General features: G+C 41.9%; 1 protein-coding gene and 1 long non-coding RNA gene across 5 annotated transcripts; one reads left to right on the top strand and one right to left on the bottom strand.

Annotated features, from left to right (window-relative positions):
* Positions 1-19,428: 19,428 nt before the first annotated feature.
* On the bottom strand, positions 19,429-48,385 carry Slc35b3 (solute carrier family 35 member B3). Of its 4 annotated transcripts, none has more exons than XM_052156675.1 (10): positions 48,238-48,385; positions 43,338-43,625; positions 41,863-41,984; positions 31,532-31,686; positions 30,072-30,179; positions 27,013-27,110; positions 24,948-25,040; positions 24,444-24,555; positions 21,909-21,978; positions 19,429-20,038 (listed from the first exon to the last, which is right to left on the bottom strand). In XM_052156675.1, the coding sequence occupies exons 1-10, from the start codon at positions 48,283-48,285 to the stop codon at positions 19,888-19,890; spliced, it is 1,245 nt and encodes a 414-aa protein (XP_052012635.1). In that variant the 5' UTR covers positions 48,286-48,385; the 3' UTR covers positions 19,429-19,887. The 4 variants fall into 4 exon arrangements, with proteins under 4 accessions (XP_052012635.1, XP_052012636.1, XP_052012637.1 ...); XM_052156676.1 differs by lacking the exon at positions 48,238-48,385 and adding an exon at positions 48,064-48,179; XM_052156677.1 differs by lacking the exon at positions 48,238-48,385 and adding an exon at positions 48,000-48,147.
* Positions 48,386-48,566: 181 nt separating this feature from the next.
* On the top strand, positions 48,567-53,055 carry LOC127664632 (uncharacterized). Its single transcript, XR_007973216.1, has 3 exons — positions 48,567-49,616; positions 51,641-51,718; positions 52,017-53,055. It is a non-coding gene; the product is annotated as an uncharacterized LOC127664632 (long non-coding RNA).
* Positions 53,056-72,089: the final 19,034 nt, after the last annotated feature.

The following is a 72,089-nucleotide window of genomic DNA, read 5'->3' as shown; positions in this document are numbered from 1 at the left end:
AAAGAATTCATCCAGCATCAATCTCTGGCCCCCACAGGCATGCACATACACACACATGTGCACAGTACCTCCTCATATACAAGCATGCACACACACATGCCATTCACACACATACACATGCATAATATGAGAGGTAGGCCATTGAGAACATGTCTGTGAGTAGTATACCTGAAATAAATGTAAGAAGGCAACATCTCCAAACTGCTCTAGATTGTTAAGAACAATTGGACAAAAAGCTTTATTGTAGAATTATCTTCAGACAAACACATTAATAATATCTAGAGGTATAGACCAGCGGGTCTCAACCTTCCTAAAGCTGTGACCCTTTAATACAGTTCCTCATGCCGTGGTGACTCACCTACCATAAAATTGTGTTATTGCTACTTCATAACTGTCATTTTTCTGCTGCTAAGAATTGTAATATAAATATCTGCTTTCTCCTGGTCTTAGGTCACCTCTGTGAAAGAGTTATTTGGCACCCAAGGGAGTCCCACAGGTTGAGAACTTTTGGCTGGTACAGACTTTTTGGTGAGACTCTTGCCACTTGCCTAGTGTGCACAGCGGCTTGGGTTCAACTTCTAGCATTGCAAAACTGAAAAAAAAAAAAAACAACTAAAAAGAAAAGTGCAGAGACAGGGGAATGACAATAGGCCTTCAACGCTCAGTACGATATCAAGGTGCCTTTGCTGCATCTCTCACTTATCTCTGGATTCCTGTTCGCCATCAAACAACACGCTGTGCCATCCTGCTCATTATGTCACTCTGCCACGTCGCCACAATACACTACCAGCAACTACGTCTGAACCAGCAGACATTCATTTTCTCACAGTTCTGGAAGGCGGCGGCCCAAGATCAAGGAGTCAGCATTGGATACTGGCAAGGCCTCTTTCAAAGGTCGCTCTGTTATGCTGTCTCCAGAGGTTTGCTCCTCTGGGTAGAGGTGGAAAGAGCCCTTTGCTGCCCTTTATTCTCCTATATGGATATTGGCATCATTGATTTAGAAGCCCAAATCCTTCCATCACCTCCATATAGGCTCTGTTTCCAGAAACAGACCACACTGGAGGCGGGGCATATAAACTTCAGAGGACATGTATGGCAATGGCACATTCAGTCCTGAACACTCATCAGCATCACCTCTGAGCAGAGGTAATTCTGTGACTTACCAACCGCAGCTTTAGGTAGTAAATCTTTTCTAAGCCACCAAGGGAGTAGTTGTCAACCTTGCTAACACTGTGACCCTTTAATACAGTGGTCCCTCATGTTGTGGTAACATCCAACCATACAATGTATTTCATTGCTACTACATGGTTGTAGTTCTAGTGTTATGAATTGTAGTGTAGCTATCTGATATGTAGGATATATGATTTGTCACCCCCAAGGAGGTGGTGACCCACCAGCTGAGAACCACTGCACTAAGGAGAACCAGATCTAGTCTTAGATCTTCACACAGACACAATTTGTTTCATGGAGTCCTTATACAAAGTTTCAATCTGAAAACCCAGGACCAATGTATACAACTGAGTAATGCTAAGGTGTGCCACTGGACCTATGGAACGAAAGAAGTGTTCTCCTACAGCAGTGGGCACAAAGCCTGGCTGTCAGACTCCCAGAGAGCAGGATAGAGTTTGGAAGCAACAGGGTGAGAGGGGGAGGAAACCCTGTATAGATGTTTCTTCAATGAGAACACTAGAGTTGGCCTAAAGAAGCTCATTCTTGTTTACATTTTCAATACTCAGGGCTTGGAGGTGGGGAACAGTGGATTCATAGGGGACAGCTTAGCGTTAGGGAACAAAGGAGCCAGGTTCTCTTCCAGGTCACTACTGTAAGATTACATTAAGAATTTAGACACTATGCAGTTCTATAGCTCCACATTACCTCTTTGCTAAAGCAAATGACGTGAGGACCATGAGGCACTCTCCCCTAGCCTGCCTGATTCTGGGGACTGTACCACCTCTGTGAGAGAAGGCATATGTTACTTTTATTTTCCTAGAATATTTCATAAATAACCCAGGAAAACCATCTCTCTCAGATGTCAGTGGGTCTATAAATCTAAGCCTCACCCCTAGAATCATTAAATTCTGAAGTACAATCTGGAAGCCACTATAATTTGAGTAGTAAGGAAGAAAACCATCATACAATACCCAGCCAATGGCCTTATTTCCCCAATGCCATCATGCAGTTAGAAGTCCTTTATTTAGAAGTCATTTAGCTTTAATTACCCTAATATGTTTTGCGTAAAGCTCGAGTTCAAACAATGGACTGAATCTAAGTTTATGTGTTTAAGATAGGATGCTTTCTTTACTAGCTCTGAGTTTTATTTAGCAAATGCGACTTTTAGCTTATTAGACAATTCAAAATATGTACACGTATGGAATAAAGACATTGGTGTGCTCACAAACCGTAGAGTAGAAACACGTGGCCATCACTCATGGTTAAGAAAGGCGATTGTATTTACAGACTAAATTCATCAAGTTAAACACCTTACTCCAACTTATTCTTTTTTGTTTGTTTGTTTGTTTGGTTTGGTTTGGTTTTGGTTTTTTCGAGACAGGGTTTCTCTGTGTAGCCCTGGCTGTCCTGGAACTCACTCTGTAGACCAGGCTGGCCTAGAACTCAGAGATCCGCCTGCCTGCCTGCCTCTGCCTCCCAAGCGCTGGGATTAAAGGTGTGTACCACCACCACCCGGCCAAGAATCCTTTATACCCCATAGGTTTCCCATAGTCTCCATCAGTCAATATAAAGGGTGCTCTATTATTTATAAGAAATTTACTTTTCTTATTGCAGTGACCAAACACCTGCCAAGAGAAACTTAAGAAAGGGATGATTTGTTTTTGGCTCACAGTTTGAAGGTACAGTCCATCACAGCAGGTGTGCATCAGGATGTGAGATGGATGCCCACACCCGTCAAGAGTCAGGAAGGAGAGCCGGTTCTCAGCTGGCTTTCTCCTTTGTGGAGTCCAGGCCTATAAGATGGTGTCATCAACCTTCAGGATGGGTCTTCCCCTTTTAGTGAAGCCTTTCTGGAAACACATTACTTCCCAGGATTTGTTTCCGTGGGGCTTCTGAATGGAATCAAGTTAACAATGAAGATTAGCCATCACAAATCCGCCTCCGGTCAACCCGACAGCACTCAGACTTACCACGTTAAACCGTAAGATTACACTTTTGGCCACCAAAGTTTCATTTTCATCCTGTAATGTACAGACACATTTAATCCATCTCTAAAAGTCCGTGCAGGCTTTAACAGTCCCAAATAAAGTTGAAAAATACAAAGTCTTTAGATAAGTTCCCAATTCCAAGTCTCTGTAAATAAGACAATCAAACAACAACCACCCCAGCAACCGCCCCACTCCCACCCCCAAATCACAAGTTACATCCAATAGCCAGTGGCAAAAAGTAAGTAACCATTCCCATTCCTAAAGGGAGGTATGGCTGGTGTGGTGGTGGTGGTGGGGGGAGGGTGGTAAGAAAAATAAAACTGAAGTCAGACTAAAACCTAGCAAAGGAGACAGCGAGCTCTACAAATCCATATCTGAAATCTAGGGCTCATGATGGATCATCTAGGCTCCATAGCTTTGGGCAGATCCGTCCTTCCAGTTCTCCGCACACACACTCTTCAGCACACACAGCCTCTCTCTCAGGCTGACTCCCCTCCATGCCTGCAGCTTGCCTCTGAGGATGCACATGGTCTCGTCATCTCCAACATTCTGGTGTTTTTATTGTAAGTTGGGCCTCACATGTCCAGCATCATACAATCATACAGCGCTCTCCCAGGACCTACCTCCTTGTATGTCAGGAATACAACCCTGTCATATATTGTCTGGCCTCAGGAACTTTCTAGAACCTTGCTGTAAATTTCCATTCGCACTTTTTTTTTTTTTTACATCTTTCATGCCTAAAAACAAAACAAAACAAAACAAAAACAAAAAACAATCCACATGAATGATACTGCCAAATTCTGTTGTCCTTTTGAGGTATAGCCTTGCCTTTCTGGGCCTCCTTTGTGTGCCTTTGAGGCCAACCCTGGGAAAACTAGTCCCTAGGGGGTAGTTTCTCCAGTGGTGTATCCTTCAGGGGCCTTCTCAACAGTGACTCCCCTCTTTCAAATGAATTTGCATTTTCTCTGGTCGGAGGCTTTGATGGATGGATCTTGCCCTGAGGGCATTTTTTCTATTGTCCCAGCACAGAACACTAGGTTTCCCTTTAATGAGGGATAATCTATTTAACAATTACAGCCGCCATTTCACCTTCTTGTCTGTGGCTTTAAACTTGTTCATGCTGTGCCTCTCCTCTCGGACAGGTCTGAATACCGAGAGCCCCACAATAGCTACACCACAGTCTGGATGAGCTGGGTCAAACTCTCAAGACAGCAGCAGGATCCAGCCAAATTTTTTTTTTTTTTTTGCCAAAATATCACACCAAATGCTGCTAACCCAGTTCCCACCAGTGTGCTCTAAAACTTTATCAGACACAGCCCTCTATTACCTGTTTCTCTTGTTATTCTCTCTCTCTCTCTCTCTCTCTCTCTCTCTCTCTCTCTCCCTCTCTCTCTCTCCCTCCCTCCCTCCCTCTCCCTCCTCCCCATCCATCTCCCTCTTCCCCTCCCTTGCCCTTCCCCCTCCCTATTCCCACCCCTCCGTCTACTCCCTCCCCTCCCCTTCCCCTTCCCTATACCCCTCCTTCTTCCTCCCCTTCCCCTTCCTCCTCCCCTTCCCTCCCCTTCTTCCTCCCCCCTTCTTCCTTCCCCTCCCCTTCTTCCTCCCCCCTTCTTCCTTCCCCTCCCCTTCTTCCTCCCCTCCCTCTCTCTCTCTCTCTCTCTCTCTCTCTCTCTCTCTCTCTCTCTCTCTCTCTCTCTCTCTCCCCATCCATTTGTTTGTTTGTTTGTTTTTCCAATAGTCTCTCTACATGGTACAGACTGTCCCAGAACTTCCTGTGTAAACAAGACTGGCCTCCAACTCCAAGAGATTTGCTTGACTCTGCCTTCCAAATACTGGGATTAAAGGAGTGCCTGGCTCATACTAGTTCTCAATATTAGTTACTTTTATCATCATGTGAGCACATACCTGACAGAAACAACTTGAGGAAAAAAGAGTTTATTTTAGCTCACAGTTGAAGGGGATGCTTAGTTATGGTGGGCAAGGCTCCACAGGAGCGAAAGGCAGCCAGCTGGTCCTATTGAAGGGAGTTGGGACTTTTCAGAATCCATAGTTGAGGCAGCAAGCAGACTAGAGCCCGGGCACGCAGGACAAGCTTGAAGCAAGGTTGTGGTTGAGCCATTTCACAAACAGACCGGCCATAAAAGATAAGGGGCATGCCTGGGAAAACTCCTATGGGTCAGACACTATCTGGGCTGGAGTCTCCTGTCTCCTGCCCTTAGATGCAGTTTACTAACGTCAAAGTGACCTTCCTGCTAACAAAAATAAACTGCCCTCTTACATTGCTGATGGCCTGATCTGCACGTAAGCCAAAAAAACCCACCCTGGGCGCCAGAATCCCCCGCCAATGTTTGAATCAGCAAATCATGTGTAACCGCGCCAAAACCCCCTGACTTTTCCTATATAAACCCCTAACTTTTGAGCCCCAGGGTCGACTCCTCTGTCTCCTGTGTGAGATACGTGTCGATCCAGAGCCCTGATAATAAACTACCTCATGCGTTTGCATCAAGTAGGTCTCTAGCATTTCCTTGGGTGTACGCTATCCCAAAAATGGAGTGGGGGATCTCCCCAAAAGGAGGTCCTACATTATCACTTGTGCGGTCAGTGGGTAGAGCGGTGACCTCTGTATCTCAGATCTTGCTCAGCATTCTCATTTAATGTAAGACGGCGTCATGCACGTCCAGGGTGTGTCTTCTTTCTCTAGTTAAAACTTTCTGGAAACACTCTCATACATACACCCAGAGGGTGAGTCCGAATCTAGTCAAGTCGACAATGAAGATTAGCCTGTTACAGTTGTCCACTCAATGGTTAGCTAAACAGATCCAATCTAAAGAGATTTCTGATCCCCTAGGGACAAGCTTGAAATTCCTTGTCTTGGATTCTTCTGTAGAAATCACAGTGTTCTGGTAATAAATCTGCCTGCCACCTCTCAAAGTCACTTAAGCAAAGCTACTTTAATGTGACTTTGGTGCCACCATTCCTTTCTCTGCACATTTTTTTAAACTCAGCCAACCATTTTAGAATTTAGCCAATATTAAAGGTTTTTTTTTTTTTCCTTCAGCCAGCATCTCTTCATCTGCTCCCTCTCCAAAGCAAGTCTGTATAATTCACTCGAATAATTAGCAGTATGTGCTAATCCGGCCAAATCCAGCCACAGATTGAACTGTAATGAAAGTCTAACCTCAGCAAATGATCTGGCTCAATTTCCGACATGTGTGGTTGGTTAAAAGCAAAGAGCTGGCTCAGAAAACACATTTTCACTGCACATCCATCACTAGAAATCTAATTAAAATGCTGAGTGAGTGCAGGCTAGTCTTGTCTGTGGGGGGAGTGAATCAGTTATTTGTCACATCTGTTGAATAATTTATACTCACAAAAGCCCAACAGTGATTCACAAACCTCACTGAGGACCAGGGAAGCTTTGTAAACACAGATTCCTAGGCCCATCCGGAACTGTGGATAAAGAACCTGTGGGAGACAAGGTCTAGAAATCTGTAAATAATTCTTTATTGAAGATCAGCTTTAGAGACCATTGTTTTAGCACATGTATGATAGGCAGTGGGAAATTTATAATTAAAAATAAAATTCTTATCAATATTGAAAAAATATATTTCTATATACCAACAATGCATATGAAGAAGTTCAAGTCAACATGAAGTGCAACTTACAGTAGCTTTTAAAGCCACAGTAGGGTCTAAATCTAATGACACGTACAGTGCACACATGATGAAAGCAAAAAAAAAAAAAAAAACACAAATGAAATTGAAGAAGGCAGGAATAGTAGAGAAACAAATAAAGGCAAGAAATAGCAAGTTAAATAGTGCTAAGTTCACCACTGTTCTTAACATTTCTACTCAATCAAAATAATAGCAACATTTATTTTTCAGTATAGAAATTGAAGAGGCAATACTACAATACTCATAGAAGCATAAATTCAAATACCCTGAAAATGTCAGGAGAAGCAGAACAAATGTACAGGTTCTACAAGATTATTTTAAAACTTACAAAGCTACATGACAGTACTGACTTACAGATACCCAGGCAGAATGTAGAAAGCCTTATGGGGTGCCATGCCACCTGGCAGGAACTTGACATCTATCAATGTGAAGTTCCTCTCCCAGCCTTTGGGTGGGAACTCCTGTGTTAGCCCACACCTATGGTGGAATGCTCAGACTAAGGTGAAGCCCTTTGTTCTTTAAGGACCTGCAGTTTCCTGAGAAACACTAGCCACCTGTGGAGCAACCGAACTGGTTCTGTGGAAAAGTTTCCAGCCTTTTGGGGCAGGGGGGGGGGGAAGGGTTTTCCCCTGCCTATATATTTGGAGTCTTCCGTTAAACTTTGAGACCTTGAATAGCAGGTGTCATCTTGGTCTCCATCTCTTTTTGCCGCCTTCCCATACATCCCCAGCTTCCCTTCCAGGTAACCCGTTCAATGTAGCTGAGGGCAGTTACAGCAAAATACACATAGTACAGTGGTGGATGCATGGATAATCCATTGAGGACTTTAATGGAGGAAAGCAACTCTCTCCAGAAAATGATGCTGGAACAGTTAGTTGAATGTGTACATGAACATCAGTGAAGTCTGAGTCATGCTTTATGTCGTACAGAATTATTAACTGTGTGAATATATAATAGAATTCATTCTCCTGACCAAAAGTAAGACAAGTATGTCTCAGAACACAACAGGCCCAGTTCCACAGAAGTAGGTAAATTAAAATACAGAAAAACAAAAGGCTCTTGCTCTTGGAAAGACACTAAAAAAATGAAATCAGGGGCCAGAGATATAACTCAGCAGTAGACTCTTGCCTGAAAGTCATAATGTATACACACACACACACACACACACACACATACACACAGCACCACATACAGGGATAAAATATTAGCAAAATAAATACTCATTTGATAAATAAGAAAACTACTCAATGAAAAATTAGGAAAGCAATTAAGAAGTCTCAGCAGTTAAGAGAACTAATTGATCTCACAGAGAACCAAGATTCGATTACCAGCACTTGCATGTTGGCTTACAAGCACCCTTAAATACAGTTCCAGGGGATCGGATGCCCTCTTCCAACCTCTGAAGGCTCCTGGCATGCACATGATGCACACACATATATGCAGGCAGGACATTCATACATATAAAAAATTTAAATAAGTTAAAAAAAAACCTAAAGGTTTGAGCAAACACTAAGAAGTTATGAAGATGAAATATAACCACATGAAAAGTGACTCGCCATCACAGTTATTAAGGATGTGAATATTTAAAACTACAATGAGCTGCCTGCCACACACATCCATCAGAAAGGCACATTTTATGAATCTTACATTGTCAAGTGTTGCAGGGAATACAAAGCTACTGGAACTCTCACACACACACTGTGACTGGAAACGGGATCCTGGAAAGTGGTTTGGAAGATTATTATAAAGTAAAAGTATGTGTGTGTGTGTGTGTGTGTGTGTGTGTGTGTGTGTGTAGACTGGCCCATTCTTAAGCATTGAAGAAAGACATGTTCACATAAAACTTTGCTCAGAGAGATACTTAAAGTAACTTAATGCATAATTTTAAATATTAAAAACACTTCTAATGTTTATCAACATGTGACATGAGATAGTCAACTATGGTACAATAATATAATCGAAAGTTACTGAGCACTGAAAAAAGCCACTCAATTGTATACAATGCAGTGTGTGTAAATTTCAAATTCACTACATTCATCTAAAGGTTATACATACTGTTTGACTCCATTTCTATAATATCTTTGAAACTATAAAACTGTAGACACAAAATAATGTATTGCTTCTTTTACAGGAGCTTACTACATAAAGGGACTGAGTACAAAGGACTCAGAACAATGCATGATCATCCCTTTTTAGTTGGAGGCTAAGCTAGTCTAGAATTTCCCTGGAGACCCTGATATATGGAGAAGTTTAATTGTGATGGGGCTATATATTACTCTGATGTTTGACACATCATAGAATTGTCTGATGATTCATAGAATTACACGCAAAAATGTATTCCACTGCCTAAAAAGCAACTCTCAAGGTCTTAGTTCTCTTCTTTGGATGAAAAGAGGCACCGTGACCAAGCAAGTCAACTCTTACAAAGAAAGAATTTAATTGGGGGGTGGAGCATGGGGGGGGGTGCTTAGTTAAAAGTGTCAGAGGGTTAGTCCATGATCATCATGGCAGGAAGCAGAAAGGAGTGGCAATGGAGCAGAAGCTGAGAACTTTACACCCTGATCCACAAGCAGCAGACAGAGAGAGAGAGAGAGAGAGAGAGAGAGAGAGAGAGAGAGAGAGAGAAGGAGTGAGGTTGGTGAGAGAGAAACTGGGCTAGGCATGGGCTTTTGAAATCTCAAAGTTGACTCCCAACAACCTCATCCAAAAGGTCACATCTCCTCCAACAAAGCCAGACCTCTTCATCCTTCCTAAATAGTTCCAGTATCTAGAGACCAAATATTCTAATCTATGAGCGTATGGAGACCATTCTCACTCAAACCACTACAATAGGTATATCCATATATGAAGACGCTGCCATGAACATCAGGGTGGTTGTCTCAGCTGTGCTACAGTGCAATGCTTCCAAGTCTACTCTTTCCCTGAGCCACAACGAGGGAAGGAAGGATTTGCAGTTCTGGGACCATTGCAGCCTCAGTGGAGAGGGGGCTTGCCCGTGCATGTTTTATAGCGAAGGCTGATTTAGGGTAGAAAATCAAGTGTATGATTCATAATAAGAGATTGCTGCCTTTGAAATCGCTTCCTCCCATAATGCAGGGCCACTTCATTATAATGGTAATTAGAAAGGAAAGAACCAGAAATGGCCATTTGAAGGGAAATTAGTGCTTAGTTTCCAGGACTGTTTTGTTTCAATGGATTGCCACTCTGGCAAGATTTTACACTTAAATTGCAAACCTAAGAATGGTGGGGCTGGTGCTTCTGATCTGTCTTCTAAAGGGACAGTGTTTAACGCAGCCTGCGATGTTGCTGGAGTGCACATCACTGGGTAGTCATATAGACTGTGAAGGAAGGTTTTAAAAGGTAGATTTCTGTGTAGTTATATAACCTGTCACTGCTGTCATTAACCAAAGGACAACTGTTTTAGTGGACACATACAGACAGCTTGGCTAAGAAGAAGAGAAAGTTTGGTTAGGAGAAAAATGTCACATTCTATTAAAATGCCCAATGTAATCTTAAAGGATGCTTTCTCTGATAAAGAAAACAAGACCTAAGATGAAGAAATATCATAGGCTAGTTACTAGTTAGAGTCTTTGGTTTTATTTTTTTTTAAACCATCTTTAAAAAGTTTTCTATTTCCCTTTTTTTTTTTTTTTTAGAAAACTCTACCTTATTGGAAATTAGTATACTCTCTGGAAACTGCACTGTGTTAGTCAGATATTCATTATTGGGACAAAAGAACCAGCTTCAGAGATTTTTTTGGGAGGGGGGTTTATGGTTTCAGGTGATTTGGTACCAACTCCAAGCCAGTACTTCGACCCTTGCTTTGGGCTGTCAGCGCTGTGCCTTATGAGAGATTATGTGGTGGGAGATGCCTGGCTTAAGATTCTGCCATTTCCCCCCACCCCCCATAGTATAACCAAGGCCTAAAAAGCGAGTGAGCTTTTGGAGCAGGGGTAGGGGGTGGGATGGGATGGGGTGGGGCGGGGGTGGGGAGACTTGAGGTCAATCCTTTAACCTTTTCTCCTTGGTCATCCTTTAAATCTCATGTCCCGCCAGAGTGAAACTACAATCAGATCATAGTTCAAAATGTCCTCAGCGTTTCAGCACGACTGAAAGTCCAATCTAAAGTCTCTTCTGAGACTTCTGGCAAACTTAGATACAAAACCATTTACATGGCTAAGACCAGATGGCATGGGGTAAACATTTCCATTCTAAAAGAGAGGAACAGTGAAGTAATGATGAAGAATCAGACCAAAGCAAGACCAAGTAGTCAAGAGAGAACTTGTTTACTCCAAGAGGTGCCTGGACAGCATCTGGATCACAAGCTGCATGAGGTCGCTAGGACTTGGACAGCCTCACCTTTTGTTTGTTCTCTGGAGTCCCCTGGGATACTCTTTTGAACTTGCTCTGCTTGCGACTGTCTTGCAGGTTTTTTTCTTTTTTCCCCCTAGGCAGGTGCTCTATAATCCTTAGTTGGATTTCCATGGCAACACTGGTATCATACATCATCCTCCCAAAAAGCTATCTGCAGGGACTCTGACGCTCCCATATCACATCTGGTTTTAGGAGACTTTTCTTTGAAATCTTGGTGGCAGCCTCCACAGCCCGGGAAGTCTTGAATATGCATGCCTGGAAAACCAGCAGCATGTGGACGGCACTGAGTTCTGCTGCTGGCATGAACTACACGGAGTTGTCTCAAACCACAGCTACAGGAGCAACCTCTGTATGTCTTGGTAACCAAACACCTGGAACGAAATCCCAAGGAAACCGACAGTCCTGTGTGCGTAGGGCATGCTGGGGGATCTAGTCTCATGAGAGAGTCTTTGGAAGAGTTTAATCACATCTTTAACTTGTAATTTGTGGGTCTTGTTGATTCCTGAGATACCTTTAAGGCTTCACTTTTCTTAGTGTTCCAATGCAAAGTGCTTCTTTAAAAAAGTGACGCTGCTAAATTCCTTAAGCATGTGGACCATTCTAGGCAGACCCACTCGGTGCTCTACTGACCTTTATTTTTGTTTTGTTTTGACCAACTATAAAGTTTCCAAATATTTTCCCTCTGCTTCTGCTTGTACCTGCATATACACTATTAGTTGTATTGTATGTGAATGAAATAAATACGTAAATGGAATAAAATGCATTTTGTAGAAGTAGCCATTAATATCCACGCTGAAGGCTGTGCTGTCTTGACGTGTCATCCACCAGAGCCTTCCAGTCCAGCTCCCGGAACGTCCTTGTTTTAAACTGAAGCCTCCTGAGCACAAGCTTCGTGACTGCTTCTCTGGCATTCTTGTCTTCTCCTGGGGCGGGGGCGGGGGAAGGCCAGTTAAGGCCTCTCTCAGCATTCCCAGGCCTCTAGGGCTCGCCTCTCCAAATATTTCAGACTTTCTTCCCAATCTCAAAGGTCCCTGATCCACATTGTCACATGTAGTCACAGCTGATTCCATTCTCAGTATCAATTTTCTGCACAAAAATCTGACCAGCACAAAAAAGTATGTATATGTATATGTATACATATAGGTATATGCTGTATGTGTGTGTATGTATATATGTATACACATATAAACATATATGTGCTGTATGTGTGTGTATGTATATATGTATACACATATAAACATATATGTATATATAACATTTGTTTCTTTCTCTTTCTTTTCTTTCTTCTTTCCTTCCTTTCTTCTTTTCCTCCCTCTCTCCCTCCCTCCCTCCCTCCCTCCCTTCCTTCCTTCCTTCCTTTTTTCTACCATTACTTTTCTCTCTCTTACTCTCAAGACTCATGGGATTTGAACTGAATAGATTCTTTTAGAGATGACCATTTACCTCAGGCCATCTTTTTCATGCATGACCACTTTTAATTTTTAATTTACATATATTCTTTGATTACTCTCAACAACTTACGGTTTCTGGTAGAGATCTTACATTTATCTTTTATATATTTTCCAAATAATTTTATGGTGTTTTACTCTTATCTAAATAAAATTTAAAATTCTCCAACTCCTTGTTGTTGCTCTCTACAATATCATCTTTGTGCATGTTAACCTTGGATTTAGGGTTTGCCAAGTCCACATTTTAAACTTAATATATTATCTGAAGTTTCACACGCATTCTTGTAAACCAGAGAGTGGTGGCACATGCCTTTAATCCCAGCACTTGGGAGGCAGAGGCAGGCAGATCTCTGAGTTCAAGGCCAGCCTGGTCTACAGAGTGAGTTCCAGGATAGCCAGGGCTATACAGAGAATCCCTGTCTCTAAAAACCAAAACACACACACACACACACACACACACACACACACACACACACCACAAACCAACAACAAAAAAAAACTACATGCATTTTTGTTTGTTCACAGTTGTATCATCATTTGTCAATAAAATGTATTTGTTGTGATTTTATTTCCTTTTCTTGCTTTTTATATAATGGAATGAATTGCAATAAAATGTTAAATACTTCCCCCATCACAGAAATGCCCTTCTTTCCTAAAATCAAAGAGAATGCTTCTAGCAATTTAGAAAAAGCACCCTACTCAAGTAGGTTTTTTTCTGTAGATACTTTATTAGCTATTGCTAGTTTGCTAATATGTATCATGAGTTGATATTAAATTCTGTTCAGTAGTTTTAACATATCATTGAGGGTTTTTTCCTATTAATGTGGTAAACAACGATGATTTTCAAATGATGCAACAGCTTAAATTCTTGAAGGATGGGGTAGAACCCTGTTAGCATTCACATGGGTGTATTTTGCACACTCTTAGCCCTCCTGCTGTGTTCATGTGGGCACTGAGCACTGGTCACGGAATCCCTTGTCCCTGGGGAGGTTTCCCTCTTACCATCATCCTGGCCTAAAGGGAGAGGTGGAACAGGTCTTCTGCTAGCAGTATTTGAGAATGTGTTGCCAAGACCGATGGCTGTTTTTTAAAGGTTCAGTGAAGTTCCTCTGAGGGACAGCTCTTAATTACAAGTACTTTATCCTTAAAAGTAGATCAAGAGCTATTCACATTTTCTGTTGTGCTGTTTCTTCTAGGTAAAGTGTATTATAGTAGGAATTGGTTGGTCTCATCTACATTTTAAAATGGACTTAAAAGTGACATTTTATTTTAGCTCTCTGCAGAATATTTAAGAGCATCCTTTTCACTTAAGATATTGGCTGTTTTATCTAATTGTTGATCAGCTAAGAGATTTTTAAAACACAATCTTTTCAAATAAGCATTTTTTCTATTTGTATTATATGTTTTAATTTGTGATTTAACGTGTCCATACTTTTTACTTACCCATTGTTAGGCTTGACTTACTGCAGATTTTCTTTAAAACGGCACTTATTGTAACCATTACATATGTAAAGAGCTCTTCTACTTGCCATTTTGCTTTTTACAATCACTTTGGAAAGAAGACATGTTAATTCTATATTTCCTGATGAGAATGAAGCACATTAGTATTTCCCCAGGGTCAGGAAGCTACAATTCCAATCCGGTCTTCGAGTACAGGCTGTCTACGCTTCTAAAAAGTCTTCAGTACAGTTAAGAGAAGGCAAATTTGCCTTGGCTTGGAACATTGACTATCGTCATGGAAGAAAACGTGTGGCCATCAGAACTGCTTGTTTAGCAGTTCCTAAGGCTTGGCTTTAATGTTCCTAGTCCTTTTTCTATGTCACCGTTCACTCCCTAAGGGCCTTCCAAGTTCTCTACCCTGGGCTTCACCAATGGGTGCTGCAAAGACAAAGTGGATTGCCTTCTCAGTGGCTGACTGTTGAGGGCAACTTAAGCCTTTTCTGTGATTTAGATCCTTGGGTTGTCACTGTTTTCAAAAGTCAGTTAGGATGGGACTATTCATCTGCGTGGACTTTTGCCACAGGGCTGTAATGAAGCCATTTGATTTTACAGCCACTTCATTTTAGCAGTCGTACAGATTTGGGATGACAGACAAACCATGATACGGAAATTGTCTGCCTAGAAACACATAGGATTGTGTAATTTAAATTTTGAATATCATAATTTTCAATTAACAAGACTACCATAAGAAGACAATTTAGTTTTATGAGAAGAGATATGCATATATCTATATATTACATATATTTTATGTATAGATATTACTTATACACACATGTATATATTTATGTATTTGTACTATATGTATTTATATACATATATGCATATATTTATACAAAATATACATAAGATATAAAATATGTTGTAACAGATAATATGCACTATATAAAATATATATTCCATATACTTTATATGTATATATATACATATATTTTAAATATTTATTACTCTTTAAATTTGCATATGTGCACATGTGGGCTGGTATCCATGAAGCCCCAAAGGCATCTAAGCAACTTTGGTATGGGTGCTGGGAACCACACTTAGGCCCTCTGGAACAGCAGCGAGATCCCCTAACCTCTGAGCCATCTCTCCAGACCCAAAGTTGTTTTTAGTTTTAGTTATCTCTTGGGCATCATGGTAAATGAACCACATGTGGCCATTTATGCTAACTCCTATTTCATTACTGACAGCAATTCAGACTCATAATTTACTACGGTAACAACGTTCTTTAACTCTCAGGAGAGTCCCACGAAATCATTTAAGTAGAACTCCAATCTGTCTCTTCCACCCCCCCCCCCCCAACTTTTTTGCCCACTGTTCTATTATTCCCACCCTCTTGTTAGGCCTTGTCTCACCGGGGCCCATTGCTGAGAAGAAGCCTTTTGTCTTGGAGCTACCTAACCAGATTGCTTCATTTCTTTTCTGACCTTGGAGCCCGACTTCTCTGTGATTATGCATCTGCCTGATTATTTCTAGAGGTGTCTCCTTTGTCTGACATCTTACCATGCTCAGTGCCTTCTGTTAGTAAATTGTTCCTTTGACTTCGCCCCTTCTTCCCGTATCTTAAGCACCTCTGTGTGCTTCAGCCGCCAGCACATTACTCAAGGCGTCTACGTGAAACCCAGCGCATCCCTGCACACACAGGTGGATCTGGCTGATTGAGGATGAGTAGGAGGAAGGTATCTCTTCATTATTGCTTTGTCTATCTCACAGGGCCTGCTGAGGAGACCAATTCCTTGTGCTGGTTAACTGGTATGTGAATGGGTTGTCTACATGTCTCTGGAAAGAGTGTCACCCAGTTTAAGTGGGCCAGAGAAGACAGGCTGGGAGAACAAGCAACTTGGCATGAGTCAGTCATTACCTGTGTATAGTGTTGGGACAGGGAGAGGCCTCCTGAATAGAGGGTTGTCAGATGCAGGCTCAAAAAATTCAGGTCCTGCATTAATGATTTTTTTTTCTGTTGCTGTGCAGTTAGCATGACCCAAAGTAACTTTCAGATGAAGGCCTTTATATGAGCTAATGGTTCCAGAGAGAGGAGAGTCCATCACGGTGCCACAGAGGCCCTGGCATCAAATGGTAGCAACTGGAAGCTGAGACATCACTTATCAACCTCAGACCAAGGGACAGTGAGAACACTTGGAGGAGGGGTGAGACTTCAAATCCTTACTACCTGCCTAGCCGCCACCAAGTTGACATACTTCCTCCTGCAAGGCCCCGCCTCCTTGAGGTTCTATAACCTCTCCAGACAGACCCACCATCTGGGGAACCAAGTTTCAAATTCAAGAACCTATGATAGACATTTTTTCACTTAGACTACCTCATCTTTTTTCTGCCATAAGTGAGTCTTACACATGTGATTATCAGTTGGAGGCTCATAATTAATATCTGAGAAATGCAACTGGTTTCTCTGAGGCCTAGTTCAATGGACTTTGTTCCAAATGATTTACACTAGATGACTGAAGCTCTGGGGACTCTCACAAGGTGTACGAATTTGTGTCAGAGCATTATGGTGAAGGGACATTTTCTAAACTCTACCAATTAGAGATATATATTAAAACAACCTTCCCTAATTAGCTATGATATGAATGAACATCAACTTCGGTTTATTGTTAGGAGAGGATAGCTTATATTTCTATCACTTATTTTTTTCTCTCCAACTTGAAGTCCTTATTTAAATCATAAACATTAAAGATACTGCTTACATTTAAATTCTACCAAATTACAGTGGCAAATTAAACAGCTTGGAAATAAACAGAACCAAAGACAGCGGCCAAGACACTCTTCTTTATACACATCGCAACGGGAAACCTAAACAGCATTGAGGATAAACCTTTGAGAGGAAGATTCAGAAGTTCTTCTTGGTTCTAAAAACCACCAGGAGAAAATACGACAGAGGGAGAGATGGGAGGAAGATGCTGAGTAAGGGGGAGAGAGCAGGAGAAGAGTGAGAGTGAGACCCAGGAGAAGTGAGTCAGAGAGGGAGAGAGGAGGAGGAAGGTGAGAGGGAGGGGTATTTTAGTTCATTTCCTGGTTTTGTGATAAAACACTGACCAGTGAGATAGTTCTTATGCTTGGTCCAGGGAGTGGCACTGTTAGGAGGCATGGCCTTGTTGGAGTAGGTGTGTTACTGTGGGTGTGGGCTTTAAGACTCTCATCCTAGCTGCCTGGAAGTCAGTATTCTGCTAGCAGCCTTCAGATAAAGATGTACAACTCTCAGCTCCTCCTGCACCATGCCTGCCTGGATGCTGCCATGTCCCCACCTTCATAATGGACTGATCCTCTGAACCTGTAAGCCAGCCCCAGTTATGCTGAGTTGTCTTGGTTATGGTGTCTGTTCACAGCAATAAAACCCTAAGACAATGAGCAACTTAAGGTGGAAAGGATTTACCTGGCTTACAGTGTCCTAATCACAGTCCATCACTGAGGGAAGCTGAGGCAGGGACTCAGCAGGGCAGGAACCTGGAAGACATGAACTGAAGCAGAGCCCATAGGGTAAAGGTGCTTTCTGGTTTGTTGTCCATGGCTTGCTCAGCCTGCTTTCTTATGTAACCTAGGACTACCTGCCTAGGGGCGGCAGCACCCACTATGGGCTGGGCCCTCCTACAGATGTCATTTATCAAAAGGTCCCCAGACATACCCCCAGGCCAATCTGATAGAGCCAATTCCTCAGTTGGTATTCAATCTTGCTGGGAAATGGGAAGTCTAGTTGGTGAAGATCAACCAGCACAGAGAGAGATAGGGGAAAGTGGAGTGTAGGAGAAAGACTGGTAAAACTCAAGAGACGGATGTGCCTCTATATATCCCAGGATAAACCAAAACAATACTACAGAGGGAGAGGTCCTGGAGAGACCTAGGGTAAGCTGCCTGATCTGTCAGACACTGAGAAGGTTGGGGAGAAGCTGCCAATGGTGATGTGTATAATACTAGGGAACACAACTAACTGGGGGAAAAAAATCTGCCATTGGAAGCAGAATGATTACAAGAGCAAACCCAGGACTTTAAATTGATTCAATAAACAAAGACACAGGTTAAAATACTGGTGACATAAAACATGTTGAGAGAACAAATTAGGAAGTCCAAATGGAGATAAAAGGTTTTAATGTGTAACAGTGATGGTGTGGGAAGTTTTCTACATGGGGAATAGGTGCACAGCAGAAGTGCCAGAGACATCTGTATGGGGAATAGATGCACAGCAGAAGTGCCAGAAACATCTGCATGGAGAATGGGTGCACAGCAGGTGTCAGAAACATCTGCATGGGGAATAACAATTTGCTCTTCACCTGATCCGTCTTCTGATCCTGGTTTCCAGCCTGAAGCTCCTTGCTGGTGTTGTTTTTTACTCTGCTCTGCAGCCTATTTTGTTCTTCCTCTGTACAGCCATGTCCAGTCAAGTGCTTCTGACACTCCTGCTGTGCACCCATCCCCGTGCAGATGTATCTGACACTCCTGCTGTGCACCCATTCCCCGTGCAGATGTGTCTGACACTTCTGCAGTGCACCCATCCCCCATGCAGATGTGTCTGACTCCTGCTGTGCACCCATCCCCCATGCAGATGTGTCTGACTCCTGCTGTGCACCCATCCCCCATGCAGATGTGTCTGACACTTCTACAGTGCACCCATTCCCCATGCAGATGTGTCTGACACTTCTGCAGTGCACTCATTCCCTATGCAGATGTGTCTGACTCCTGCTGTGCACCCATCCCCCATGCAGATGTATCTGACTTCTGCTGTGCACCCATCCCCAATGCAGATGTGTCTGACACTTCTGCAGTGCACCCATTTCCCGTGCAGATGTATCTGACTCCTGCTGTGCACCCATTCCCAGCAGTTCACTCTGCAAGAACAGCAAACCACTGAAGTATTTTCATGTCATTACAACAAAAACTTAAAGATGACTTTCTTGACATTAAAACATTATATCATGACAGGGAGGGGATTAAGGGTTTAATCCCCTCTTAGTCTTTGCTAAACATTGGAAGAGTCATCTTCATGAAGATGTAGTGAATATTAATGTCTCAACCATCTGTTATGATCAAAGAACCTTTTACTCCCACTAGAAGCTAACTTTTAATGTACATGTTATATGTTCTTCCCATCTTGATTTTCCTCAATAACAAATTTTATTAACACATTATTTTTTTTTTTAAAAATCACAGGATAATTTTATTTAAGTGAATATTATTTTCTCAAAACTTTAAAAACCCAAGTTTTAAAGTATACATTAGCCCTTCATCCCATCTTCATTTTCCTCCATAACAAATTTTATTAAAACACCATTTAAAAAAAATCACAGGATAATTTTATTTATAAATGAATGTTATTTCTCTAAACTTCAAATCATCAGTTCACTCTTATAACAGAGAAGAATTTAAATAACACCACCGAAACGGACTGGGGATTAACAGTGCTACTACACAGCGCGCTGCAGGCTGGAAGGTGTTCCAATCAGTCTTGCCACACGGTCCATTTCCAGTGAAATGTTCAGGACACTGCTAGGAAGCACTTTCCTTCATACTGACTTATTGCAACATGTCCTAGGTGTGGGCTCTTGATCGTTTGGAGTTGATCAAAAGCATGTGTTGTGTAGAGGCGGATGCCAAGGAACCACCGAGTGTACAATCTGCTCATGTGACAGCAGCCTTCAGATCCTTTGGTTTTTATCACAAGCCTTTGGAAAGTGAATTGATTAACGGTTGTTCCCATAGAGCTTTATTTTAAATAGGCGGACGCAGCTCCTACACAGTCTGTGCCAACGTCCTTGACTTTCTCAAGTCCATGGCTTGCTTTACCACACTGTACATGGATGGCAATCTTATTTTATCCATATTTTTGCTGTAAACATTGAGAAATATGCCAAGGACAACTAATAAGCCAGACCACACATACCTAAAAAAGAAATGAAAATGTGGATATTAACAATTAAGGCATATAATGGTTGGTCCATAATAACTTTAATCACATACAAATTTGCTGCTAGAGGTCTAAAATAAAAGCATTAGAATCGTATGTTGGCTGGAGAGGGGAGGCCCATGCAGCCTGGTTCAGTGTGCTTTCCACTGTTGTGCTAAAGACCATAACCAAGAACAACTCAAGGAAGAATGGCTTTGTTTGGCTTACCCATCCCAGGTCCCTTCAGAGGAAGGTTAAGGCAGGCCTGAAGCAGAGACCACGGAGGAACACTGCTTACCCGTTTCCTCTTTCTGGCCTGCACAGTTGGCTTTCTCATATATCCCAGGATACCTGCCCAGGAATGGCACTGTGCAATGAGGTGGGTCCTCACATGTGTCATAAGTCAAGGAAATGCTTGTTTACAGGCCAATCTGATGGAGGTTTGCTCAATTTAGGTTCCCTCGTATAAGCAGACTCCAGACTGTGTCCAGTTGACATAAAATATAAGCAGCAAAAAGCCTTACCCCTAGTGAAGGTGACAGATGCTAAGGGAGGGAGTATCAATTTTCTCCAGGGATATAGCCCCATGTCGGTTACATATGCTGTGGACTGCCCTACGTCCTGTCACATACCAGCAGCACCAATTAGACTCAGTAGTTAATGAAAGAGAGTATATTAAGTTGGGATAGAAATGTCAGGAGGGGAAGCCGGGACCAGCTGGAGGAGGAGGGAGCAGGAGTTGGATTTGATCAAATTCATTATCTCCATGTATAGAAGCCTTAAAAACATTATGTTGATTAGATACAGAGAAAAGTTATACAAAGTGAGAGTAACTTAAACTTTGGGGGTTATTAGCATACTCAAAGTCTAACACTTACAAAACGACTTAAGACTATATTTAAATAACAGATTCCTATCTATCAAAGGCTACACTGTATATTCAATCCAGTACTCTAACTAGTTGTCCCAGTTAAGTGGAACACATATGATAAAAAAAGGCCAGTCTTCAGGAAACAGAGGATCACCATTATTTAATTACTAAAATATTATAGTGTATAAAAAAGGTTATCTATAAACAACACACAACTTGTAATACATTGATGGTATTTAATTTATAATTTTATTTACAAGTACATATTTGTAAACTAAGTTTGAAATTTGACCTATAATATTCACACGAATTACTTTCAAACACATAATAGTGAAAAGACTGCTGAACACTTTCACAAAGACCCAAATTAAGACGAAATTAAGATACAGCTTACAGAATATCTTTCTATTGTTTATTGCCGTGGAAAGAAGCCATAAATAAACATTTTACACACATGAATTTTAAACATATAATTTACATATATACTAGTGGGAAAGTAAAATCGTTTCCTCAACATACATACAACACTCATGCTCACTATTATCACAAGAAACACACACTCAGTCATTCCACATTGCACACTCACTCTCATCAGCACACGGACACACTCACTCCCCTAACAGTCAGTCACGCTGGCACATATACCTCGCTGCCCACTCAGTCACACTGGTGCACACACCCCACTAACAGTCGGTCCCACTGGTGTGCACCTTTCACCCAGTCAGTCCCTTCTCATGCAGTCACATGCTAACAAGACCACGTTTCCACTGGGCTTTAGCTGGGCAACTTAAGTATATAAAATGACATCCACAGATTCTTAAACTAGGAAAAGGCACTTAACAGATAAGAGATTGAAATGAAAAGAATTCTTTGTAGAGGACAATAGGCTAAAACATATTAAATTTTAAAGAGTAAAAGTTGGAAAAAGACTGCTGTTTAAGATGAAATATGAAATTCAGTATCTAACTTTGAGACCCTTATATACAAAGTACTTACTGAAATGTGAACGGCTTAGCAAAGAACAGAAAGGACAGGACAATGGTCATTGCTTTCCTTCCTGTTGTCACTGCAGGGAAAACAGTTAGATGCATCTTACTGTTGCGGTAGTATTTGGAACTAATTTGTCTACAATTATTTATAGCTCTGTGTATGCCAATCACTAAGACGCCAGACACAACACAACCAACCAACCAACCAACCAACCGAATCCATGCTGCTGCAGAGGTAAAGGTTTAGAGCCCTGCACTGATCCAATCAAATGTCTGAGTACAACTGTTCACAGCATGCTGGAGCCATAAAGAGAGGCTTTCAGGGTAAGAAATTTCTGGGTAGAGCAAGGGTTGTTTGAAGTGGAAACTTCTAGTTTCTTTGGAAAGTTATGTCAAATGATGATTTGCTGGGGTGCACAGGTGAAAGACTGTTTTCCTGAAGCAGACACAGGCGAAATGGACCCCGGATGGAGTACAAATTGACCCCACAGACAGAGGGAGCCGAGCACTGAGCTTTGGTTTGGTTTGCTCTGCCTCGCTACTCTTCACTAATGACACACAGCGATTGGTTCACCCTATAAGGTGTTGCTGAGCTCAAACTGTGATAACACTGCCAACTGCTCCTGAGGTAGGAATGCAGCTTCTGCATTCTTGCCTCAGGCAGGCTGGTGAGCATGGTGGTTTCTTCAGGATTGCACTACAGTAGCCTGGTGTCTGCTTACTGAAAGGATTGGACTGTACAGGCCGGTTCGTACCAGTGTTAGCTTGCTGAAAAGACTGGTCCGCATATTTGGTGTTTGTTACAGGACTGAACTGCTGCCCAAGAAGACTGAGCTCGCCCCCAAAGAACTATTGCTGAACAGGTCTACTTCCCCCATATCCTATTAACTTTTCTCTTCCACTACCTCTGCTGGGTGGTGGGCTAGAGGAGAGGTTGAACCTTTATTAAAAGTAAGTTGCAAAAAATGTCTGCCTACAGTTATCCTTAAGAACAGTGAGAGGCCCATCAGTGCCCGGGTACTCTGTCTGTTTCTGAGACAGGTCCTGCCATGTCTGGCTCATCCTACTCCAGCCTCCACCCACCCTGTGAGATTCCAGGCGTGCACCCCACAATGGCTTACAATATTTAGGCATGGGGACCTCTGTGGACGGGACAGTGATTCTGACAGTCCTGCTCTTTACACACTTGTATTGACACTTCTTCCCACTCTGGGTATTTATTACCCAGCACCCTCTGCTGTGAGGTCTGAGATGGTCCAGCCCAGAGCAAGCAGAGGAGGAGCCAGAGAGTTCTCCATGCTGGCGCTCTCTCCTCACTCTGCTTCCCTCAGTCCCAGACCTTGTCTCAGACTCATGATCCTGGCACTTCACTGAAGAACTTGCTCTGGGAACACAGGTCAGGGCCTGAGCATCAATGACTGGTTTTAGGGCACCTATTTGAGCTGGGCATGTGTTTTGTCTTCCCTAACTTAGGTGTGGTTGTGTAACAGTCTGTGGCCAGGAAAATGTGGGTAGATGCGCTATTTCCAGGAGTGTAGCATCCTAGAATGTTTCCATACAGTATGTCTTGTAAATTCCCAGCCTTCATGCAGCCGCCCAGCAGGAAGCCCTGATGTAGGGAGGGCACTGAGGCCCAACCAAGGAAGCATGGTGAAGATAGCAGGCGTGGAGCCAGGCTTCACCTGGAGTCCTGATTAGCAGGTTGTCACGTGAGCCACTTAATCTCTCCATACTCAGGTTATCTGAGTTTATGGGGCCAGCTGGTTGGGACTCACCCAAAATGGTGTCTGGTACACAGAGGGCTCTGTGTTAGCTATTACTATTCTTTCCTCTGCCCTTTACTGGACAGGAAAACCTTTCCTTCTCTATCATGGAAGCAGGTGTGCATTTACAGTTCTGGGAAACAATGCGGTAGTCACTGGCTCCCCTCCCTCGGATCCCCATTTCTCCTAAGACATCAACCTCCACTCCTCTACGGTGCGACACGGACACCCGCATAACTGCTGAGGAAAGACCCAGACCTGGGGGTGGCGTCACAGGGAACACCCCGGTGAAAGGCTTGCACACTGAGAGCCGCGCCTGCCATGCTTTACATGTAGGAGACTGGTGATCAATTAACAGTATATGAAGGTACTATTTCCCTGAAGGGGCTTCATTCCATTATAGTTTTACAGCATTTGTTTTTCTAATGTATTTCATGTTTTTCATGAAAATGTATATATGTGACATAAAAATGATGTCTTCAGGGCCAGGGATGCAGCTCAGTGGCAGAGTGCGTGCCCAGCATGCTGAGGGTGAGGGCATTTCCTCAGTACTGCAGAAAGGAAAAAAAATGAAATCTTCAAAACAGGAAATTAAGGCCCAAACCCATTTCCTTCAGAAGGCCACGCCAGCTAGTGGAGCCTAAACTGGTGACAAGTGCTATTTTTAGGGAAGAACTCATGCTATTCTGTTCAAAAACAACACTGGAAAAACAATGTTAACTTTTACTTCAATGTAAACAATGAAAACATTTACTTCATAGTCTTAGCAAGTCTCCTACCTGTTACAGCCAGAAGAGCACCAAAGATTTTAATGAGGGCCAGAACAAAGGAGATTCCGAAGTATCCAGTGAGGGAGAACAGGAAGGCATAGCCGTAAGTCCGAACAGGGTTCTGCAAGGAGTAAAAGGACCTGTTAGGAAAGCGCAAAGCAAGCCCGAGCTACCGCAGGAAATCAAGCCACAGATTTCAATCAACCTCTTGGGCAGCAATAAGTCATTGCACAATGCAGTCAAGCAAATAATATTTAGTTTTTATTTAATGGGAAAATATTGATGAAATGAAAAGCCCTTGATTGGTACATTATGAACTTCTTAAAAATTAACTTACAGTGTAGAGAATGAATAAAAAAAATTAAGTATCAATCATTTCTGAGGATCTGTAATGTATTTGTAGAGTTACCAACTTATATCAACAGTAGCCATTTTTGAAATAGGCAAAAAACAGGGCAGATAAAATTATGAAATGTAAAGATGTTTATTTTTTAGAACACGGTGAGTGCTTACCTTTGAACAAAATGCCACTGCTGGGCCCAGTCCACTAGTGCATGACAGTCCCAACAAAATGTACCCAAAACCGATTGAGTATGAATACAGAACCTGGGGAGGCAGAAGCAGGAGAATGACCACCGCGCTGAAAGGGGAAACTGAGGGCTCTGAATACACAGACTAATTCATCTACTCAATCCGTGCTACAAACAAAACCTTTCCAAATCAATAGTATTATCACTGCTCGACAGCTGGAGTGTCTAGAAATAAATCCATGGTCATATGACTGCTTCCATATATGCTAACCTTTTACTTATTCCTGGATTAGGTGCAAAATTGGAAGCAGATTTTATCATTCCAAAAGAATAAACATGACAAACTCCTTAAAGCTACATGTAAGATATGGAAAAATACCCTGAATATTCGCTGGTGTAAATGATACGAGACTCATCACTGTGCGTTCCCCAGCCGCTTCTGCTCTAGCTTCTTAAGCCTCCTCACCTAGTGATGTGTCAAACAGCTTCTAACCGGTCCGCCCGCCTGCTGCAGGCCAGCTCTGCTAGCCTGCCTGCATGTGGGCTGCTCCTCTGACTTCTCACAACTAAGACTCTTGACACTGTAATCTGACCCCAAGGAGAGCTAGAAGTATCCTAGGATAGAAACCAAGGCTTCAGTTTAAAGCCTGTGGACCTCTTGGCTACCCTGAGTTTCCGGGTGACCTACCTGGTCTTAATTCTGAGGCCATCTTTACCCCAGCCACGAGGAGTAGTAACAGTGAATAGGAAGATGCCTACCGAAGCTTAGGTTCCTGTTGTCCAGATGGGACTTATCATGCCCCATGCTGTGCCCAGACAGCAACAGGAAACAGCTGCTTTAATGCAATGTTCCTTCCGAACAGCAAAGCAAGTGTGCTCTTGTTGCCTGCCTGTGTCTCTGTCTGTCTGTCTGTCTGTCTGTCTCTGTCTCTCTCTCTTACACACACACACACACACACACACACACACACACACACACACACACTTCCCTATATAAAAACAAAACCAGAAGATGTTTTATCTGGAGAACACTTTTAAATCCTGTGGACATCTAAAAGGAACAATTTAGAAGACTGGAGAAACAGTTCAGGAATTAAGAATGTGGATTTCAAAGTCAGGTTCTTAGTACTCATGTTAGGTGGCTCACACTCCAACTCTGAGGTGATCTTGACCTCTGCTGATACCTACACTGATGCACTAGTACGTATACACACACACACACACACACACACACACACACACACACGCGCGCACACGTGCACTTTCTCCCTCTAATATTGTACAATTAAAAATAAAATAAAAATATTTTTTAAAAACATTTGAATAAAAGGAAAGATCTTGGTCTTACACAGAAAGCATTACATATACAGATATCTTGTCCCTAAATTAACCTAGATGTCAATGTCCCACTAGTCATAATCCCAGTGGGACTTGTACTTTATGGGAGACTTATAGTAAAAAGGGACAAAGGTAACTGGTCCTAACCATGGGAAAGGAATGAAGCTGCGAATGTTTCTGTGGGCGGAGGCAGAAATCAATTCTAGAGAATTATTTCGACCCTTGAGTGAGGATGTGAGATTTTTTTTTTAAAGGCATCTAAAACAAGTGGGAAGAGCAGGGTGTTTAATATACTGTATTGGGTCTCAGCAGAATGTATTTAATAAAAATTGGAAATTATAAAACTAGTAGGTAACATGAGTGAAAATTTTAAAATCTTAGGTTGGAAAAGGATTTGATACATTGCCAGAAACCATCAACAAGAATTATAAACCTCCACACTGAGTGTAACACAAATACAAACAGAAGAAAAACAATGTCACAGAGGTTTTATAAACAGATAAAAGATTACAGAAATTAATGAGAAAAATATTGATCAGTTACACAATGAGCTCTTAGCAGTGACAGGCTTTCTTCTGACCTTCCACGGTATTCTTAGTGTTATGTTCACGGCAATGATAAGGTAGATTCAAATGCACATGAAGTCTTTGGTACTGTTCACAAAGTCAGCCATGCGCCTGGCAGACTCGAGGGAAGTGCTGGGTGCTCACCATCTCAGAGTTGGAAGCATTGTGCAGTTTCATAGCTTTCTCCTGAACGTTCCCAATGACAGCATCTGCACACAGCGCCAGGGAGATAAGCATCACACCTTCAAGGAATAAGAGAAGGATCCTCTTTAAACATACTGACTGGAAGCAAGGCCGACCAGAAATTTAACTGGGCTGAAAAATCAAAAGCAGACTGTTACTCCCATTTGGCTGGAAAGCTCACTACTCTGATCTATGTCTTGTTTTGGCAGGCACACAGGTGATGATATTAATACAACAAAGACGGACACCAACAACTAGTTAATGCTGCCTGTCATCAGGACCACGATTCAACATCAAGCACAGTTCTCCTTTTAGCAAGGATGGTGTGATGGAAGAACAAGTGTAGAAGAAACTCTTGGATCTACTGTGATTGTCAGCTGCATAAAAGATTTGAAGGGGGAAAAAGCAAACCGCAAATATATTAGACGAAAATCACACACAAAAATTGTCTTTCTAAACATTCGATTTTAAAAGGAACACATGGGCATTTGCCAAGGTCGTTTCTGTGGCATGGCTTCAGCCTGGGATGCTACAGTCTCCTCTATAAATCATACTCAGTCACCTTCTCCACACTTTGCAGGTAGCATCTGTTGACAAGTGCAGTTATAACTTAGGATCTGCCCTCGATCCCACAGCCGTCTCAGCTGCATCTAATGCAACAGTGACTTCGTTAGCCTGCCAGTCAAACTGTCTTCAGTAACTGTTCACATAGGCAACTGTCCCTGTCATGTCCCTGAGAATAATGTGAACAATATTAAGTTGTCACACACTGAATAGCATCAAGTTTGGGTGATACCACTCCCTCCTAGGAAGTAGCATGCAGGTGTGCATGAGAACAGACCTGGTCATCCTGAGCTTCACATATGAAGAAGGAAAGGGAGTCACGGTTCCACCTACGGGTTTCACGGGGCTCGCAGGCTTAATGTGTAAGCCAGTGACTCCCACTTTCCTAAAGCTGCGGCCCTTTAATACAGCTCCTCATGTTGTAGTGACCCCCAACCACAACATTATTTTCATTGCTACTTCCTAAGTATTTTTGAAGTAGTAATGTATTTTTGCTAGTTATGAATTGTAATGCAAATATCTGACATGCTCCTGTGTGATCCTGTGGAAGGGTTGTTCAATCCCCCACAGGATCACGACCCACAGGCTGTGAATCAGTGTTCTAAAAACAGGAGACCAGTGCCCACCGTTTCTTTCATTAAGTATGCTGGGTTCTAATTCTCCCAAATGTGCCCATGGAACTCAGGAATGGAAAGCTCCTGGTACTCGAGATGCACCTTCCTTGGCCATCCTGCCTGCCCCTCTGCTGCCCTCCTGCGGATGCATGTGCGTGTTCTCAGCCCTCCTGCCTGAGGTGATGCCACAGAAAGTCAAGACAAAAGCGACTAACTCTTGGTGCCCTTTACCCAAGAGTGGGCCTGACTTGTTCTGGAGAGTTCTGATCTCTGTTGGTACTACCTCTTCTTTCAAACCAAGACCATCTTTCTTAATTATTAAAGAACACAGCAAATGGGCTATTGAAAAGGAGTGAGAACAGAGTAAGGTGTGTCCTCATCTCTTACGGGGTTTGGAGAAACGGCTTTTCTGACTCTTGACTTGGAACAGCACACCCAGCCACAGCCAGATGGTATCATTCTATAGCCGCGGGTTGCTTTCAACACCTCATTGTTTCCAGAGAATCGTCTTAAGCACATACACACACACTGTTGAGTCAGGGGCAGGAATGGGTCACCAAGAAGTAGTGAATAGTGTACATCAGAGAATCCAAAACATGGAAAGGGTGATTACATTGCTTTTTTTAAAGGTTAAATTTAAACAGGATTAGGATACACTTTATAAACAGAATGCAAATGTAGTTATGAATCATGCCAAACACGCCATTAGCCTGGTCACAGGTTAGGTGAAAGTGTGATTTGAAAAGGCAAGCTTCAAACAGCATGAAAATGGTCCCCACACCTTCTACCATCTCATCTTCTCTTCCTACCAGCTCTGTAGGAGGCAAAGTGTGGTCTCCATACTACAGAAGGAGAGTAAAAGGCCTGCAAGTCACCCATTCTTGGTTGTATTTTTACTAAATTTAATTTCACTCACTGCGAATTTGTGCTTTCTCTAACTTTGTTTTTCAACTAGAAGAGCATATGGTGTCTGTCTTCAAGCAACCTCTTGATATGAAAGTCTGTGATGTAAAAATAAAGATTTGTTGAAAATTCTTGACTCTGATGGTGAGAGGTGTGACTGTGAGAATTCTCTGAATAAGAAGGGAGGTTCCCATGGAAGCTGAAATCCAAGCCCCCTCAGGACTGACTGCAGCTGTTACAGGGCTGCCCCAAGGCCCAACTGCTTCTATTTACACACACGGAGCTCAGGCTGGTAACTAAGGTGGGAAGACTGATAACTGGTCTGATCTGTGAGAACAATTGTGGATCTAATGTAACCAATATTTTTATTATAGAAATAATTAGTTTATACATTGTAATTGCTGTTATTCCAATATTGCCTTTCTCCTTAGTCTTTTATGTGATTTCTTGTTTTTGTTTTTCTGATGTAGAAACTTTAAATGTAATTTTAGGCACGATAAATGATGGTATGACACTATGTTCTTAATAAAACACTTAGTAAGTATATTTCATATACAATAAATATCCCACACACCCACAAACAACTTATCTGAATGATTATTAAAATAAAGACAGGATTCTAGTGTTTATCCCCGGGCATACTGTAATATTTATTTGGCTTTTGAAAAATATAAATTTTAGTTGACAAAAGTTAGCAAGGCACACATTGGAGAAACTGTAAATCACACACAAATAGTTCTAATTTTTATCATTGTGATTTTCCTACAACTTCTGTGTGCAGGTACAGGCCAACCACACATGGAATTAATTTGTAAAGTCTGAAGGCCTTCTTAAGTGTGAGACTCATGGACATTATAACATCATTTAGCATCCTCAAGAAGTTTTACAAATTCTTAGTCAGAACAAAGTGCAACTAAGCCCTACACCTCCATTCCTCACCTGTCAGATTAAAGTTTGGTGCAATTGTGCTGTCAGCGAGGGTAAACCAGATCAGGCCAAGGCTCATGCACACTGCAGCAGACACATCTGCAAGGTTGTATCGCTTTCCTATGGAAGACAAGAGGAAGCTGGCCTCATTATGCAAATATTTGCCCAGCCTACTGTCAGCTCACAGTGCCTCAGCAAGCAGAATATGGATGTGCTGTTCATGCCTAATGCCCAAAACATAAAGAACACTCAGAGCAAGGCATATGACAATCCTACGAGGTTAAAGTTTCAACCAGGTACCACATGTTCTTGTAAGTCAGAAATGGGATCCTATTTTATTTATTATGTCAGGAAAACAAAACTCAAAGCCACACACATGCACCAACTGCTTACTTCAGAGTATGTGGCCTGAGAATGCACCTGAGGGGATTTTGTTGTGACATCATCAGGACACTCACACAGACTGAGATGGATATGATGTCACTGGGCAAATTTATCTCAGGGGAGCATTTTCACATCCACAGTCTACTGGTGACCAAGGCTTCTTATATAGTGCATGGCTGCAATGTGTGAAGACTGAAAAAGTAAAAGGTATACTCCTCAATTTTAGGAGAAAATCTTGATAGAAATGAGTATGTCTTTTACTTATTAAGAGGCCACAGATTTTCTTGCAGTTTGTAAGGTTAAGTCTGCTGAGGGAAGAGAGTGATGGGCGTGGCTATTCTAAACAGCGTTTCAGTTTATAAATACCAATGTGAAGACCATGAGACAGGGGAATTCACTTATTTTCCCTCGCCTCTATTTACGAAATGACATGTATTCTAACTTTTGGTAAAGATTCTAAGGAAATGTATGTGCCTAGTCAGAAGTTTTAGTAGCGACTGAGGTCTTTTCCCCATATGGACGAATGACTATCTGAAATGTCCAGGGGTGGCTGGTACATTTCCACGGTAAAGGCTCAGCTCTAGGAAGGCATCTTGGCGCGCGCGCACACACACACACACACACACACACACACACACACACACACCAAGGACAGGTGGCCTAAGCCCTTCAGTGATGGAACAGCCTCGAGGCAGCAACTCCACCCAACGCTTGCTGCTCTAACTGCCTCCAGTCTATCCAGCTCCACCTAGATGGGGCTCTAACTCATCAGAGAGCTGCCGTCAGGGAAGAAGTGGGTCCACTCAGATGGGCCTCACTATGCGAATACAGCACTGTGGGGATGCATTAAAATCCAAGATAAAATAAAGCACTGGCTATTCTCTCTTACATCCAAATTGTGAACCTCAAATCAATATTTAGAGAAATATTGATGTTTTTATGACACCTCATTTTTACCAGATACTGCACTATTAGAATATCTAGAATGCTCAAGAACTCTGCTGTGGACATTTAACTGTTTTTCCTAATGCCAGATGCCACAACATCGTTGTGCGCTTCAAACAGTATAAAACATATCGTTACTGTACCTTGAATAAAAACTCCTCCTAGCATAACAGGAATCAGTTTGCAGCACTTGAAGATGACTTGGGTTGGGTAATTCAGGTAGCCCAAGGAAGTGTTTGATAAGCCCATAGTACCCACAGTTAGAAAAGCTATTATCATGTAGGTTTTTCCTGGTATTCTGGAAGAGACAATTTTTAAAACCTTCATTGTGGGACCCAATTTCATAGTACTTTAAAGATGGCTTACAATTCGCTTCCCTCATCTCTGGTTAATGTTTCTGGAAGCATACGTTTAGAAAGTCACTCTTTTCAAGTTGTAACACTACCCTTTTGCACATGATATTGATAAAAATCACAATATGCTTTTACTGAAACATCAATGAGGAATCTCAACCACGTGGTATAATAGTAAGATACTTACTGAGATTCTAACTCATATTTAAATGCTGATCAAAGTTTTTATTTTTTTACAGTAGCTCTAGGTAGAGATAAAAACTATGTTGATTTAATTCATAAAAAAAAAAAGATGATTTAAGAACTACAGGCCTTGCAATGGCAAGAGGCCCAGTCACTGATGTCACTGACCTTAAATTGCTGCTGCTTCATGCCCTCCATCCAGCATTAGGAAAAATCTGACCGCCACAAAGTCAAAGAACTTCTCGAGAGCAAGCTCCTGCCTGGGCCTGCCAGCTCCACGCACGAGGCTGCTGCACTATTTTACAGTTTCTGATGTGGTTTTTGTAACCTCTAAATTTTTTCTAACATTGGCTCTAGCAGGGTTTCCTGAAGGAGAGTCTGGATTTGGTATCTTTAGAACTTTCAGTCATTGGTATGGGCAGATGCTCGCTCTGAATACTTATTAATAGTTTAAAATAATAATCTGGCATACTGGTGTGAGGAACATAAAAAAGAATTATTCATGGAATTTGCTTGTGCTGTGACATAACCTACATTTAGGCATTTACATTGGTATTTAGATCAGACACAAAGTCATTCTTCCTCTAATTTTTTCCCTTCCTCCTTTTTTGAGACAGGTTCTCTAGCCCAGGTTGGCCTCAAATTCCTTCTGTAAGAGGAAAACCTTCAGCTTCTGCTGGTGGACGTCCTATGTTCTGGGATGGCAGGTACAGGCCCCAAGGCCTGGCATATGAGGTGCCACTGACTGAACGCAGAGCTGTAAGCATGGCAAGCAAAGACTCCATCAACCGAACTGCACCCAAACCCTACACATCTTTTATCTGGGTAGATATACACTAAAAGATTTTATTAGAAAAACTCAATGGAGGCACATTATTTACCCTTTCAACTCTGATGTTTTTCATATTTATGAATGAATTCAGGAGTAAAGAACTAGCCCACCCATAGGATAACCTTCAGTTACTACAACTGTTATTTCCCACTGTTACTTATGAGGAAAGGTATAAAAGTAGAATACAGGTAGAAAGGGGTTGTCCTAAGGCTCGGAGCTCAGGCAGAAGCTCGAACCCCCAGAGGAACTTACTACATGACCTTATAAAACTGTCAGCCCTGCTCCAGGTCCCGGTCCTCATGGGTGATGAGGAGAGGCAAAGGCTAAAGCGTTGTTATTTGGTGAGCAGTAGCAGTACCATGTTTCAAACACAGGAGCTGAGACGTTACTCCCAAAACACACAAGCAAGCCCAGAGCTTGGAGGCTCCCCAAGCCTTGACAGAGCTGATGAGAGGCAGTGGTTTTTAAATTTTAAATCCTGTTCCCGTACTCACGTATCATTTGTTACCTGACAGACCTAGGAAGAGAAAACAACTACGCAGAGGGTAGGTTGCAGGCTACAGAGTGCAGGGAATTTCAGAAAGCGGGTGCATAAAGACAAGGAGCCCTGTGGCTGAACAAGACTGCTGTGAAGCATGTCCAAACATGCCAAGACAACATGCCTTGTAAAGACACTGCTTCTGCTAGAAGTTGTAAGAATCTTGAATAAATGGACTTGAATATTTAAAATTAAATAGTTACCTAAGTATATACGTCAAAACAATCACATGGAGAAAAACAAAAAAGGTGTATGTTTTTAAGGCACTAAACATTTATAGAAAAGATGGAAAGTCAGTATTGTCTTTATTATCTTTCAACTCTCCCAGATACATGACCTATGCATGCTAGACCTAAGAAAGAGTGCATGCCCACAGTCCTAACCACTTCTGTTTATGGTCCCAGTCTTACTGTAGTTTGTTTTATATGCCATTAAAGATACACCAAAGTATTTTTTCTAATCTATATGATAACTAATTGAAAAGATTTTTAAATAATAGTTCTAGATGTAACAAAAAGAAATGTGCTTCTTCAGCATTTAGGAATACAGATCTCTAAAGCAAGATAAGAATGTGGGAAATGGACTTGTAGGGAGAAAGAAGGGAAGCTCACAGGGCTGAGAGAGAGAAGAGGGTGGGTGGGGCTAGAGTACACACACACACACACAAACAATCTGCCAAAGAATAGGTAATGTAGTACTAGCTGCCAGCTCCTCCTGACTCGGTGAAGAAACAGCAGTAGAAAAGATTCTATTTCAACATAGTGGGTACACCAACAAGCAGGACGCTACACCAAATAGCTCTAGCTGTTGTTGGTGGGTTGGGATGGCCCAGGGACCTCATCCAAAAGGGAAGTCAGTCCTGGTGAAGACCTAGGCAGCCTTACCCTGGAGACAGGCAGAGAAAGCCTCTGATTCAGTGCTGGGTTTCAATGAGACTGGTGTTTCAGGCAGGCAGGTCAGGGTTGGAGAGGAAGCCCACCCAGAGGGCAGGGGCCCGGCATTGCCCTGAGGAAACCCACTATTCAAAACTATCTATGTAGGGTGGCCTTAAAACGGGAACAAGTCAGAGGGCCTGCTGGAGGACCCGAGAACCTAGCAGGCGCCTGACATCCACAGCTGCATCCTCCAAGAGGGCTGCAAAGTATAAACAGGTTGCTTTGTTTGCACAGAGCTCAAAGCCCTGTGCATGTCACATGCCCAGCACACTTAGGACATGACCCTTCCAAGCAGAATTTCAGTGACCCCACAGGACTCTAGATAAGAAGTCACGGAGGGTGAGGGCCTGCCTACTCCACAGACTGCAGGGATTCTGCTACAAAGACAAGACCTAAACCAAACATAGGTACTTGTTCACCACCACACAAACCACAGTGAAGACAACAGGTCACAGGCCACCTGCCTCTGCCCACAAGAACCTGGCAGGACCCACAGGGAGATGGCCAGAGCTGCACCCTTCCCAAGCTTTTCTTTCTTGAGGACATTTAAAAGTATTTTGACTTCATTGTATTTAAAAGTCACGTGCTTTCCTCCTTCATACACTCAGATAATTCTATTTAGCAATTTTTTCATTAATAAGCAAGCATTTTTCTTTTTCTCTTTACACTTCCTGTTTTTCTTCCAATCCTTTTAGCAACACTTTGACCTTACTTTAGGAAAGAAATAAACCTATTCTTTTTAAAAACTCTCTTTCCTAACATGTCTAATTTTGTTTTTGAACTTTTTGTTATTGGGAAATCTTTTGTTTACTGGTTTTTATTTTTATTTTTTGTGTTTTTCTTTCCTTTTGTAATACTTTCCTCCTCTTTCCTTTCCTCCATTTCCCCTTGCTTCTTCTCTCTTGTCCTTCCTTCTATCTCATTCATTCACTATGTCCACACTTACCGCAATCCTTAACACTATAGCAATCTGCCATTGTTTTTTGCCATTTTCTATTTTATGTCCTTGGTGATGTGTGAGTTGTATTGTCTTTATGTGTATTTTATCCTCTTTGATGCTGTTGTCAAAGCATCTGTTTGTTCCCCTTTCTGAGTTGTACTAGGTAAGGACTGAGCCTTCAAGAAAAGGGTGTCCAATAAGATGATCTACAAATAGGACTGAAGGAATATTCAGAGAGTGTGTGTGTGTGTGTGTGAAAATAGAATTGAAGGAATATTCAGTGTGTGTGTGTGTGTGTGTGTGTGAAAATAGGACTGAAGGAATATTCAGTGTGTGTGTGTGTGTGTGTGAGAGAGAGAGAGAGAGGGGGGGGCGTGGGTGCACACACACACACACACACACACACACACACACACACACACACACACACGCTAGCTAGCTGCAGGGAAGGGTGTGGCCTGATTTCTGAGTGCACCTGACTCAGCAATCTAAATGAAAAGTTGGGTCAGGGGCAAAATCAACAAGGAAATTGAGATTGTGAAAACAGAAACTTGGAAACAAAAAACAGTGGAAAGCATTACCAAGACTAAGAGGAAGAAAGTTTCAGGATGGAGAACAATAGACAAGCACTGCATTCCAATACTCATAAAGAAAACAATGAAGGGGTTTGACCTTAAAGCCCAAGAACTCTGCAATCCAACCTAAGAACCGTGGGTAGAAACTTAGGTACGAATGGCAGGCGTGCAGCCCAGAAAACCATAGCAGAAAAATTCACAGACCTAGAGAATGAAATGGACATCAAAACACAGAAGCCCATTCAGGATGCCAATACACAGGAGCAGATAAGAATGTCTCTATGGCACATAATAGCCAGGACAACAGAAATGCAAAGAAATAAGATTAAAGGCTGTAGGAGGGAAACATCAGTTTACCTACAGAGACACAACTATCAGAGTAACACCAGGCCTCTCTCTCATCAGTAACTTCAAGTCAGGAAAGCATGGAGTGATACAGTTCAAGTGTGCTGACCCAATTGCTATATTTAGCAGCATTACCTTTGAAACCGATAAAGAAATACAAATATTTGAAGAAAAGCACAAATTAAGACAGTTCATGACTTAGCACTCCAGAAGATAGTTAAAGAAATATTATATACAGAGGAAGATGCAAAAACACTCTCAATCATGAGAGTGAGGGACTACGACTCTCACAGAGGGGCAGATGACAAAGGAGAGCTCAGAAGGAAGCCATCATGTCCCATGCAGCAAACCAGCAAACCCCTGAGAGAAAGAACAACAATCTAAGCAACAGAATTACAGTGATTAGTACACAATTTCTAAGAATAAATGATCTCAAGTGTGGAACACTACAACTCAATAATGAAGAGACAAAGAAACTAATGTTTCCAAGAAACATCTCTTTGGAGGATACCCACAGACTGAGAGTCAAAAAATAGAAGTCAGCCTACCAAGCAAATGGAAACCACATACAAGGTGGTGTAGTATTTTGATAGCTGATAATCTGAACTCAAACTAGGACAAACAAAAAAAAAAGGTCAGCGTATTGTAATAAAGAGAACAACTGAACAGCAGTAGTAACTACTGTGGCTCAGGACTTCATACAGACCTGAACAGGCATTAAAAAGTCACTTAGGTGTGAATGTGACACAGTGGGGGATTCTATGGCCAGTTCTCATCTTTACACAGGTCATTCAAATGAAAAAATCTACAAGGAAACTCTACTATACCACTGTTCAAATGGGTTTAGCAGATGTATTAGCTTCATCTCAGAGATGAAAGGCTGGCTCAACAATTAGACAACATAAGGAGGTCAAGGGGATACAAATTGGAAAGGAAGAAGTCAAATTATCACTATTTGCAGATGACATGATAGTCTACTTAAGTGACCAGAAAACCTCCACCAGAGAACTCCTACAGCTGATAAACAACTTCAGCAAAGTGGCTGGTTACAAAATCAACTCAAGCAAATCAGTTGCCTTCCTATACTCAAAGGATAAGCAGGCTGAGAAAGAAGTTAGGGAAATAACACCCTTCACAATAGCCACAAACAATATAAAGTATCTTGGTGTGACTGTAACCAAACAAATGAAAGATCTATATGACAAGAACTTCAGGTATCTGAAGAAGGAAATCGAAGAGGACCTCAGAAAATGGAAAAATCTGCCATACTCATGGATTGGCAGGATTAACATAGTTAAGATGGCCATCTTGCCAAAAGCAATCTACAGATTCAATGCAATCCCCATCAAAATCCCAACTCAGTTCTTCACAGAGTTAGAAAAAGCAATTCTCAAATTCATCTGGAATAACAAAAAACCCAGGATAGCTAAAACTGTTCTCAACAACAAAAGAAATTCTGGGGGAATCAGTATCCCTGACTTCAAGCAATACTACAGAGCAATAGTATTAAAAACTGCATGGTATTGGCACAGTGACAGACAAGTGGACCAATGGAATAGAATTGAAGATCCAGAAATGAACCCACACACCTATGGTCACTTGATCTTCGACAAAGGAGCCAAAAACATCCAGTGGAAAAAAGATAGCCTTTTCAACAAATGGTGCTGGTTCAATTGGAGGTCAGCATATAGAAGAATGTGAATTGATCCATTCTTATCTCCATGTACTAAACTTCACTCCAAGTGGATCAAGGACCTCCATGTAAAACCAGACACACTGAAACTAATAGAAAAGAAACTAGGGAAGATCCTAGAGGACATGGGCACGGGGGGGGGGGGGGGGGGGGGGAGTTCCTGAACAGATCACCAATAGCTTATGCTCTAAGATCAAGAATTGACAAATGGGACCTCATAAAATTACAAAGTTTCTGTAAGGCAAAGGACACTGTTAAAAGGACAAACCGGCAACCACCAAATTGGGAAAGGATATTCACCAACCCTACATCTGATAGAGGGCTAATATCCAATATATACAAAGAACTCAAGAAGTTAGACCCCAGGGAACCAAATAACCCTATTAAAAATGGGGTACAGATTTAAACAAAGAATTTTCACCTGAAGAAATTCGGATGGCTGAGAGGCACCTTAAGAAGTGCTCAACATCATTAGTCATTAGGGAAATGCAAATCAAAACAACCCTGAGATTTCATCTTACACCAGTCAGAATGGCTAAGGTCAAAAACTCAGGAGACAGCAGGTGTTGGCGAGGATGTGGAGAAAGAGGAACACTCCTCCACTGCTGGTGGGGCTGTAAGATGGTACAACCACTTTGGAAATCAGTCTGGCGGTTCCTCAGAAAACTGGACATGACACTTCCGGAGGACCCTGTTATACCTCTCCTGGGCATATACCCAAAGGATTCCCTGGCATGAAATAAAGATACATGCTCCATTATGTTCATAGCAGCCTTATTTATAATAGCCAGAAGCTGGAAAGAACCCAGATGCCCCTCAAAGGAGGAATGGATACAGAAAATTTGGTATATTTATACAATGGAATACTACTCAGCAATTAGAAACAATAAATTCACAAAATTTTTAGGCAAATGGTTTGATCTGGAAAATATCATCCTAAGTGAGGTAACCCAGTCACAAAAGAATATACATGGAATGCAATCTCTGATAAGTGGATATTAATTAGTCCAGAAGCCCTGAATACCCAAGGCAGAAATCAAATAACAAATGACTCCCATGAAGAAGTATGGAGAAGGTCCTGATCTTGGAAAGGATTGATCTAGCATTGGAGGGGAATATAAGGACAGAGAAAAAAAGGAGGGAGATGATTGGAGAATGGATGGAGAGAAGAAGGTTTATAGGACATATGGGGAGGGGGGATCCGGGAAAGGGGAAATCATTTGGAATGTAAACAAAGAATATAGAAAATAAAAATATTAAAAAAAAAGCTGGCTCAATATACACAAATTAATGTAATGTACCATATAAAGAACTTTAAGAACAGAAATCACAAGATCACTTCAATAGATGGACAAAATTCAATACCCCTTCCTGATTAAAACTCTTTAAGATGACAGGAACAGAAGACACATCAACAAAATCAAGGCTCTATATGACAAAAAAACTTATGGCCAATGTTATAGTCAAAGTGCTCACAATCTTAGCTAGAAGGCCAGTCAGATAGCTCAGTGGGTACGGCAGTGCTGGCAAGGCCCACAAGCCGGGCTTGTTCCCCAAGACTGCAGTGTAGTTGAAGAACTGACTCCTGAAAGGTGTCCTCAGATCTACTCTCCCATGCTGTGACACTCAAGCTGTTCTCTTCCTTCCTCCCAGTTACACACACACACACACACACACACACTGCAACTTGAAAATTTAAAAGTATATACATTTTTTATGCTAGAACATAAAAAGAAGAAAGAAAAGGGACACACACAAGAAAGAAGTCAACCCATCCTTATTTGTATACAACATGATCCTATATTTAAAGAACTTAAAGATTCCACCAGAAGACTCTTGATATAAAATTTTATAAACCAAAATGAAGAAAATCCCACTTAACAACTGTTTAGAAAAAACAAACAAAAACAACTAACTTATGAATAAATTTAACCAAGGAGTTCCTGAAAGACTGTTCCAATGATACATGTAGACAATGAGGAAAGAAACTGAAAATAAGGAAACTGAAGATACTGGATTGGCAGAATTAACAACTTGAAAATAACAGTATTACTAAAACTGATCTACAGATTCAACCCAATCCCACCATAAATCAAACGCATTTTTTTTTTACACAATTAGATAAGATAATCCTAAAATCATGCATCAGTGTTACAGACCTCAAAGAACTCCTAACAGAAAATACAATGCAGGAGGTCTCACAGATAATTGCATTATAAGGCCGTATTGATAACAAAGCATGACAGGGACCCCAGATATAGAACAATAGAACAGAAGAGATAGAAAGAAACATACAACTATACCCATTCATTTTTGACAAAGGTGTCAAAAGACACAACGGGGGAAAAAGGCAACCCCTTTCAACAAATGGTGCTGGGGAACTGGGTACTCATATAAAAGGAATGTAAAAGAATGACCAGATCTGCATCCCGCACTCTCCATAAAAATGAATTAAAAATAGATCAAAGACCTTAAAATAAGATCTGGTGTTTATAGTCACATAAGGACAGTTAGGGGAAAGCGCACAGAATACAAGTGTGAGCAGTGACACTAGCCATGCGGGGTCGACTCAAGGAGCAGATAAGCCCTGTCACATAAAAATTAAAACCTTTTACCAAAGACAACAGTCACCAGAGTAAAAGATAGTGTACAAAGGAGGAGGGGGAAACATCTGTGTGCGGACAGGGGATTAACACTGAGAATATATTACTCTTTCCTCCCCCTCAATTAAGCATCATAAAACAAATCAAACAGTCGAGAAATGGGCTAAGAAACTGAATATACAATCCTCAAGAGGAAATGCAAATAGCCAGCAGATATTTGAAAACACGTCAATATCCTTAGCCATCAAGGAAGTGCAAATTCAATCTGCTCTGCGAGGTGACCTCAGCCCAGTCAGAATGGTTACCAGAAAGAAAACACCCTGCAGTAAGTGCTGGAGAGGATGAGGAGAAAGAGGAATGTTTATATACTGCCTATGGGAATATGAACTGGTGCCACCACTACGGACATCAGTAAGGGGTTTTCTAAAAAATCTACAGGATAATATCACAGCACAAGGCCCAGCTCTGCCACATCTAATCTACTGACAGGATGACAAGCTACAGAAATCCTTGACATCCATGTCATGTGCACATCCATGGCATCCTGGCTAACCTTAACAGCCAGGTAAGAGAACTAGCCAAGACATCTAATGACCTAGAAAGATAAGAAAACAAGGTGTGTCTGCATCATGGAGCTTTATTTAGCCTGGAAGAGAATGGAATCATGACATCTGCAAGACAATGGACGGAGCTAGAATTCATTCTGTTAAAGGAACTAAGGGGGAGTCATGAAGACCCAGCCATATGTCTGTTACTTGTAGGGTACCTGAGTTCATGTATGGGAGAAACCTGAAAGCAGGCAGGAGAAGATGAGGATGGAGGAAAAGACCTCAGGTGGGGATAGGAGGAACTTGACAGGGCAATCAAACACCCAAGACAGAAAAGCAGGCGAGGGAGGGAGGGGCAAGAGCGGGGGCAGGAAGAGGCAATGCAGTGGGGGATGGGCTGAACTGGAACATATGACAACACACGGATGAGAGAAAGCCAGAATGGAACCCTTACTATTAACTACTTAAAAAATAAAAATAAGAATACAGATCTCAATTACTAGGCACTTTGTCACAATGTCAGCAGGATACAGCCCATAAAACATTACCTTCACGCTCCGCTCCAAAAACTAGTAGAAAACTCAGTACTGGCTTTTCACTTAACCACCGAGATGCTGGTACATCCTCAATCTTTCACTAAGCATACACCTTTTTAGGTCAAGTTATGAAAATCTGCATCTGAGCATAGTGTTTGTGGGAGTGTGCTCAACCCTGAATTGACCTGAGTTCTGCTGTGACACAACTTTTTTCCAGTGCACAAAAGAAACAGACTCATTATCTTATGTCAGTAGTAGTTTATAGTGATAAAGACTCACGATCACATGTTAGCAGAAAGAAGAGTTCATGCACATTCAGCAAGCTGACTTTTCCCTCCAGATTCAACAGATGAGAGTGATGTGAACTCCCCGAGAGCCAAGTACACCACATACCTTCTCCTTTTGTCCTGAGTAAGCTGGAGCTCTATTAGGCCAAATATGGAGTAGAAGGCAAACTGCACTAAGGTAAGGTACCAGCCAAAAGACTTAAAGCCCTCCATGGAGAAGATCAACTCCTGTGGAAGACAATGAGCTGGTTAGGTCCGAGGCAGAGAGGACTTCCAGTCGATTGTTAGAAGCACATCTTAAAAGAAACTAAGCCATCCCCCCAACTCCACTCCACCCCCACTAAATCACAAGGCTTCATAAGATAACCAGGCATAAAAGTCAACAGAGAAGGAACTAAACGTAACGTTTTCTTATGCCTCTCCATTAAAAATTGTTTTTAAATAAAAATAAAAGTTTTTAAAATAAATAAATAAAAAATAAAATTAACATTGCCCCAAACAAAACTGGGCCAATTCCAGAACGCAGATGAAGAGCTCATTCGCTGACAGCCAGGCACCTACGAGCTGCTTCTCTACAGGAACATGGTCCATACTTCAGCATTTTCAGAATTATGTGTCAGATTCTATAACAATCTTCCTTGTATAGGAGACGTTTAATTTCCCTAAACAATGTGTGTGCATTTCTTTCCTTCCTTCCTTCCTCCCCTTTCCTTTTCTTTTCTGAGACAAGGTCTCATGGACACAGGCTAACCTCAAACTCCCTACTTACTCTAAAATGACCCTGACCTTCTTCTCATCTTCCCACCTCTGTGTTCGCAGCACTAAGATTCTAAGCCTGCACCACCATCCTGTTCATGAAGTGTTGAGAAATGAGCTCAGGGCTTAGTGCATACTAAGCAAACACTCTACGAAAAGAGCAAAATTCCCAGCTCTTAAATACAGTATTATATTATGAAAAACATGTATGTTAGTTACTAATTGGCTATTCTAGCAAATCAATAAGCAGACACTAACCAATGCCTAACTTGTCTTTTTAAAAATCAACGTGAGTGTGTGTGTGTGTGTGTATGAGAGAAAGAGAGACACACACACATACACACAGATAGAGAGGGCTCAGAGGTTAAAAGCACCTGCTGCTGCTGCAGGGGCCCGGGTGCACTTCCTAGCATCTATGCAGCTCACAACCTCCTTTCATCCCAATCCCAGAGGATGCAAGGCCCTCCTCTGGCTTCCTAGGGCAACAGACGCGAATGTGGTACACTTACATATATGCAAATAAAACACTCAGACACATCAAAAGTAAATGAATAGGTGTTTAAAGACATAAACACACAACCTTAAATATCTACAAGCTTACTTTTATAATTTTAATTTAAGATTTCTTTCCAACTTAAGATATTTAATTTGCAGATTCTGGTCTTTATTCTTAGCAGCCCCTTTAGGAGGGTATTATTCTGTAAAAATCTCAAGCTAAGAGTCACCTGGTAGCCTGTAAATAAAAATATCATAGTGAAAATAAGTACTGAAAACCAATGTGGATATTAACAGCTAACATTTTTTATTGACAAATGACTACTTTACCTGTAAGTATCCATAAATTAGGTAAAACACAAACACTCCAGCGACACATATGAGAAACTGGGTGAGCTTGTTAAACTTGCTGAGGTTCAGGCCCAGCACCACGACGTCTTCAACTGACTTGATGTGTGGGGACATCGTCTGGGTTTTGGAGGGCACAGAGATGGAGACATACTTCCTGGAGTTGTTGAACTTGAGGTCCATTGTTTCTGCTTTGCCACATTCAAGGCCTGCAACCTCGTCTCTGCTCTTTTCCACTGCTGGGTCCCGTCCTTCCTCTGCTGGCTGGGCCTAGAGAAGGGAATTGCAGTTATGGTAAACTACTTTGTCTGTGAAGTATCAGATTCAAATAATAATCCAGAGTACACTTTAAAATTTATGGATTTAAAATTTGCTTTATGGATATCAGTGTTACCACCCACACCCCAGCATTGGATAGCATCATATTCATTTCCATAGCAACCAAAACTAGGACTACACATGGTAGTACTCGCTTATCATCTAGAATATATCTAATTCTGGCAGAATGTAAAATAGTTTCAAATCATAGTCAACCGTGTAGAGAATAAAGAGTGATGTTTAAGGGTTGACATACAGTCTATGTGCTACTGAAATTTTAAAGTGTGAGATTCAGGTATGAGATTTAGAAACAACATTCCTTAGGCCAAAAGAAAAAGAAATGTGCATAGTCCAGGCTGGCAAGGAAGTGACAATCCTCCCACCTTAGTGTCTTGAACACTATGGTTAAACGCATGAGCCACCATCATGACTAAGAAGACTCTCTTACCTTATATAGGAAATTATTCTACTTCCTTATATAGGAAATTATATAGGAAATTAACGTCTTTGGAATGTAAAAGGCAGAGAATGTGTCATTTTTTTTTTTGTCACCAAAAAAAATTATGAAGGCATCACTGATGGCTGTCAGTTTCTCTCTGCATTTACATAAATGGGAAATAGTGAATTCCATGTAAACACTATGGGAAGTGCAGAATCATAGAACACACACAGGAAGAAAGGAAGGACTATCTTCCTAGATAGTCTCACTGCTGGCATTCAGGGAGTGTAAATCTGAGGGCAGGAGAGAACAATCTTGGCAGGATGCTTCACTTAAAAAAAGAAAAGAAAAGAAACTGTCATGTGATAGTTTGAAATGACAAGAACTAGAGTCACCTCCTGGTGACTGCTTCTAGTTAGCTGAGCTGCTGACATTAAGGAGAACTCAGTAGTCATACCAATAGGGACAAGGTGCTGTGTACAATCAAACTAGTAATATATAAGCATCAAACCATGTATTCTGTGGGACACAGGCCCTATCGATGTCTGAACTTTACTTTTATTTTCTATTTCTTTTTATTCTGCCTTCCCTTGCTGTGTCTCAATCATTTGTATTTCTGTATTTTTTATATATACCACATTGTAGGACATCCTTGAAGTAGAATTTTCATGATAAGCCATGTTTTAAATTGCCTACCTCCCCCCCCCCACACACACTGTCCTGTGTTTAAATACTGAGGCAAAAAAAAAAAATGCTCTGGCCTGCTTTCTATGTCCACCTCAACGGAGCACAGGGCCCCACTTAAATAACCAGGTTCTGAGCCTCTCTTCCCTGATTTCTTTCAATAAAGGGCCTACACCACTCATCTATTCCTCAGATTTCCAAATGCCCCCCCTCCCCCCTCCCCGTTCCTGGTGTTCCTTCTGCTTGATGTCTTCTTTCTTTGGGTCAGATTTACGTTCAGTGTTGACACCCCCTCTCTACTGTGACACCCTCCACTAACCCCTCTGGATAGAAGACGACACAGGCAAGAGCCAACTTTACTAGCTGCTGCTGCACCTTGGTATCTGACATGTACTTTTTATCCACACCAGAGAACAAACAACCTGGCACACCTATGAGAGCCACTCTCAAACTGCAGCTCACAGCACCCCTCACTTGGGCACGGTTCTGAAAGGACCATGATGCTCACAAACTTGATGAGCAAAACTGAGACTCCGCAGCAGATAAGAGCAGAGCGGAGAACACAGATGGCCATGCTACGCGCAGGCAGACACGCGCACACACAGAGCGAGCCTCATAAAATCCCTTCCCTGCTTTTACTGACATCCGAATAGTTATCCAGAAGGCAACTCTTTCCTCATATTGCTCTCTTCTGAAATGTTTATAGTTAAATAAAATGCCAAGTGCATAGCACCAACTTAACTAGAGCTAACACCCTGTGATCTGGAACTCTGAGGTCTGAGCTATGGACCCACCCGAGGAGTCATGGGCAGTCATCTCTCCGAGATTCAGGCTGTGCATTTGTACTGCGCACAGTAAAATGGAGTGACTAAACAATTCTTGCAGAACCGATGAGTGTAAAGTGTGCAGCACAGTCTGACTGCCCACATACGTCGCTTTTATTGAAAGATTGCCGAAGTGCTCTGGTGTGCTTCAGCTGACTCATCCTCCTGACATGAAGTAGGAAATGGGGATCTGGATTTCCCACCTGGACTGCCCTACACATGTCTCTTCCGTCACCCACAATTAGAGAAAAAGATTCTCTTGTGCTCTGTTAAACACTTGATCAACATGATTCCGCTCCATTCTCCTCCACCGCTTTAACTCTCCTACACACCTCCCGGCAGCCTTATGGGCTGCAGCATAGGTAAATACCTTCAGCACCATCCTTTTAAAAAACTGTCCAACACAACACTCATCTCTCCTGAATTCCCTACCAAGCACTTGGGCTGAACAAGGAAATGGATTCACTGCCAATGCTAACAGGATGTCTCAGTGCCACAAAACCTGCCCTGTCAAAGTCGGGCACTCAGTGTGCAGCTCCACAGTACTGCTCAGTGTACCCCTGCTCAGAAAGAAGGACTGAGGACGGCCTCTGCTACTCTCACACTCTGATCCCTGATGCTTGCAATCTCACTCCTGTTTCTTTAATTAATATTTGATATTATTATCTAAAGAATCAGAGCCAGGACTGGAGAGATGGATCAGTGGTTAAGAATGTTTATTGCTCTTGGAGAGGACCCAAGTTTACTTCCTAGCACCTGTGTTAGGAGGTTTGCAACTGACTATAACTCTAGCTTGGCTTCCCATCAGATCCCTCTCATGCATATATTCCAAGTACATTTGTGTACATACATAGACACACACACACACACACACACAAAATACAATACAAATAAATCTTAAACAAATATGGACAAAAATCTTTATGGTGGTGGGGGAAGCCTAAACTACATACAAACAAACAAACAAACTCAAGAACAGCACTAAAAGTTTTCAAATCAAATAGTCAGTCTCTTGCTTTGATTTAGAAATTCACAATAACCTCTGAAACGAAAACAGAAAGAAACATGGAGAGTGGATCACTGCTTTAGGTCTCTTCTTAAAACGCAACAGACACTTAGCATGGGAGTTAGACATAACCGATAAAATGGTGTTAAAGAAGTACTCAGAGTAAGCACACAGTGCGCGCACGCGCGCACACACACACACACTCTCACACAGTCAGAAACAGGTGATGCTGCCTTACAACCACACACTGAAATAAAAGCTTATTTCTTTACACAAGTTGGTGTGTCTATACCACAGAGGGCAAGTAGAGGTCAGAAGACAACTCTTGGGAACTGGTTCTTTGTCACTTTGCTGGTTCTGGGCACCAGGCTTGGTCTCAAGAGCTCCTACCTGCTGTGCCATCTCACTGGCCTCACCTTAGCTCTTGACCTAGTCTTTTTCTAACGCGAAAGATGAAAGCTTCTATTACAAAGCTGGAATGTAAAGAAAACTTATCATGTGCACGGCCTGGAAAAGTCCCAGTTCCGCCCATAACCTGCAAAACTCTAGTAACATGTCTTCACAACAGGGTTCCAGGTGTGGGATAAGATCACAGAGCAGAAAAACAAGATTGTGATTTCATCTGTATCTTATCACACAAAGGGTGAGAGACTGGTGATTTCTCAAACTCCTTTCCCCTCAAGGGCTAACATTAGGATTTAAAGTGGACTTGGAGCAGAAGTAATGCTATCTAAACTATTTCAACTCACTTGTAAGAGAAACGTTTAACTAAAATTCGGGATTCTGATAATCTACAGTTGAAGTAATGCAGATGTAATTCATTAAAATACAAAAAAAAAAAAAAGAGCCAAAACAAACAACTCGTGATAGCAAACCAACAAAATCTTTCAGTGTTTTTCTGGGAGAAAAGGAAGGAGGAAAGAAGGAAGGAAGACATAGAAAGACAGACAAGGTAAGAAGGGTGAAAGGGGAAGAGAATTCAGCTGCAAAGTCCGAAAAGAGAGATAAAAGAGAGAGAGAGAGAGAGAGACAGAGACAGAGACAGAGACAGAGACAGAGGAAGAGAATTCAGGTGCAAAGCCCAAAAGAACGTACAAGGATTTCAGCGACATAAACTTAATAGCCCTGCAAGAACAGTCAATTCGCTGCAAGGCAAACTGGCACCGGGTAACAGAGAGACCGGACACAGACGCGGAAGTGACTCAGAACTGCAAAAACAGTCAAGGGAATCCGAGAGACCAAGTCTCTGAGCACAGAGAGCAGGCTAGAGGAGTCCGCGCAGGGGTTCTCAGGCCAGGAGCGGAGGATGCTCTTCCCGGAAGCGCGCGCCCCCGCGACCACCCCGACGGCGGCGACAAGGTGTGGGCGCCCACCCGAGTCCTGCCTGACGACGCCTGGCCGCGCGGCAAGGTACCCTCCCAGCTCCGCCGCTGTCACCTCCTCCGCATGGGCCTCCGCCTTAGATTCTGCTCCCGTGACGGCCACCTCGGCCGCCACTTCCCCGGAAGGTCTTCACACGCTGGACCCCGCGCGCCACTTCCGCCTATGCGTCTTTGTGCGCGTGCGCCGGCGCGCGGCCCCGCCCCTTCGCCCGCCCTCCGCTGTTTCTACCTCCTGAAGCTCCTGCTCCTCCGTGTTCTGAAACTGGGTCCGGTCCATCTTGTGGCGTCTTCATCCAAGTTGACTTCACATCCGCGATCGTGAGCCGGGGAGTGCGAAGGAGGCCAAGTTTAGATTGTTCGAACCGGATTTAAGCGGCCTGAGGTTCCCTTTCCCCAGCCTCCGTCTTTTGATTCAAAGGAATGAAGTTGCTTCTCAACTCCTTTCTTGTCCCGGTTCTCCGGACTCTTTCCTGCCCTTCTGGCCAAGGTGGACTGAAGAAATGGGGAGCCTGCGTCACATGTCCTTACAGTGACGATGGTTTGTAATTGGCCAGAAATTAACCAGGATTGTGTTGACCGGCCACTCCCTGCTTGGAACGTAAATCCCTAGTTTGGAGCCTGACAAATATTATAAAATCTATGATATTTGATCTCCAAATATCATAAACTGTCCCACACTGAGAACTGCACCTACAGTTACTGAGATACAATGAAGAAATTGCCAAATGGGTTTGGCGATAGGGTTATTAATGATTACCATAACCGGAAGGAATAGTATTCCAGAGCCTGCTTTGGTAGGAAAGCGGGTGAATAGTGTCAGCAGAGGCATTACAATCCAGTCAGTTGCTTGTAAGTTTTAAAATGTCACAAGAATTAAACAGAAAGAAAGAGAAGTATTAGGGCCTTGGGAGTGAAGCTCTTAAGTGGTGATGGGAAAAAAGGTCCAGCTAGACATTTAAAAAATACAAACCTTGCTAAGCCAGTTTTGTATGAAAGTTGAAACTAAAAGAAAAAAAGAAAAAGAAAAGAAATCCTAAAGAGAATAACAGAGCCCATTTAGAGATGTCGTTCTGTTAATCAACAATAGTAAATAGCAGCAGTAAAACAACTATTAGCCAAGAAGGAGCATTATTGACCATGTTGAATGGGCAGACCTGTAGGACATTAGCATAATTCATAAGTAGCTTAGAGTTATAGGACACAGAGGTAATATAGAAGGCAAGTGGTAATAAAAACCTCGAATACAAGAGGGATCAAGATCCACCCACTCTTGCCTGAACAATCACAGTAACCTAGCGGACTTCTCTTATATCTTACTTCCTTACTGCCTAATTCTGCCCACCAGCAGCATCTAATACTGTTTTGCTCACAACCCTTTAATGGCTTTTACCATCTCATTGAAACCTAAAACCCTCCCCATGGTTTGCAACTTGTTCTTGATGGGTCATATGCAGACGACATTTTAGAGTTCATCTAACCCCTGTCAGGCACAACATGCCTCACGCTTTGCGTTACCTGTTCCTTCGGTATGGCGCATTGCCCTCAGATACATCCACTGGGAATGAAAATGAAGCATTTACCAGCTGTTACCGTGGAATTAGGGATGAGGTGAGTGATAGAATTGCAGGTAAGATGAGCCCTGTTTGCCACTAGGAGCAAGGGGACTGCAGTTACAGCCAGCCACAAAACTAGAGCAGAAACGGGGCTTATCATTGCCTGTGGCCTCATGAAAAAATGCATGCCCTTAATGTGAAGACAGATGTTCAGTCTCAGCATGTTGATTGCCACAGAACAAACAGAAGAACCAAGGAACTACTCCCAGAAAAAACAAAAAACTCATGCCCAAACTCTTCCCACGAGGGGGAAACAGATCCCTTGTCTCTTGATGCAGAACACTGTATTTCAGTAAGTGGTCATCTCCCAATGCTCTTGAAGTTATTTGCACAAGACTTACTCCGTGGAAGGCAAATTACCAAGTTACCAAGGGCCATTGGGCACAGATGCTGAGTCGATACTGATGTTGAAGGCTCAAAGTGCAGGCCTAGTAGTGAAAGGCTTGCTGGCCATAGTCTGTCTGACAAGGATGTCCCGAGAGTCTGCAGAATCCTTCAGAGAATGAGTGATATTCACGTGCTTAATAACAGACAAGGTGTTCTCTGATCTGTGCTGACTGTTGATGCTAAGATGATGCAGGTGGAAGCTCTTGAAATAATCTACCTCTCAGGGTCCAAGGTAGGACATTTAGATACTAATTGCACGTTCAAGGGAACTGAGAGATTTCATTACTAGACAGACTAGGAAAATGTTCAGAAGGTGTTCTCTTCTCCATGGTGAGGGGTCAACTTTTCTGCCAACCTGCGCAGATCTTGTCTGCTGGACCAGGGATCCGAGGACGTGAAAAAATGGGGCATACTGTGGTGTGATGCTGCAGACATTCCAGTTTCAGTGTACCAAAGCACATGAGTGTAACTCAAGAAAGCAGTTATCCACGTAAAGTTTGTTTCAGTTCAGAAAAACACGGCCAGCAAAAACATGTAAATAAACGACAGTAAGCACATACTAAATATTACCAGAGCAGCCCTTTCCCAGAACTCTCGCAGGACAGAGCAATTGAAACACGATTACCTGGCATGTACTGTAGATTATATCTGGGACAGTGTGAAGTAAGGCAGAAGGCCATATGCAGGTTCAGGATCCACTGACCAGACTGGGGTCTATAGCTACGATCTGACATCCAACAAGAATAAACATGTCTTAAAAATCGAACGTAAATGTTTGTCGCAGGAGGCACCAAACCATGTTCAGTAACAATCCAGGGGACAAAGTGTGCCCGCTGTACAAGGCCCTCTGCCTTTTTTTTCACAGTTCTCCAAGCATTGGTCACCATTGGTCACTCTTGTACCATGTTCTCAAAATAGGACTTGTCTCAGAAGATAAGATGCTTAGGAATTTCAGAGGTAGCATTAACCACAAAGAGTTTAAACTTACAGGGTTGTTGTGAGTCGTTTCGTCCCCTGCAGTAGTTAGGTAAGCCAAGTAGCTCCAATAGCAGTTGCTGTGAAATCAGTGAGGTTTTACTTGAATGCAAGTTTTAATGTGATCATTGATCTGGCAGACGCCCCCCTTAGTCAAATAGACCAAGATCAGATGGTTCCTTCATGAAAATAACTGGAATATGGCCCAGCCCTGTAGGAATCGTGACTGACATAAAGAGTTGCAGCTTTCCTTGTTTTTCTGTAGTTTCAACATGCTAATTAGATCTAGAGAGGAGGTAAGAGCCATGTGCTTAGGGAAGATGTAGATGTGAAGTAGGGTGGGAGAGAAAACCTGGAGTTTGGAATCTGCCAGTATTGTGGTCGTCTGATTTGGAGAGTGCTTAGAACATATTCTTACTTTGGTTTACTTTATTTCAACCAATGATTTGAGATAGAAGTGCACAGGTAGCAGAAGGTGAATAGTGGAGAGACCAATAGGAAGAAAGGCATTCCAGAGCTCATTATGGAAGTTGTTGCCCTTTGAAGTGGGTGAAATTTTATCAGGACCGAAATCTCAAATGGATTTCCTGTAAAGATCAGTAGTTTGCCTTAAAGGAAATTGCTAGCACTCTTGAAATGAAGTTGCTCCTTTCACAGTTCCTCTGCCTGTGCTCCAGTCTGATAGACTTACATACTTATCTGACAGATCACCACTGACCGCAGAAAACATTCATGGTAAGAAGATGACACAGTGGGGCATATGACTGAGGGCTACACTGCCTCCGCCATACACTAACATCCGGGGGGGGGGGGTCATTGGTCTTGGCAAGCACCAGCAATGCTCCTTCACCAGAACAAAGACCTCAGCAGGATGGGGATGCTGTTGTCTGAGATACTTACAGAACCAGAAGCATGTACCCTCTAGTAGCTAGAATAGTCACAGCCTGAGACCCAAAACTTAGAAAAGGAATGGCTTTTCTCTTTGTGAGTTCCAGTGATTCAGTAACAGAATTTGTGTTGCCCCTTTCTCTAGATGGGAAGTTCTGGTTTCTGGGGAAGAACAGTTCTACCAGAGAAACAGATCTGGCTGACTACAAAGCACCTAGCTTGGATAGGTTAGAGCTCTTCAGACCATCCAGCTCCCAAGCATCCTTTGCCCTCTATGAGCATCCTGTCTGGACAAGTCCCTGCTGCATGTTCTGCTGGACCCTGTCACTCCTGCTGGTCAGGTTAGAGTTCTTCATTCGTCTCCTGCACACGTCCCGTACCCTCCACCCACCCGACACACAGGTTAAAAGACCATGCACCTTCCTCCTCTTGTACAAACTTGTCACTCAGTACTTGCTGTGACTGGATAGGTTGAAGTTTCCCAACCTTCTTCCCTACTAAGGCTCTGACTACAGCATCAATGTTGGATCTTCACTGGGACTCCACCCTGTGTCATGGAGATTCTGCAGCTTTGGATCAGCAAATCGGGCCCTTTCTCAAGCTCCAACAGTTCATAGATGATGTAGATTTGGGGGTGGCCAACTCAAAGCCCTAGATCTGGGTCTGCATGGTAGCTAAGTAGGTCAGCCTGCTGGCTCTTTGATATCTCCACTAGCAGGATGGGCTTTCTAGCACTGCCCTGCTAGCTCACCCAACGCTGTCACTGGTAGGGGGCAGAGTCAGCTCTCCAGAGGCTCACCTGAACTCTAGAAGTCTGTCATGGAGTCAGCCTGTCTCATTGACAGGTGGATCTGGGCATTTTTCCCTGCCTGCTCAGAATAGCATGGAGATGATGGGTCTCTGATGCCTTCCTCATCCCTTGGTGTGGTGTGGTGGCAGGGGTCTGTGTGTCCTCTGCCTGCCTACTCTGCATGGCAAATAAGTTCATTTTTGGTAAATACACATATACACACACACATTTGTATACTATTTAGAGCTGTTCTTATATTTTCATATATATTCTGGTGTAAGTGGTCACTATGTATTTAATTGTGACATTTAGTGTTATCATCTGTTACTTTGAAACAGGCAATGGAGAGTGAACCAAGGGACACACGTGTCCAACCACCGTATTGTATTTTCCTCAAATATGTATTTTAAGAAAATATGTTTATGTGGCTACAAAGGTAGAGCTACAACAAAATCGAGTTATGAAATTGTTCTTCTGGGTATATGGTAGCTTTTCCAAAGTGAAATGGGCTGTGTCATGAGGTCATAGCCAGGTGTCAAAGGAAAATCCTCTAGAATGCTACTGTACGTGGGGCCCTGGACTGTGGATCCCAATTGGAGATCCCTTCAGGGTTCCTGACCTTAAAATGCTCTTGTCCAGACCACTGCTTTTTATATAGCCATTCTGAGCTGTTAAGGGTACCTGATAGCCACGAGTCTCTCTGGTACTCCATTCTCAATAGACAAGAATACTTTCACAGGCCCACAGCAGCTCCTAACTGTGAACAATGTGAGTGGTTGTAGATATTTTAGGTGGCATTGACACACAGGTGTTTTGTTACAGTAATGGAAAGGCTAACACATTGCCCTACATGATCATTATATTTGTCATTGGTAGTAGAAAGGACTTTATCAACAACATTTATTATCTTGAGTTTTTATTCATTTTCTTCAGTTATGATCTCCAATTTCTCTCCAAGTTCTTCAATCCTGAAAATTTGGAATCTAATCTCTTATACTTTATCATGGCTTCTTTCTCTTTTTGATACAAATACGTAAATACTTGATTCAAACAGTTAACACTTAAGTGTCTTTTATTGTATGTAGTGCATGAAATCTGTGAGGCTCACCAAAAGGTGAGCCGTCAATAAAGTCTCGTCCTGCCCCATCTTTGTCAGTTTCCTGTACTTTTAAACCTTATGCTAGCATGCTGCTGGTGCTACAACTGACAAGGCAGTGTGATGCTCTGTTGTTGGTTCAACCCTACAATACATCAGGGGAATGTACTTGGTGCTGTGCATTATGGGTCTGGAGAAATATTACAGTGATGTGAACCCACCAAGAGAGTACCATGCTGAACAACCCCCTTGCCCTAAGTACTGTCTATCTTTCTTCTCTAACCTTCTTTGCCTGAGAAGAATTACTCAGGGCAGTAACTGAATTTTTAACTATCTAGACAATTTTACTTTTCTTAGATGATCAGAATCATGTATCTATAGCTTGGTTTGATTATTTGTTTTTCACCTTAGAAATGTTCATTTAAAACTTTCCAGTGCTTTGTGTGTCTTGTTCTTTGGATTAAGCACAAAAGCTCACACATGCTTACATACACTCTGTCACTGACCATCTCTCAGACCTGGCCCTTATTTTTGCTTTGATACAAGGCTTCACTAAATTGGCCAGGTTGGTCTTGAACCACTCTATATGAGGCTGGACTTAAACTTGTGGTTAAGACTCCTGCCTCAAAGCTCTGAGCAGCTGGGGTTACAGTTCTATGCTGCCAGGCCTGCGCCATATTTGTTTTTACAATTGTATAATATTCTAGTACATATTTGTATCTTAGTTTGTCTATTCACCCCTAAAGAACACTTCTTTTTTGTTTAAGGAATAATTTTCTCTTACTTAATTTTAAAAGATTGATTCAGTGCATGGGTAGAAATTAAATGTTAGTTTGTTTACTTCCAGAAAGATTTTAAAATGTGCTTCATAGTGAGGAATTTAGTCAAAGTCTCTTGAAATCCAAGTCTGGTACTTATATTGAAGGAACCTGAGACATTCAGATCTTAAAATAAATACAGTTTTTATAATTATACAAATAAACATTTTTTCTAAAATTTTCTGCATAACCAAGGTCTCTTAAGCCATAAGTAGAAATACACCTTTTCTTTTGGGTTTTAATTTTCTTTCTATTCTACCTCACTCCAACATTAGCTGTTTTAAACACACATTTTGTTAAGGTGTTTGTTTTGTAGCAGTTTCCTCACGGGATAAAACCTTGCATCTTGAATGGAAGCTTCTTAAAGACATGGCCATGGAAAGGAAAGTGAAATGCCAGGGTGTTTTATGCCAGGTAGTTTACAAGGAGGTGAAATAACAGGGTGTTCTAGGGGTAGATGTTCCCTCTGGCCTCGGGGGAATTTTAAGACATGAAGTAAACAACTCAAAATAGTTTCCGGAAGTCCACAAAACTAACCAGTTTCACTAAGACCCTTTCTCCTCTGGAGTATATAAGCAGTAAAGATGGGTGAGAGCCACTCTGACTTGAGCCAGGCAGCCTGGAAAAAGCAGAGCCCAGGTGAATGGTCTAGAAGAAGCGAAGACTGGCTGTGCTTCCTGGAAGAGGCCAGACCAAGTGAGTCAACTATAAAGATACCTCTCCAACCTGCTGAGCAGGATACTTTTCAGTTGTTGAGAGCTGCTTACAAGCTGTGCAGTGGGCTCTAGGTTACCAGCTCCTGGGAGCTGTCATCCATGCTGGAGTGGATTTTGGTGATGCAGCTGTCTTTGAGTAATTTCTGCTCCCTGAGTAACCCCTCACCTATATTCCTTTAAGCAACTCAGATAAAACTCATTGGTTCTCCAAATTGGACGTTAGTGACATCTGTGTTATTGTCTATTGTGGCCTCCCTATCTGAGATGAGTAGATTCGTGTGTGTGTGTGTGTGTGTGTGTCTGTGTGTGTCTGTGTGTGTCTGTGTGTGTCTGTGTGTGATATGTTTCCCTAGGAAAAGTTGCATAGAGTCTCAGATCAGTGTTTCTCAACCTTCCTAAGCTGTGACCTTTTAATACAGTTCTTCATGTTGTGATGACACCCCCGACCATGAAATTATTTTTGTTGCTCCTTCATAACTGTGATTCTGCTCTGTTATGGATGATAATTAAATATATGATATCCGGGATATCTGGTGCATGATCCCTTTGAAGAAGACGTTGACTTCCCCAAGGGGTCATGGCCCACAGGTTGAGAACCACTGGTCTAAAGTATATCTAGTCCAGTCATTCTCTGGATCTGAAATTTTTTCTCTTACACTACAGGCAGGTTAGTTATAGCTTATTTATCTTTAAACATCTTGACTGACAGGACGATTGCTCTCAGAAATAAGCCGGCTTCTTTTCCAGATCGATCTAGTCATTACAAAGCTCCATCTTTTATTCAACTAAGCTCTGTTTTCCCATAATTTCTACTCATCTGCTCTAATTCAGTCGCATGAATTATAAAGTATAAAGTTAATCTTTTCCCTCACAGTATCCCTTTAAATATTTTAAAGAGAACTGTAATGTCACTTTGCACATTAAGCTTATTAACAACCTTATCATCTTCGACATTTTCCTCTGAGTGGCTTTGCTTTGTAGCTCTTTAAAAACATTTTGTGAATGCATACCTTACACCTTTCTCCACTTGTTCTCTCGTTCATTCACAAACTCCCCCCTCTCTCTTTCTGTGTGTGTGTGTGAGTGTATGCATGTATAGGGAGGGAAAGACCAGAAGTCATGCATGGAAGTCAAAGTTCCCATTTGTATGTGTTCAATCCGAGAGGTCGGAAAAACTTCTAAATTGGCACATCATAGGTATGAGGCTGACATGCATGTATGGACCAGGAAGAGATAAAAATGTAAGGAAGGATGGACTGGGGTGCAGCTCACCTTATAGAATATTTGCCTTGCATGTGTAAAGTTTCCTTCTTATATGTATGATGCATGCCTATATCCCAGAATGCATAGATCTTAGGCGGTACAAAGAGCTTGCAGCCAGCCTGGTATATATAAAGTTCTCTTTTATTTGTTGTTGTGTTAGTATGTAGGATCAGTAAAAGACAGGTTTGCTTTTATTTAATTGACAGTTGACCATGGGAATGGATGATAAACAACCAAGGGAAGCCCACAGCAGGATCTTAACAGTGTCAGTAATTGACAGCTGGGGAGGGGAGGGCAAGGAACAGGAAGGAAAACCAGGCAGGGTGGAGGGTAAGAGGAAGCAGCTGGCCAGGGAGTGATTGTCTAGGAAGCAGGAGGTGGGTGGGTCATTGTGTCCTGTCTGCCAAAGGTTGAACAAAATGAAGACCTTTGGATTTAGTGCAGCCATTTCTGGGGGCTGACATGGAAGAACAGGTTCCTCACGGGTGGGGGTGTTAGGGGAAGAAGTGAAGCCAGCTTGTGAGAAAAACTCAGAACAGTCTGCCTGAAAGAGAGAGCAGGGATGAATGGAGAGGGAAGATCGGTTGGGGACAAGGCATTAAGGTACGAGTGCGAGTGCGGAGAAGACAGTGGGCGATTGGCAATGTTCCCACACAGAAAAGAATGACCAATCGTAGATAGTAGGGGACAACTGAGAAGGTGAAAATCGTCCCGCCCCTCCCCCACAATGCACAAGCAACATTTTTTAAAAAATGTATAACAAAATAATACACAAGATAAAACAAAAGCTGTCACATGAGGTTAGACATGAAGAAACCATGCTCAAGAGAAGGCACACGAATCAGAGGCTCACTTGTTCATTCACCCAGCATCCAGGAATCCCATAAAAAGCACTAAACTAGAAGCCATAACATAGGTGCAGAAGACCTGGTGCAGACCCATGCCTGGCCTGTGCTTGTTGCTTTAGTCTTTGTGAGTTCATGTGAGCGTTGTTTACGTTGATTGAGAAAGGCCTGTCTTCTTAGTCTCCTTCTTCCCGACTGGCTCTTACACTTGTTTTGCTTCTTCTACAGGGTTTCCTGAGCCCTAAGGGGAGGGAGTTGATGGAGACCTCCAATTTAGGACTCTGTGTCCCAAGGTCTTTCACTCTCTCCATAATGTCTGGCTGTGGATGGGTACAGACTAAGGGACTGGAGGGACAGATGGGTCTTATTAAGAAAGGGAAATGGAAAAGGTAGTTAAGGATGGGTTGATGGATCGATGGATGGATGGATAGAAGGATGGATGGATGGGTGGAGAAGAAGCTGGAATAGGATGTTCAAATGAGGAGAGAGAATGGGGAGAAAGAGTTGTGGGAGGATATGGTGAGAGATAGCTAAAATTGGGGGGCATTTGAGAGGCAGTGTGTAAGCTAAATGCAGTAGGAACTTCCTAAAATATACACATATATGAAAGCAATCAAAACAAAATCACCAAATAATGGGGGAGATGATCTCTTGTCACTAAACAAAGCTTCCAGTGCCAGGGTTTGGTTGCATCTAGTTGAGTTGTTGGGCAAATGAGTTTCATGGAAATTCCTGAACAGTCCATGTCGTTGCCAAGACTATAGGTTAATCTCCACAAACTGACAGCAAGGCCTCTATTGCTGAAGACAACACTTACATAACTCATTGATGATGGAGATATTGAACTGGTGCCTACGTAGAGCCTTCACCCATGCATTCCAGGATCTTTGGTATAAGAAGGTACTCTGCGTACTATCAAAGAGAAATGCAGACACTGAACCATCCACAAACCTTTTGCTTACAATGGTGTTGTCTTACTTAGGGTTTTACTGCTGTGAAGAGACACCATGAGCAAGGCAACATTTATAAAGGAGAACATTTAACTGGGGCTGGCTTAAGGTTTCCGAGTTTTAGTCCATTGTCATCATGGCGAGAAGCATGGTAGTGTGCAGGCAGACACAATGCTGGAGAAAGAGATAAGAGTTGATCCACAGGCAGGAGAAACAGATATTGTGCCCCACAATAGGCATAGCTTGGGCACATATGACCTCAAAGCCCATCTCCACAGAGACGTACTTTCTCCAACAAGGCCACACATACTTCAGGCCACACCTCTTAATAATGCTACTCCCTATGGCTAAGCATTCAAACACACGAGTCTTTTGGGGTCATTCCTATTCAAACCACTGCAGGTGTCCTGCCTTCAAGAGATGCTAGGCATAATGGTGGCTTGAAGGAGTAGCCAATAATGTGATTTAAGGCCCTCTCCATGAGATGGAACCCATCCCTAACACTGCTTGGGTGATCAAGAGCTTGAGCCTAGATAGATAGCCTATGGAAATGAAGGTAAAACCAAGTACTTCAATTCTCAAGTCAAAACATGACTCTTAATGACATTATGCTGTACTCACAGATGAGTGCCTTCCTTGGCTATCATCCAAGAAGCCCCCTCCTGCAGCACATGGGAACAAACCCAGGGATCCAAACTCAGGTCCTCATGCTCCTGTAGCAAACAGACTATTGCTTGATGAAGAAACTCTGTGAACTTCCTAAGCATCCACACTCCTACAGAAATATTTGACGGTGGGATGCAGATTAGTTGTGTGGCTTGAGGAATTCTCTGTGCTTCAGTTCCCTGGCTAATAAGTAGCACATCCTTTATAGGAGCTTCATCTAAGGCAACTGCCTTCATCTGCATGACTTGGTCACGTCAGAGGCTGGTGAGTGATAGACGACTTGGATGCCAAGCACCTATCTCCTAGTAGGTGCTGGGTTTGGTTTTCTTAAATAACTTAGGCTAAAGGTGCTGCCGCCTTCAGAAAAGCACCATCGGCTTAAACCTTATTCTGATTTTCAACAATTCTCTTTGGACTGTAGTGAATAAGACTTTTTAACAAGTGCCATATTGAGGTCTAATCTCAAGAGAGAAAATGAAAGATCTGAATAGTAGTAGATAAGCATTTGAAATTGACTGCTTTCTGCATGCTGGAAACTCTTGTTCTGAAATAAAAACATATTAAAGTATGGTTGCCAAACTATCAAGAAGTGTGTAGGGGCTGCAGCCCAGCTGTGAAATGGAGCAATGCAGACAGAGGTGGTGGGGTCGATGAGTCTGGTACACATCTTCTGAGTGTTTGCACCTGACAAAGACTGGCTCTACGGGAGCCTGGGAAAACGGTGTCTGCAGGAGTTAGTGTTCCGTCAGCATCCAACACAGAGCTGGAAAGAGTCAAATCTCATCCTCATGTGCATCCCTATTCCAGATGAAAGCAAGTAATGGAATTATGACAGGTGGAGGGCGGGATCCATTCCTTGACGGCGCCCAGACATCAGGGGCGCCCCTTCGCTCGGCGCGTGCGGTGGTGCTCTGGCAAGGTCGGCATTATGGAGTGATTTTTCCTTTACTGCCATTTCCAGATCATCCCCTTCCTTTCACACACAAGGTTAATTCACTTCTTGATCATATTATTTCCTCGCCGCTCTTTGACAATATAAAAATTCTGAGTGGACAGCTCAATCCCTCTTCCATCTCAGATTTGATTGTTATGGTATTGCCTGGCGTCCCTCAGAGGCCTCCAGCAGCCTTTGCCGCTCTTTATGACACTTAAATGGCCCGGCTACAATTTCTCCATCTATTCACGAAACGCTGTTAATAACTCATTTCCAAAGAGGCCCTTCTTTATGCCCTGGCATTAAGGAATTTTTATTAGGTGCCAGGGTAGGTGATACACAGCCCCAGTAACCAAAGAGTTAATTAATCTGTTGAAATTTATTACCTTTTATACTGCACTCAGTGTGACAGTCCCTAAGAGAAACAGACACTGTATTTACAGCCTGAGCTGAAATATTCAGTAATATAGTCTGCATACTGACCTCCTCCATCAGCGCTGCCTTCTGTTGGAGCGTCCATTAATCACAGAAGACGGATTTGTGTAATCCATCTCCTTTCTTATTCTGAGATCCCAATAAATATTGAAATAATAATTTATTGATTACCTTGCAATATAAATGTGTGGTAAAAAGCACCCCAGACATTTGCATGGTAATGCATTTTTGGAAGTTCTGTGCTTTCTGTGGGAATGCAGGGCCAGAGCAGGAAGGGATGGGATGGGATTCTCTGAGTGTGAAACAGAGTTCTCACTGGGTGGTAGAGAGGAGGAGGCGACCACAAGTGGCACCTTCAGGCAGACACATTCACCGCTGCTAAAAGTTAGCAACTCGTTATCTCCATGATATTTTAGAGCACTAATTGTTTTTTGTGCTATAATTTTACTAGCAAAGCCACTATTACCTGAACTTAGACGACAAGGATATTTGTGTGTCTTCTGTGAGCACCAGTGACACCCACTGGGATCACTTTGTATACTCTTTAGGCTGAGACTTGTGTTTTCTAAAACCATGCTTTGGAGTGGGTTGTCAGCCCTATTGGGAATTTACTCAGAAATTTTCCAGAGTTCTTATTACTCACGAGGGTGTTAGTTTCAGCATCTTTCTAGGATCCTCATACTATCTGCATCAAATCTGAGTTCATCCAAAATATTGGAGCTGAGGGTGGTTGTATAAAGATTCACAGAGCTCTGAGAAGTGCCTGCCTGTCCTACAACTCTTATTGGTAAAGACTCCAAAGTCTAGATGTGTTCGTAGCTGGGTATTTTCAGCATGCTTCTTCAGGGCTAGGTCAGTGTAAACTGAATGACAGGCATCTTTGAGTCTGCACTTCTTCATCTGTGAGCCACTGTCCCCAAGCACTGCATTCCCTGTCTTGACACCCACTCAGCCCTTGCAGTCCAATTCAATCACCCAGAGTTAATGTAACCCATTTCTGGTCTCCATCATAATTTATCTCAGTTTTGTGAGGCACTTTATGGCCAGGATAACTCATGGAACGGATGAATTCTAATGTGTGGGGTTGGTTTTCTTGTGCTTTCCTGATAAGGTTAACCAGACAGGGAGATGTAATAGCTTGGGAGACCTAACCCTGATATACGACAGCTCATCACCCCAGAATGATAACGAAAATGCAGAAGGATACGGTTTCTGATGTTCCAAGTCAAGAAATACACACACACACACACACACACACACACACACACACTTTTGTTAGAGGATAATGATATTATAATTTTGACAGTTAAACACTTAGGCCACATATTTTAAGAAGAAAACAAACTAATTTGAAAAATTTGTAAAATAATTAATTAAAAAGTCAACAGAATTGCTTCTTGGGCTTTTAGCTAAGATCAAGTATAAAAAGTCAACAGGACTAATGGAAAAATGTAATTTTAAGTACCCTAAAATTGTTTATGATATGAATTACAAAAGAAGCATTTTCTTCAATATTTTGGCAATGAGTGGCAGCAGTGAGCTGGTATGTTTCTTCCGTGACACTTCATTTTGACAAACATTCAAGTCAGTATCTAAAAAAGACACGACACAATTAGGTGACTCTGAATACTGCTCTAACAAAAGCTCTTTAGACACATATCTTACTCTTTGAAGATGGACAAAGCACAGTTTTTGCGTCTTTTGATTTTTCTGGATTTGCATGATCTTACTTGTGGACACAGGGAACTGTGGGACCACAGCAGAGAGCGGTCCTGCTCAGCGATGAGGGCATGCTGAGATGCCGTATGAGCAGGTGCTTGCTGTCATTGTGGTGAACATTAATGGCTGCTCCTTTCTCTGCCCATATAAAGTTATGTTCTTTCTCAAGTTCTCCCTGGTGTTTGGCTAATTGGACTATTCGCTTAAAGTATACTATGTTTTATTACTTTATCTTTCATGGTATTTTACATTTTGGAAGGTCTGATTTGAATTTCTCTTCCACAGTAGCATAATTTCACACTGGCACAACCTTGGGAATCCATTAAATTTGGCCTTTAAAACACTGCTTTGTTTTTTCCCCCACACAGCAGTGAAAAGTTGTGGCATTTTCCAATGCCTGTGTTGCCTCTTTCCCTCTTTATAGTAATGTGGCTTTCTCTTCCTTTGATTTACATCAAAGCAACAATGTTTAGTTCCTAAGAAGTCATTATCTGCAAAGTTTTATAATAGGTACTGAATATATGAAGTCGAGGATATGAGGTCATCTCTCAAAGCCTGTGACTTTAGACAGAAATATAATGAATAATGGGCTGGCAAGATGGCTCAGTAGGCAAAGGAGCTTGCAAACAAGCCTGAGGAGCAGAGTCCAATCCCTGGAATTCATATGGTGGGAAGAAGGAACCCACTCCTAAAAACTGGTCTCTGACATTCACACACACTCACACATGCACATACATGCACTTGCACACACTTGTACGTGCACACAACTCTATCTCTCTCATACACAGTAAATAAACAAATAAAGTCACAAACAAATGATTTTAAATGATCTTTTCAGCTATTTCACACTGAGCCCTTAATCTGAGGAACTGGAACCCAGAGAGTTTGGAAGTAGCCATTCATTGAGACTTCAACCCATAGGTAATATTTCTATTAATGCTTGAGATGGACAACATTCTCCCCACAATACACCCAGGGATTCCTGTTTCCAGGAAACCCTTCAGATTCCAAAAGGCACAGCAATACTGAGCCATTATGTCAGGAATTCAAGTCTATGGCTCTTGGTACCAGGAAGGAAATTCACAGTTATTATAGAAACATAATGACACAGGATGGTTGTGTGAAAACATCAGAGTTTTCATGAAAACACTGGTTTTCTTATTCACAATGCCTTTTTTGTTCCTGACCCCTGCCATTTGCTTATTTTTTTTTTTAAAAGTATGGTAGAATTAATTTTATATGTAAAAGAACTCATGAAAATCCATGATCCATGAAGAAAGTATTAACTTTAAAAAGCCTCCGTAAATGTACTACCTGGGCTAACATAAAGTATTACCTTGGACTAATTCCTGCTAACACAGTCTTGGGTTTAATATTTCCCCCCAACACTCTCTTCTTCTCTGTGATAATGGGATTATAGCTTGATGACCTCTTTCTCCTGTTTTTTGTTTGTTTGTTTGGTTGGTTTTTTTGGTTTTTCAAGACAGGGTTTCTCTGTGTAGACCTGGCTGTCCTGGAACTCACTTCGTAGACCAGGCTGGCCTCAAACCCAAGTGCTGGGATTACAGGCGTGCACCACCATGCCTTGCTCTCCTGGTTTTCTTAATTATGCAAATAACATGAATTAGCTTTACCTGTTGGTACATTTTTTCCTATAACTTACTTTGTTTAATGTTATGAGTTGGATATTCGTTTTTGTAAGAAGACATAGTTTATTTTCACTGCTTTGTAATATGCTCTATTAAACCAACACTGTCTTTCCCATTGTAGTTTGGAGATGTTGTATTCATTTCAGAATGCTGAGTCAGGGCAATGCTGCCGCTGCAGGGTATTTGATTGTATTGCAAACTCCAAGACTGTGAACTGGAAAAATCTGTTTCTTGTTGTGGTGTGGCTCAGCCCCAGCACACACCTACAATCCAAGAACTTTCATTTATTGTAAACAGGTTGTTGAGTGGCTCAGCCCTAACACACACACAAAGAGCTTTCTGTACTCAGGTTCAAGGATAGGTCAAGAGGCGGAGCAAGCAACCAGTTGACAGGGGGTGAATGTAAGGAAGTAGAAAGGAGGGACATGGAGTTGAAGAGTATTTGAGACAGCCTGAAGGAGGAGAAAAGGCTTTTTCCCTCTGGGACACTGGTGGAGTAGGAAGGTCAGCTGAATGCTTTCTCTGAGCTCGTAAGCTTTTACCACCATGTCTGGCTCCCGAGTCTTCATTGACAAAACCAAATGTTTGGGATTTGTTGTTGTTGTTTTGTTTTTTAGAACAGCAGGCTGCTACCACCATGCTCATGCACATATTCCAATCCCCTCTGCAGGAGCTTCCTCAGCTGTACACTTAGGTGAAGACCATGAGTCACAGTAAACCCACGAGTCATTAGGTAGTTCAGTTTTTATCACTGCTAGTACTATAAATAATTCCCCGACTCATAGTTCCAGACTCATAGCACATCATTGCAAACTATTTCCTATTCTGCTCTTACTATTTATTTTAATTAATCATTCCATTCATTTACATCTCAAATGATATCCCATTTTCCGGTTACCCCCTCCACCAACCCCCCATCCCATGATATCCCTCCTCCTGGTATTTTGTTTCATGAGTCTATCATTTAGGTTTTATATTCTGTTTCAGAGTTACTTAAGAATTTCAATATATAGATTTTTTTTTTTTGTAAGATGCTGAACCTGTGAACTCAAGACTTGGCAACATGGTGCCTACCACAGGGGCGTGGAGGGTGTTTTTCCAACTGAATCATGGCATCAATGTGTGATATGAAAGAGGCAAGGCTATACCTTCCCTTTAAGATTCATTACTTGGAAGGCAGATTCTGACCTCTACAACTCTAAGAGAAAAATTTGTTGTGTTCAACCCCATGGCTGTGATGCTATCTTGCATTGCCTGCTGGATGATAGTTATATCTCATTACTAAATTGGAGTGGATAACACTTTATGAATTTGGCATTTATATTCACAAATAAGCTTGCCTAATATTTTCATGGTTTTTAGTGTGTATGTCTACTGTCACCGATGTTGTATTAGGTAATAAAATAAACTATAGGGTGGCATCAAATTGTTCATGATTTTCTTATACATTCAGTCCATGAGTTTCCCAAATTATGTCCATTAAAAAAAGATTTGTGTGTCTGTGTGTCTGTCTGTGTATAAGGAGAGGGGAGGGTGCCTGTGGAGGCCTGGAAGGGTGTCTGGTGCCTTGGAGTTCAAGTTACAAGCTATTGTTGGCTGACTGATTTGCAGTGCTGGGAACTAACCTGGGTTTTTAAGAAAATCAGCAAGCAGTGTAGCTACCAAGCAATCGCTTTAGCCCCATGTTTGGCCAGGTTTTAGTGCATACTATCTAAAATCATACTATCTAAAACTCTCCTTTATCGTCATTACTCTTGCCAATGGCTTGATAACCAGATTTTTTTCATGAAGAACTCGCATTTTGTGGTCATCTGCGCTGCATGAACCACGTTCTTTGCATCATGGGTGGTCTCCCTTCTTCTATGTGCTGACACTTCATTCTGTGCTCATTTTCATGATGTCGTGTTTCATACCAGAACTGCTTCGTGCTTGTTATAATTTCAGTAATGATATTGCAAATCTTTTTACTTGTGTTGGTTCTAAATCTTATCTTCATGGACTGGATCGATGGCTAGGAGATTTAACAGAATGTACCATGCTTAATGGAGGACTGGATTTCAAACCCTAACCACCCACATCAGGTGACTCACAATGGCTTGCAATTCCAGCTGCAGGGGATATGATGTCTTCTTCTGGATTCCACAAGCAACTCTATTCACGTCCACACCTCCAACCAGAGATTTTATAAACGTCATTTTCTTTTGAATCGATTTATTGGTTTCTCAGAGTAGTTTAAGCTTCACCAATGTGTATTATTTCTTTAGTTAGCTTTACCCTATGTATTGGGGATAATTTTATTTTTATGAAAAACTTTTCACAATGTGGTTTAACTTTTTAACAATCTTTGGTGGGCAAGTGCAGCCTGACTTGTGTTTCTCAGCCATGGAGTCTAATGCAGACTCTGGTGGTTTCATCTACGCACTTACTAATGTTTAGTTGCACGATTCATGTTAAACACCTCCCATGGTGGCTGGAGTTTACAAAATTTTAACTTTATATGCTTGGAATATGTGCTACTTGGCTTCATTCAGATGCAGATTCGATACAGCTTTTCTGGTGAACTGAGATTTTTAAGCAACCTCTGAGATCTCTATGGTGTATTTAGCCCGGAGAAGAATGAAAGGCTTATTACTCACAAACCAGGGCTATTTATGGTAAATATGTAGGTGTTCTCAGTTTGGTCTGAAAACAAAGCAGAGAGGGGATAATAATTTGAGCTTGCTCTGGGACATAGAGAAGGACAAGGGTTTTCCTACCAGTTTGTCCATATGTGAGGTACAAAGAGTAGAAGAAACAGGAAATCTAAAAATCTAAAAACCAATTAAACAGAAAATATGGAACCAGTGGGCTGCAGAGAGATGACTCAGCAGTTAAGGGCTTTTACTGCTCTTCCAGAGGATCTGAGTTCAGTTACCAGAACCCATGCCAGTTGACAAGCACCTGTATCTTCAGCTCCAAGGGATCTGATGCCCTCTTCTGGCATGTTACACACCACACATGTATATACATACATACCACACCACACATACATACATACACACTACATATATATATACCACAACACACCACACATATGCCACACATAAACGTATTGAAATATTTAAGTACGCTGTTTAAGAAAACGGAAAACTCCAGCAAGATAAACATAAAGAAACTCAGCTAGTCAAATTTGTGAAAACTGACAGTACAGAAAGCCCTTGATTCATAGGACAAATACTTGGATGGCTTGCATGTCACAGTGTCAGTCAGGGTCCATGAAGATGAGGAACAACCGTTAGAACTTCTCAGATCTGACGAGAGAGGATACACAGATGTCAGGCAAATGCTGAAGGCCACACTCAGGCAGAAGAAAAGATTCAAGGATGCCAACTTGGATAGGATCCTTTAAGAAATACATGGTAATTTAAACCCCTTGAGTTGAATGTTTGAACATAATTTAATTTAAAAAAAAAAGAACATTTCAAAAGACAGATAAATGTTCCATCTCTGAAAAATATAGGATTCACTGAATTAAGCTGAACAGATATTAATACATTCAGTTCATATTGAATTACTTCACTTCTGTATTTTCAAATCATAACTCCTAATGGCATCTTAAGAGAAGGTAATGATTATGAATTATAAATGGCTGGACACTTAGCATGCATACATCATAAATTGTGTAAACATCGCAGGGAACAGAGCTCACTATTACTGCACAATAATGTGCTGGAATCCACTGCCCTGATGCTGGGTAACAGGCAGGCGCCACCATGCCTGGCTTCCCGGGCTTTGGTGCCACTTGTTAGCACAGGACTTGATTAAAAAAAATACTTTGGAGCCTACGATGACTATGATTTTTCACGAGAAGAAATGCACTAGTGAGATTTCTGTTGCTATAACAAGATATCTAAGAAAACCAACTAAAACGATGAATGGAAATGTTCTGCCTCAAGGATCTGTGGAGAGGCAGCACAGCCTGCTGGGATATGGGGGTGAGCAAAGGAACTCACCTCACAGTAGTCAGGAAGGGAAAGAGAGGCAATCATCATGTATACCACCCCCACATCAAGCCTCCCCTTGATCTTTGCTTCCATCCAGATTCCACTTTGTTTCCTCCATCTTTAGTGGAATCACATGCCTAAGGGAACTTTAAATTATAGCATAGAAGTTATTTCTATTTTTTATCTCTGGCTGCTCTCCCTCCTCCAAATTTCTGGCCCCTTTGTTATGATTCTATTTCTTCTTTTGTACCTTAACCCAGATAAAAAGAGTCTACCTCTTTCTGAGCCATTTCAGAACCTCTGTTTCCTTATTTTTAGCAAGACTTGTCTGCTCTCTTGAGACTGGTGTATCTGCCTATGTATTGCTTTGGAGAAGTGTCCAGAATGAGCTACCGAGCATACAGTTTTGCGAGAATACATGTTATTGATTTAGTAAAAGATAAAAGGTTTGGAAGATGCATAACTATGATTTAAAGCCAAAAACATAAAAATCAATAGCATTAAGGTTTGGCTATGGAAAATAGTGCTCATGAATAGCTTGATGTGTGGATTTGGAGATAGAGCATGTTAGTGTTTAACACTGAAACTAATGATAAAATGTCAACTGGGTAAGGATGTGTTTCAGCCTGCAGAATATGAGTTACCATTGGTCCCTGTGTCCTCATCTCCTCTTCATTGACCTTGTGTCACCTTTATTCCCTGGGCCGTGATTGTCATAACCTGAGAGATTTCAAATATCTGTTTCCCAAGATGTCTCTTTACACCATGATCTATCGGTTTTCATTTTATTTTCTATTTTTTAAATTATAATGTAATTATAATTTCTGTAATTCTATAATTATAATGTAATTATAATTTCTGTAATTCTGTAATCTTTTCTGTAATTCCTATTTTCTACATGACTATTAAATATTGATCTTTTAAGGCATTTTTTACATACTTACTGCCTTTGAATAGCAGTATCAATGCCTTTTGCATTGATAGTAATAGTAGCAGTAATAGTAATGCCTTTTGTTCACTGTATCCTCAATAAAATAATAATATTTCAGGATGACCAACAGTCCAGTTACTCTAATGTCATGGTGTTGTGACTCTCAGAGGAACTTGGAATGAATTCAAAAAGTGGAAAGTTCACTCAGAAAAGAAAGGATGATTTAGAAATTAAGAAGTCTTAGCTTTGCTTCACAGCAGCTTGCCTTACCACTAATGTGTGACTCAGCGTCTGTTTGTAAAATGAGGACTGTTGTCTATATGTCAGTTCCATGAAAACAACATGAAACTAAACAGGCAAAATTATGTTACCAATAAAACATCTTTCACTGAGCATGGACCAGAAGGGCTCTTTCAGACTTGAAAGACAAATTGAGAATTAGCTGAGGGCTGAGAGAGATAGCTCAGTGGTTAATAACACTGCTCTCACATGGGATACAGGTTTAGTTCCCAGCATCCATGTGGTCATGACTCACTGGTCTATGGATAAATCAAATATGGCATATCAATATAATGATATAAGGGAATATTACCTATCAATGAAAAGAAATGAAGAACTGATAACATGTTCCATCACTTATGAGCCTTGGAGACTGTCCTGGCTAGTTTATTGCCAACGTGACACAAATTAGAAATACTTGGCAAAAGGACTTCTCAGATGAAAAAAGTGTCTCCATAAGATATGCCTGTAGGCAAGGTGCTGAACATTTTCATTAAGGATTGATGTGTGAGGGCTACTCACTTGGGTGGTGCCGTCTCAGGGAAGCCAGTGGTCCTGGATGCTGAAAGAAAGCAGATTGAACAAGTCATGGGGAACAAGCCAGGAAGCAGCATTTCATCACAGCTCTGCATTACATCACAGCTCTGCATTACATCACAGCTCTGCATTACATCACAGCTCTGCATTAGTTCCTGCTCTTATTCCCTGTGTGTGACCTGAGAGTTATAAGCTAGAATAAACTTTCTTAAGTTGCTTTTGACCAGTGTGCTGGTTAGTTTTATATCAACTTGACACAATCTAGAGTCATCTGAGAAGAGGGCACCTATTGCCTCCATAAGATCAGGCTGTAGACAAGCCTACAGGGCATTTTTTAAAATTAGTGATTGATGAAAGAGGGTCTGGCCCATTGTGGATGGTGCCATCCCTGGGCTGTTGGTCCTTAGTGCTAAGAAAGCAGGCTATGCAAGCGATGAGAAGCAAGTCAGTAAGCAGCAATCCTCCATGGCCTCTGCATCAGCTCCTGCCTCCAGGTTCCTGCCTGCTCAAGTTTCTGCCCTTACTGTTTTTCATGATGAACTGTTATATGGAATTGTGAGTGAACTGAACCATTTCCTCCTCAACTTGCTTTTGGTCATCGCATTTGATGACAGCGATAGTACAGCCTTGATTCTTTTACATCAATAGAAACCCTATGACAGAGGTATTTACTTAATGGAGCACACCAGACACCTCTGTGGGAGCTCGTGCTGTATGATTCCTCTGCATGAAATAGTCAGCAAAAGCATGTCCATAGTGAATGAAAACACATTGTTAGTGATTTCCAGGGAAGGGGGAGGAGCAAGTGATTCGTGAGTAGTAACAGGGGTGGGGCTTCTTTGCGGGGTAATGAGTGTGGGCTTGGGAATTATTAGATCGTAAGGATAGTTGTACACCTTGTGAGTGGCAATGACCACTGAAGCTGGCTATGGCAGTGCACACCCAAATCTCAGTTTTTGGGAGAGGCCAAGGTCATCCTTGGACACATAGTATCACAGAATCATGGGCAATAGGAAGTCTTCTTGCCTCATAAAAGCCAGAATAAATAAAGATCAACTAATTAACACATTTCAGTTGGTAATTTCTGTGGTATATAAATTACATCTTAAAAATAAATATTTAAGTTGGCAGTATTGCTACTTTTAATCCTATCACATTGAAGGAAGGGGCAGGTGGATCTCTGAGTTCAAGGCCAACCTGGTATACAGAATAATTTTCAGGGTAGCCAGGGCTACACAGAGAAACCCTGTTTCAAACAAACAAAAACACACAAACAAACAAGAAAACACCAAAAACCAAACCAAAAAACAATGAATATTTAAAAAAAACCAACTGGTCCAATTCAAATGTCTCGGTCACAACATCTTTAGTATCAATGAAAGCCAACATGTTTTGCAAATATTTCAGGTGTTAAATAATTTTCTTTCAAGTCTATTTTTTTGGCTCACAAAGGTGATAACATCTAAGAAGTCATGATCATGGTATGAAGACATTCATTGTGTGTGTGTGTGTGTGTGTGTGTGTGTGTGTGTATGTGTGTAATTTGAGAATTCATGTGCATATTTATGCATACATATAAATATGTGTGTGTGTAATATAATCAGAATATGTGTGTGCTTGTGCAAACATTTTTCAGAAACAGTGCTAAACACCAACCATGATATCATTGTAAGGACAACATGAAACTACCTCTGACACAGCATCATAAGGACTGAATCAAGGGGAGGGGATATTTCAAATTAAGACAGACTAGATTGAGGGTTTACTTGTCACAGTTACTGTTATATATTTGTAGCTTATGGAGTGTGGGAAACATCAGGAAGCCAATCACCAGTTGGTGTTAAACAAGAAAAAAAGCTTTCCGAAGCAAAAACAGACACAAAAGAGCAAATGAAGCCCATTTAAGAAAACTCAATAGCAAATACATAACAGAGATACATTAAAGAAAGCAGGCAAGTGTCCAAAGAGAAAAATCATCGAATGTTTATGACAAATATGAGTGCTTTTTAAGGCATAGAAATTCAACTTGATCAAGCCAAAGCAAACAAACAAATTCCCCAACCCAACCCAACCCAACCCAACCCAACCCAACCCAACCTAAACAAAAACTAAAAAGGGAATTAGTGCTTGATGCATGAAAGTCAAATAAAGGGTAATAGAGAAATGAGGTGAGGAAGTCACAGTTTTCCATTGTCGGAAGGCGGATGATAAGCGTGTCATCTGCGTCCTTTTTCTGGGCTGAATCGTATTCCACCAGCACACAACAGTGAATCTGTAACAAGCTGGCTCTGGAGCAATGGAAACAACTGAGGGAGGTTTGAACTGCCTTTCCCAGCCCGTGCTCAGTCAGTACAGACCTTCACAGTGCTTCTTTGCTTCTATTCAGTTTGGGATGGAGAAACATCCTCCTTCATGAGTAGTTTCAAGGATTAAATGATCTACTTCTGGCCCATAGTAAATGCTTCATAAACAGTGTCTACCATCGCTGCCCTTAACACATAGGGTGAGAACCAATGGTCTTAGATGTAAAAGTATATTCTGATGTAAACATTTTATATGCAGGATACCTTATATGCAACCCCCAAAGGGGTCAAGACCCACATGTTA

Source organism: Apodemus sylvaticus, chromosome 14 (genome assembly GCF_947179515.1).
Source record: "Apodemus sylvaticus chromosome 14, mApoSyl1.1, whole genome shotgun sequence".
Classification (NCBI taxonomy): Eukaryota; Metazoa; Chordata; class Mammalia; order Rodentia; family Muridae; genus Apodemus; species Apodemus sylvaticus.
The sequence above is the reverse complement of the archived record's forward strand: the minus strand, read 5'-3'. Positions and strand labels throughout refer to the sequence as shown.

Coding starts and splice junctions, on each gene's coding strand:
- Slc35b3 (XM_052156675.1), bottom strand. CDS start 48,285: ATGGACCGGACCCAGTTTCAGAACACGGAGGAGCAGGAGCTTCAGGAG. Junction 25,041..27,012: donor ATGCTTCCAACTCTGAGATG/GTGAGCACCCAG, acceptor CTGCCTCCCCAG/GTTCTGTATTCATACTCAAT. Junction 20,039..21,908: donor GCTAAGCCGTTCACATTTCA/GTAAGTACTTTG, acceptor TTTCTTTTTTAG/GTATGTGTGGTCTGGCTTAT.